Below are 69186 nucleotides of genomic sequence, written 5' to 3' on the forward strand. Positions count from 1 at the left end.
CACGCGAAAAACGTTCGGGAAGAAAAATGGATCGGGTGATCCGGCCATTTCCTTTACAAGTAGCTACTCGGTTGATTCTGCTCCCAAACTCTGAGTACTGTACACTCCACTTTGCGGCCCACTCTCAGCCACAGATCGTAGAGCGTCTGTCCGGCGAGCGAGAGCACAAGCCAAAAAGCGGAGGGAACACGAAAAAGATTAAGGGGGCTCGGACGAAACCGAGTCGGCACTCTCCACATAAAACTTGCAATACTAAAAGCAAACATTTGATATATCTGCATGGACTAACTTTGTCTTTTTCATGATCATTTCCATGAACACTCACCAAAAAACCTCCCCCCAACTTTGCCAAGTTGCCCAGAGGCTTGGGGGCTACTGTCCAAGTAATTGGACACGGATACCCCGAAGATGGCGAGACAATAAATCAAGACATCGGGGCTAGCAAAGCCCCTTAGTCAAAGCTTCCCGGTCGGCTGCTGGCTGCTGACTTCTCCACTAGGCCGACTACTGGCTGCTGAGTGCTCCACCAGGCAGACTGCTGGCTGCTGAGTGCTCCACCAGGCTAACTGCTGGCTGCTGGCTGCTGACTGCTCCACAAGGTCGACTGCTGGCTGTTGACTGCTCCACCAGGCCGACTACTGGCTGCCGACTGCTCTACCAGGCCGACTGCTGGCTGCCGACTGCTCCACCAGGCCGACTGCTGGCTGCCGACTCCTCCACCAGGCCGCTTCCTCGTGATGCTTTTGGTCCAACTCTGATGCTTCGTGGGCTTCTTTTGTTCCGTAAAAAATCACCGTACATTTTCAGCTCGTTTGGACTCTGTTTGATATTCCTTTTTGCAAAACTCAAAAACAAGGAAAAACAGAAACTGGCACCGGGCTCTAGGTTAATAGGTTAGTCCCAAAAAGAATATAAAATAGCATATAACACATCAAGATAGATAATATAATAGCATGGAACAATAAAAACTTATAGATATGTTGGAGATGTATCACTATGATTTATAATAATTCTCCCCCTTTTGCAACAAGTACCCAAAAGCTCGAATGAGTATAGAGCTAAGCGTCACTCTAGGCTCAATCTCCTGCAGCTCCTGATGAAGAAGTCCTCTGACTTGTAGCTTCGGTGTGCATTGAAGTTGTTGGAGTAGTGATAAGTGCATCTGCAAAAACTTCAGATGATGTATGCTAGACTGGTGGTGTAGAGATGGCTGGTAGAACTGTTCGCGCAACTGATGGAGCAGAAACATTGGCTCTGGTGTCAGTAACTGGCACTATTGCAGATCTGGGCATAGTCTAAAACTAAGTGGTCGTTGGAAGACATGTGCCCTCAACCTCATCATCATTTTAGTGCTGCTTTGCCTCATCGACCTCCTTCTTTCGACTGTTGACTATGGTTGTTAGCTCAGTGACCTTGACATCCGAGTCATGGAACTTTGTTTCCACTATCCTCTCAAGGCTCTCCTGGTTCTTCACGAGGTTGGCCAGACTACGCTCGATCCTCTGAGAAGCATGGAGAATATATAGTATCTGAGCTGCCTTTGTCTTCTGAACTGGTGTTGTAGATGAGCTAGGACCAGCATTCTTAGCAGCCTCTGCCTCTGTGTGAGCTTTAGCTTAAGTAGGATGAGTCTCTTGCATTGTCACTATGCAATCCTCTAGCTCCGGCTATAGTGGAAAGTGCAGACGATCAAGCAAGTATACCTTGCTACCAACTTTGGAGTTGATAAGCAACTGGATGTGCATGAAGTGCAAACGCACATGATCGTTTCTGATCCACGATAGTCCTCTTGATTGTCTCTACAATCAAATCCATCCCCTTGAACCTGGTGAATCCATCCACAAGATGTAGTCTCTGATCATCTTGTCATCTCCAGACTTGGGCATCAAAGTGTGCCTCAAGATGGTGTTAATGGTGGTAAGTCCTAGCAAGAAATGATAGATGGATCCCAACTTATGAGTCTTCACATAGTCCGAGGGGATTGGTCCATACATTTCTGCCATAGAGTTGTGGTCCATCTTGCCCTCGACATAAACATCAACATCCTTCTCTTCAGCCTCTAGAACACCCATGAGCTCTGCCCATTGAGCAATGCTAGACTGGAATCTAGTTCCCTCAGTCATCCACACAATCTTTCCATCTGGGTAAAAGTGTGCTATGGAGTAGAATTGCATGATTAACTCGTCAGTCCATGCAGTCATCTTGGTTCCAATGAACTCATCAATACCAATGTTCTTGAAGTTTTCATGAACATTGGGAAATCTATCTTCGTTCTCATCAATGTAATCCCAATCAACCCATCTCATATCACCGACAACTTGTTTCTTGTCAAGGAGCACGGTCTCATAGAAATCTTGCTGCTCCTTGGTGTGAATGCGATAGTCCACTGTAGTTCTTCTCCTGATAGAGTAGGGGTCTGACTCTCTCCATCTTCTCAGCCCCTTATCCTTCCTCTCCTTCATGTTTTCTACCTCTGGATGTGAGTCGTCATGCTCTGGCAGTTTGGGTCTGAGCTTCTGGAGTAGTATGGCTTCATCATCATCATTAACTATCCTCTCAGGCATTGGGGCCTTGTTCTTTTCTATAGTTGAGATATTCCTGGTGGTCTTGACCTTGGGCTTGGCAGCAGTACCAGGCTTGGCCTTGAAAGTGGTGGTAGCTTTTTTTGGTATAGCATCAACCATGAGCTTCCTCTACTTGAGAGGTGGTGCTTCAGCAGTTGGCTCCTCCTTAGCAGCAGCTTGATCCTCTGGATCCTCATACATGGAAGTTGGTCTGCAAATAACATGAATGGTCCTCTTCATTTCCCTCTTCTTAGGCATGGAGTTTTCCTGACATGGCTCAAAGCTGCCAAGATTCTCACTGGTGGGAGGAATGCCTTGATAACCCACAAGTATAGGGGATCGCAATAGTTTTCGAGGGTAGAGTATTCAACCCAAATTTTTGATTCGACACAAGGTATCGGGGATATACCCTACGGTATGATCCGGCCGGAGTTATAACCTGACTAGGACTTAGTAAACCGGTCGACAGTTAAGACAGATGGCTAAGACAAGTGGTAAACCGGCAGGGGCTAAGGCAGGTGGTAAACCAGTTGGTGGTAAGTCAGACGGTAAACCGGCAGGTTGTTAAACCGGCTGACAGTTAAGACAGATAGGTAAAACAGGCAGTTAACCCAGACGGTAAACCGGCAGGTTGTTAAACCGGCTGACAGTTAAGACAGGAGTTAAGTCAGATGATAACTCAGCAAAAAATCATAAACCGGCAGACCATCTTAAACCAGCACTAGTTATAACCCGGCAGACAGTGATAACTGGTTTGCCAGGAGTTATGAAGCCCGAGACGTTATAAAGCCCAAGATGTTAAGAAGCCCATGAAGAGAAGTCATAATAGTTAAGTCTTAAGTCCGAGTTGGACTCTACATGTAACCCGCCCCTTCAACTTATATAAGGAGGGGCAGGGCACCCCAAAGAGGGACAAGTAAGCAGAAACAATCTTAAGGGTTAGGGCTAACTGGAAGAGCCGGTTTACGGTGACTTCCTCATGATCATAATGAGACATAGCCTGAAACAGCATGTAGGGTTGTTACCGGATGATGTTTCCCGGGGCCCGAAGCTATCTAAACCCTTGTCTTGCATTGCGTCTCTCGATTCCGCTCAACCCCTCTCAAGCTACCACATAGATGTGTTGGCCTCACGACTAAGTCCTCACACTAGGACATCTGCCGTGACAACTCCACGACACAAGGGGAGCCAAAGAATATTCTCAAGTATTAGCAGTTGAGTTTTCAATCAACCACACCTAGATAACTTAGTATCTGCAGCAATGTATTTTGTAGCAAACTAGTATGGAAGTAACGGTAACGGTAGCAAAAGTAATAGTTTTGGGTTTTGTAGTGATTGTAACAGTAGCAACAGAAAAGTAAATAAGCGAAGATCAATATGTGAAAAGCTCGTAGGCATTGGATCGGTGATGGAGAATTATGCCGGATGTGGTTCATCATGTAACAGTCATAACATAGGGTGACACAGCACTAGCTCCAATTCATCAATGTAATGTAGGCATGTATTTCGAATATAGTCATGCGTGCTTATGGAAAAGAATGTGCATGACATTTTTTGTCCTACCCTCTTGTGGTAGCGGGGTCCTAACGGAAACTAAGGGATATTAAGGCCTCCTTTTAATAGAGTACCGGACCAAAGCATTAACACATAGTGAATACATGAACTCCTCAAACTACGGTCATCACCGGGAGTGGTCCCGATTATTGTCACTTCGGGGTTGCCGGATCATAAGACATAGTAGATGACTATAGACTTGCAAGACAGGATCAAGAACTTACATATATTCATGAAAACATAATAGGTTCAGATCTGAAATGATGGCACTCGGGCCCTAGTGACAAGCATTAAGCATAGCAAAGTCATAGCAACATCAATCTAAGAACATAGTGGATACTAGGGATCAAACCGTAACAAAACTAACTTGCTTGCATGATAAATCTCATCCAACCCATCACCGTCCAGCAAGCCTATGATGGAATTACTCACTCACGGTGCTGAGCATCATGAAATTGGTGATGGAGGATGGTTGATGATGACGACGGCGACGGATTCCGCTCTCCGGAGCTCCGAACGGACTCCAGATCAGCCCTCCCGAGAGGTTTTAGGGCTTGGCGGCGGCTCCGTATCGTAAAACACGATGAATCCTTCTCTCTGATTTTTTTTCTCCTCGAACACGAATATATGGAGTTGGCGTTAAGGTCGGTGGAGCACCAGGGGGCCCACGAGGCAGGGGGCGCGCCCCCACCCTCGTGGACAGGTGGTGGGCCCGCTGGCCTGGATTCTTTCGCCAATATTTTTAATATTTTCCAAAAATAAGTTCCATGGAGTTTCAGGTCATTCCGAGAACTTTTGTTTCTACACATAAATAACACCATGGCAATTCTGCTGAAAACAGCGTCAGTCCAGGTTAGTTCCGTTCAAATCATGCAAGTTAGAGTTCAAAACAAGGGCAAAAGTGTTTGGAAAAGTAGATACGACAGACAACTCCCCCAAGCTTAAACCTTTGCTTGTCCTCAAGCAATTCAGTTGATAAACGGAAAGTGATAAAGAAAAACTTTTACAAACTCTGTTTGCTCTTATTGTTGTAAATATGTAAAGCCAGCATTCAAGTTTCAGCAAAGATTATGACTAACCACATTCACAATAACTCTTAGGTCTCATGTTTACTCATATCAATGGCATAATCAACTAGCGAGCAATAATAATAAATCTTGGATGGAACACTTTCTCAAAACAATCATAATATGATATAACAACATGGTATCTCGCTAGCCCTTTCTGAGACCGCAAAACATAAATGCAGAGCACCCTTAAAGATCAAGGACTGACTAGACATTGTAATTCATGGTAAAAGAGATCCAACCATTATAATAGCATGTTGGCATGCAAGGTAAACCATTATAACTCATAGCTAATCAAGCATGGCACAAGCAACTATGATCTCTAATTGTCATTGCAAACATGTTTATTCATAATAGGCTGAATCGGGAACGATGAACTAATCATATTTACAAAAACAAGAGAGGTCGAGTTCATACCAGCTTCTCTCATCTCAATCAGTCCATCATATATCGTCATAATTGCCTTTCACTTGCACGACCGAACGATGTGAATAATAATAAGAGTGCACGTGCATTGGACTAAGCTGGAATCTGCAAGCATTCAATAAACAGGAGAAGACAAGGCAATATGGGCTCTTGGGTAATTCAACAATAATGCATATAAGAGCCACTTCAACATTTTAATTATGGTATTTTCCTATCGACCCCCAAAGAAAAGAAAAGAAATAAAACTATTTACACGGGAAAGCTCCCAACAAGCAAAAGAAGAACGGGAAATCTTTTTGGGTTTTCTTTTTAATTATTACTACAGCAAGAAAAGTAAACTAACTAAAAGCTACTACTATTTTTTTCTTAAGGTTTATCAAACACACAAGAAGAAAGCGAGAAAAAGAAAATAAACTAGCATGGATATTACAATGAAAGAGTATGAGCACCGACAACTAGCAATGAGTGTGTGAACATGAATGTAATGTCGGTGACAAATACCTTCTCCCCCAAGCTTAGGCTTTTGGCCTAAGTTGGTTTATTGCCACGGATGGCTTGGCGGATATCCATAGTTGTAGTTGGGGTCGTACTGCGAAGAGGAGGACTCCGATTGCCACTGATTGGCAATCATCTCCGGATCCCACTGGTAATTAGACTGTCGTAGAGGATCAAATTGTGGTTCCGGCTCTGGCTCTGTGGCTGACGTAGGTTTCCGGTAGGCGTGAATGGCCGCCAGCGGAACAAGATACTGGCCTGCAGATAGATCAAACAAGGAAGGAGCTGGCAAGGTAATAGTCTCAGGGTGATGTTTATCAAAGAACAATTTATATTTAAACACCCCTTCCCTATTCTTAACAATAAAATCATGCGCTAGCATACTCTTATAATCTAAATAAACAGTGGGCAGCAATTTTTCTTCTTTTTCATAGTGCCTAATAGGTATGTTATAAAATGCAGGAAGGCATGAAGCATAGACACCTCCAAAGATGGGGCCGTTTGTATGGTTCAGACTTAACCATTTGGCAATAATACCGCCCATACTATCAGAGTCATCGCAGAATAAACTGATGACCCACAAGTATAGGGGATCTATCGTAGTCCTTTCGATAAGTAAGAGTGTCGAACCCAATGAGGAGAAGAAGGAAATGATAAGCGGTTTCCAACAAGGTATTCTCTGCAAGTACTAAAATAAGTGGTAACAGATAGTTTTATGATAAGATAATTTGTAATGAGGAACAAGTAACAAAAGTAAATAAGGTGCAGCAAGGTGGCCCAATCCTTTTTGTAGCAAAGGACAATCCTGGACAAACTCTTATATGATGTAAAGCGCTCCCGAGGACACATGGGAATATCGTCAAGCTAGTTTTCATCACGTTCATATGATTTGCGTTCGGTACTTTGATAATTTGGTATGTGGGTGGACCAGTGCTTGGGTGCTGCCCTTACTTGGACAAGCATCCCACTTATGATTATCCTCTATTGCAAGCGTCCGCAAATACAACAAAAGTATTAAGGTAAACCTAACCATAGCACGAAACATATGGATCCAAATCAGCCCCTTATGAAGCAACACATAAACTAGGGTTTAAGCTTCTGTTACTCTAGCAACCTATCATCTACTTATTACTTCCCAATGCCTTCCTATAGGCCCAAATAATGGTGAAGTGTCATGTAGTCGACGTTCACATAACACCACTAGAGGAGAGACAACATACACCTCATCAAAATATCGAATGAATACCAAATTCACATGACTAATAATAGCAACACTTCTCCCATATCCTCAGGAGCAAAAGTAACTACTCACAAAGCATAGACATGTTCATAATCAGAGGGGTATTAATATGCATATAGGATCTGAACATATGATCTTCCACCAATTAAACCAACTAGCATCAACTACAAGGAGTAATTAACACTACTAGCAACCTACTACCACCAATCCTGGACTTGGAGACAAGAATTGGATACAAGAGATGAACTAGGGTTTTGAGATGAGATGGTGCTGATGAAGATGTTGATGGAGATTTTCCTCTCCTGATGAGAGGAGTGTTGGTGATGACGATGGCGATGATTTCCCCCTCCGGGAGGGAAGTTTTCCTGGCAAAACAGCTCCGCCACAGCCCTAGATTGGTTCCGCGAAGGTTCCGCCTCGTGGCGGTAGAGTTTCGTCCGAGAAGATGGCTTATGATTTTTTTCCCATCGAAAGACTCCATATAGCAGAAGATGGCCACCGGAGGGCCACCAAGGGGCCCACGAGGTAGGGGGCACGCCCCCACCCTCGTGGGAAGGGTGTGAACCCCCTGGTGAAGTTCTTGCTCTCAGTATTTTTTATATATTTGGAAAACATCTTCTGTGAAGTTTCAGGACTTTTGGAGTTGTGCAGAATAAGTCTCTAATATTTGCTCCTTTTCCAGCCCAGAATCCCAGCTGCCGGCATTCTCCCTCTTTATTTAAACATTGTAAAATAAGGGAGAATAAGCATAAGTATTGTGACATAATGTGTAATAACAGCCCATAATGCAATAAATATCGATATAAAAGCATGATGCAAAATGGACGTATCAACTCCGCCAAGCTTAGACCTCGCTTGTCCTTAAGCGAAAAGCCGAAGTCGAAAAATATGTCCACATGTTTAGAGATAGAGGTGTCGATAAAAATAAAATACGTACATGAGGGCATCATGATCATCCTCAGAACAACAACTTACATAATGCTTTGTCATATAATATCTAATGCTAGAGTAATAATTCAATCACAATATCAAGTATGAATCGTAACATTATTGAAAACTAACAAACTACAATCTCAGTCATTGAAGCAACTGCAATTTATCATAACATAGGAAAGAGTCAATGTATAAGAGCTTTTCAGCAAGTCCACACACTCAACTATCATATAATCTTTCACAATTGCTGACACTCACACAATACTTATGGGTATGGAGTTTTAATCAGACACAGAGAAAGATAGGGGCTGATAGTTTTGCCTCCTAACGTTTTACCTCAAGGGTAATGTCAACAGTAATAGTTCTTGAAAACTCACATCCAATTAGCCATATATACAAGGATCTCTCCAACATATTGTTCTTGCTAAAGGATAAAATGTAAAAAGGAAGGGTGAAGATCACCATGGCTCTTATGCAATGTAGGAGATAAAAGTAAAAGATAGGCCCTTCGCAGAGGGAAGCAGAGGTTGCCATGCGCTTTTATGGTTTGGATGCACAAAATCTTAATGCAAAAGAACATCACTTTATATTGCCACTTGTGATATGGACCTTTATTATGCAGTCTGTCGCTTTTATTACTTCCATATCACACGCTCGTATAAAGCTTATTTCCTCCATACCAATCAATCATACATATTTAGAGAGCAATTTTTACTGCTTGCACTGATGACAACTTACTTGATGGATCTTACTCAATCCATAGGTAGATATGGTGGACTCTTATGGCAAGACTGGTTTAAGGATATTTGTAAGCACAAGTAGTATCTCTACTTGGTGCAATGAATTTGGTTAGCATGAGGGGGAAAGGCAAGCTCGTCATGTTGGAAGATCCAAGACAATATAATTCATCTCAGATGTAAGAAAACATAACCCATTACGTTGTCTTCCTTGTCCAATGTCAACTCTTTAGCATGTCATATTTTAATGAGTGCTCACAATCATAAAAGATGTCCAAGATAGTATATTTATACGTGAAGACCTCTCTTTCTTTATTACTTCCTATTAATTGCAACGACGACCAAAACTGCGTTTGTCAACTCTCAACAACTTCTATTCATCATACTCTTTCTATGTGAGCTCATTACTCTCCATAAGACTCATATGGTCTCTTTGTTTCTTTTTATTTCTTTCTCTTTTCTTTTATTCATCTAAGATCATGGCAAAATAATCAAGCCCTTGACTCAACACTAATCTTTATTATATAGCTCATGGACTCGATTACATAGAAGGATAATAAAGCAAAACTCACAACTAGATCATACTAAGAACTTTTATTCTACTAGATCAAGATATTACCAAAAGGATCAAACTAAGAAAAACGGTAAAGATAAAGGTGATGATGATACGATACCGGGGCACTCCCCCAAGCATGGCAGTTGCCAGGGGAGTGCCCATACCCATGTGATTATCTCTCCTTTATTGGTGAAGAAGGTGGAGTCGTTGATAATGGATAGTCACACATCGAGCATAGGAGGCCTTCTAACTTGCGGATAATGCCCTTTAGTGCGATGGTATGCTCCTTCAATGAAATATTTTCATGTGTGAGATACTTATTTTGTATGCGAGCTAACTCGATCATCTTGAAAGCTTCGATCTCAGTTGGGGTAAGAAGATTGTGATCAAGTTGAAGGATGTCTTGTGTTGCCGGAGCTTGGTCCTCCGTGGCCTTCTTGATCCCTTCATCCTTGTTGGTCTCCATGGGTTCTTCTCTCTTAAGCTCTATCTTCATTGGCCAAGCAACATTGCCCTCATGGTTGGAGGAGGAGGGAGACGACATAGTGCCTGGCCTTGACAACCCTGACAGAAAACAGCTCGAAACAAAGATAGGAGATTTTTGCGTGATACGGGAGTCAAAACCCCCGGGAGATTATATAATGAATTTTTACCGACCAAAATACGTGTCGTGTAGAAAAACAGAGTGCGGAGAGCACACGAGGTGCCCACGAGGTAGGGGGCGCGCCCAGTAGGGTAGGGCGCGCCCTCCACCCTTGTGGAGCCCTCGTGTCCTTCCCGGACTGCTGCTTATTTTTCTATTTTTCTAAATAATCCAAAACGGAGAAATATTGCCTTAAAAACTGTTTTGGAGTCGGTTTACTTACCGTACCACATACCTATTCCTTTTCGGAGTTTGAAACGTTCCGGAAAGTGTCCCTTATGTATTTCTCCGAGGTTACGGTTTCAATAACATTGGTTTCAACATTTATGGGATTACGTGAGATATAGTGTTTGATTCTTTGACCGTTCACCACCTTCGGATTTGTGCCTTCGAAGTTGTTGATTTTTATGGCACCAGAACGGTAGACCTCCTCGATAACGTAAGGACCTTCACATTTAGAGAGAAGTTTTCCTACAAAAAATCTTAAACGATAGTTGTATAGCAATACATAATCACCTACATTAAACTCACGCTTTTGTATCCTTTTGTCATGCCATCTTTTTACTTTTTCTTTAAACAACTTGGCATTTTCGTAGGCTTGGGTTCTCCATTCATCACGTGAGCTAATATCAAATAACCTCTTCTCACCGGCAAGTTTAAAATCATAATTAAGTTCTTTAATAGCCCAATAAGCCTTGTGTTCTAGTTCGAGAGGTAAGTGACATGCTTTTCCATAGACCATTTTATACGGAGACATACCCATAGGATTTTTATATGCAGTTCTATAGGCCCATAATGCATCATCAAGTTTCTTGGACCAATTCTTTCTAGACCTATTAACAGTCTTTTGCAAAATTAATTTGAGTTCTTTATTACTCAATTCTACTTGACCACTAGACTGAGGGTGATAAGGAAATGCAATTCTATGATTAACATCATATTTAGCAAGCATTTTATGGAAGGCACCATGAATAAAATGTGAACCACCATCAGTCATTAAATATCTAGGGACTCCAAATCTTGGAAAAATAACTTCTTTAAGCATCTTAATAGAAGTGTTATGATCAGCACTACTAGTTGGAATAGCTTCTACCCACTTAGTAACGTAATCAACAACAACTAAAATATGTGTATAACCATTAGAGGAAGGAAAATGTCCCATATAGTCAAATCCCCAAACATCAAATGGTTCAATAACAAGTGAATAATTCATAGGCATTTCTTGACTTCTACTAATATTACCAATTCTTTGACATCCATCACAAGTTAAGACAAACTTACGGGCATCCTTGAAGAGAGTAGGCCAATAAAAACCAGATTGCAGTACCTTATGTGCAGTTCTAGCTCCAGCATGGTGTCCTCCATAAGCTTCGGAGTGATACTTGCGTAGGATCTGTTCCTGTTCATGCTCAGGTACACAACGTCTAATAACACCATCTACTCATTTATAAAGATGTGGGTCATCCCAAAAGTAATGCCTCAAATCATAGAAGAACTTTTTCTTTTGCTGGTATGTGAAACTAGGTGGTATAAACTTAGCAACAATGTAATTAGCATAATCAGCATACCATGGAGCAGTATGAGAAGCATTTATCACATTTAATTGCTCATCAGGAAAGCTATCATCAATAGGTAGTGGGTCATCAAGCACATTTTCTAACCTAGACAAGTTGTCTGCAACGGGGTTCTCAGCTCCTTTTCTATAAACAATATGCAAATCAAATTCTTGTAGAAAGAGAACCCATCTAATAAGTCTAGGTTTAGCATCTTTCTTTTCCATAAGATATTTAATAGCAGCATGATTAGTGTGAATAGTTACTTTAGAATTGACAATATAAGGTCTAAACTTATAACAAGAAAATACAACTACTAAGAATTCTTTTTCAGCAGTAGCATAATTTCTTTGAGCATTGTCCAGAGTTTTACTAGCATATTGAATAACATTTAGTTTCTTATCAACTCGTTGTCCTAGAATAGCACCTACAGCATAATCACTAGCATCACATATAATTTCAAAGGGTAAATTCCAATTAGGTGGCTGAACAATAGGTGGAGATATCAATGCTTTCTTAAGTATTTCAAATGCTTCTACACAGTCATCATCAAAAACAAATGGTATATCTTTTTGTAATAAATTAGTTAGAGGCCGAGAGATTTTTGAGAAGTCCTTAATGAACCTCCTATAAAAACCGGCATGACCAAGGAAACTTCTTATACCTTTGATGTCCTTGGGACATGGCATCTTTTCAATAGCACCAACCTTGGCTTTATCAACTTCAATACATCTTTGAGAAACTTTATGCCTAAGACAATACCTTTATTAACCATAAAGTGGCACTTTTCCCAATTCAAGACAAGATTAGTTTCTTCACATCTCTGCAAAACTCGATCAAGGTTGCTCAAGCAATCATCAAACAAAGATCCATAGACGGAAAAGTCGTCCATGAAAACCTCACAAATCTTTTCACAAAAGTTAGATAATATAGCCATCATGCATCTTTGAAAGGCAGCAGGTGCATTACATAAACCAAAAGGCATACGTCTATAAGCAAAAGTACCGAAAGGGCATGTAAAAGTAGTCTTTGAATGATCTTTGGCTGACACAGGTATTTGAGAGAAACCAGAATAACCATCTAGAAAGCAAAAATGTGTATGTTTGGACAATCTTTCTAGCATTTGATCGATAAAAGGTAAGGGGTAATGATCTTTTTAGTAGCCTTATTTAATTTGCAGAAATCACTTACCATCCTATAACCTGTAATAATTCTTTGAGGAATCAATTCATCTTTATCATTAGGAACAACAGTAATACCTCCCTTCTTAGGGACACAATGGACAGGGCTTACCCACTTACTATCAGCAACGGGATAAATTATACCTGCCTCAAGAAGCTTTAGTATCTCCTTTCTTACCACTTCTTTCATTTTAGGATTCAGCCGGCGTTGATGATCACAAACTGGTTTAGCATCTTCTTCCAAATTAATTTTATGTTGACATAGAGTGGGACTAATGCCCTTAAGATCATCAAGAGTATACCCAATAGTAGCACGGTGCTTCTTCAGAGTTTTCAATAATCTCTCTTCTTCATGTTCTGAAAGGTTAGCACTAATAATAACAGGATATATCTTTTTCTCATCAAGATAATCATATTTAAGAGTATCAGGTAACGGTTTAAGCTCAAACATAGGATCACCCTTTGGGGGAGGAGGATCCCCTAGGATTTCAACAGGTAAATTGTTTTTCAGAATAGGTTCCTATTTAAAGAACACTTCATCTAATTCCCTTCTTTCATTCATAAACATATCATTTTCATGGTCTAGCAAGTATTGTTCTAAAGGATCACTAGGAGGTACGGCAATAGAAGCAAGACCAATAATTTTATCCTTACTAGGTAATTCTTCTTCACGGCGTTGTCTACTAAATTTAGAAAAATTAAATTCATGAGTCATATCATCTAAACCGATAGTAACAACATCTCTCTTCCAATCTATGGTAGCATTAACAGTATTTAACAAGGGTCTACAAAATATAATGGGACAAAAGCTATCTTGTGGGGAACCAAGAATAAGAAAATCAGCAGGATATTTAGTTTTCCCACACAAGACTTCAACATCTCTAACAATTCCCATTGGTGAAATAGTATCTCTATTGGCAAGTTTAATTATGACATTAATATCTTCCATCTCAGGAGGTGCAATATCATGCATAACTTCTTTGTATAAGGAATAAGGTATTGCACTAGCACTAGCACCCATAACACATAAGTCATGATAACAATGATCTCCTATTTTAACAGAAATAATAGGCATGCGTACCACAGGTCTAGGTTTATCTTTATCATAGGGTTTAGCAATTCTAGCAGTTTCATTACAGAAATAAATAACATGCCCATCTATATTATCAGACAAGAGATCTTTAACAATATCAATATTAGATTCAACTTTAACTTGCTCAGGAGGGGTATATGTTTTAATATTGCTTTTACGAACCATAGTTGAAGCTTTGGCATGATCCTTTAGCCTAACAGGGAAAGGTGGTTTCTCAGCATAAGTAGGAACAATAGGATCATTATAAGTGATAGTCTTTTCTTCAACTTTAATAGGTGTAGCTACTTTTACTTATATGGGAGGATGATATTTAAACCACTTCTCCTTGGGGAGATCAACATAAGCAGTAAAAGATTCACAGAAAGAAGCTACTATCTCAGAGTCAAGTCCATATTTAGTGCTAAATTTACGAAAAATATCGGTAACCATAAAAGATTTAACACAGTCAAAACTAGGTGTCATACCTGACTCCTTTCCATTGTCGAGGTCCCAATCTTCATAGTTGCATTTAATTCTTTCCAATAAATCCCATTTGAATTCAATAGCCTTCATCATAAAAGAGCCCGCACAAGAAGTATCAAGCATGGTGCGATTGTTACCAGAAAGCCGAGCATAAAATTTTTGAATAATCATTTCTCTTGAGAGCTCATGATTGGGGCATGAATATAACATTGATTTAAGCCTCCTCCAATCTTGAGCGATGCTTTCTCCTTCGCGAGCCAAAAATTATATATATATATATATATATATACATATATATATATATATATATATATATATATAATTGTGATCACGATGAACAAGATGCATAGGATAAAACTTATGATGAAATTCCCATTTTAATCGTTTGTAATTCCAAGACCTCATATCATCACATAGCGTATACCATGTCGATGCATCTCCCCTCAAAGATAAGGGGAAGACCTTCTTCTTAACAACATCTCTGGGTACACCAGCAAGCTTAAATAAGGATTAGCTAGCAGTTTGTTCCATCTCCTAAAAAAGGATTAGCTAGCAGTTTTTCTATCATACCTGAAGGAACTTCAAAGCAAGCATTTTGATTTTCATATTCATTTTCAATAGGTTCAGTAGGTTGAGGAGCAACTCTTTGCTCTAGTGGTCGGGGTGAAGATACCCCGAACAAGCCCCTCAAAGGATTATTTCCATGGTAACAAGTGACAGTAAATTTCAGCACACTATATAAATTTTTCCTTATGAAATTCCACCTACCAAAGGCGCTTCACTCCCCGGCAATGGCGCCAAAAAAGAGTCTTGATGACCCACAAGTATAGGGGATCTATCGTAGTCCTTTCGATAAGTAAGAGTGTCGAACCAAACGAGGAGCAGAAGGAAATGATAAGCGGTTTCCAGCAAGGTATTCTCTGAAAGTACTGAAATAAGTGGTAACAGATAGTTTTGTGATAAGATAATTTGTAACGAGCAACAAGTAACAAAAGTAAATAAGGTGCAGCAAGGTGGCCCAATCCTTTTTTTAGCAAAGGACAAGCCTGGACAAACACTTATATGATGTAAAGCGCTCCCAAGGACACATGGGAATATCCTCAAGCTAGTTTTCATCACGTTCATATGATTCGCGTTCGGTACTTTGATAATTTGGTATGTGGGTGGACCGGTGCTTGGGTGCTGCCCTTACTTGGACAAGCATCCCACTTATGATTAACCTCTATTGCAAGCGTCCGCAAATACAACAAAAGTATTAAGGTAAACCTAACCATAGCATGAAACATGTGGATCCAAATCAGCTCCTTACGAAGCAACACATAAACTAGGGTTTAAGCTTCTATCACTCTAGCAACCCATCATCTACTTATTACTTCCCAATGCCTTCCTCTAAGCCCAAATAATGGTGAAGTGTCATGTAGTCGACGTTCACATAACACCACTAGAGGAGAGACAACATACGTCTCATCAAAATATCGAACGAATACCAAATTCACATGACTACTAATAGCAACACTTCTCCCATGTCCTCAGGAACAAAAGTAACTACTCACAAAGCATAGACATGTTCATAATCAGAGGGGTATTAATATGCATATAGGATCTGAACATATTATCTTCCACCAATTAAACCAACTAGCATCAACTACAAGGAGTAATTAACACTACTAGCAACCTACTAGCACCAATCCTGGACTTGGAGACAAGAATTGGATACAAGAGATGAACTAGGGTTTTGAGATGAGATGGTGCTGATGAAGATGTTGATGGAGATTTTCCTCTCTTGATGAGAGGAGCGTTGGTGATGACGATGGCGATGATTTCCCCCTCCGGGAGGGAAGTTTTCCTGGCAAAACAGCTCCGCCAGAGCCCTAGATTGGTTCCGCCAAGGTTCCGCCTCATGGCGGTGGAGTTTCGTCCGAGAAGATGGCTTATGCTTTTTTCCCATCGAAAGACTCCATATAGCAGAAGATGGCCACCAGAGGGCCACCAGGGGGCCCACGAGGTAGGGGCGCGCCCTGGGGGGTAGGGCGCACCCCCCACCCTCGTGGGAAGGGTGTGGCCCCCCTGGTGAAGTTCTTGGTCTCAGTATATTTTATATATTTGGAAAACATCTTCCGTGAAGTTTCATGACTTTTGGATTTGTGCAGAATAGGTATCTAATATTTGCTCCTTTTCCAGCCCAGAATCCCAACTGCCGGCATTCTCCCTCTTTATGTAAACCTTGTAAAATAAGAGAGAATAGGCATAAGTATTGTGACATAATGTGTAATAACAGCCCATAATGCAATAAATATCGATATAAAAGCATGATACAAAATGGACGTATCATAAACCATGAAACAAAATAATAATATCAGGTACACTAAGGTTTCCACAGTTTCTGCAACCAATTAAGAAATGACTAGCAAATATTGCAAAGTAGCATAAAACAGGAAAATGTATGATAGTGATTCTTGCATCGGAAACCTTCCTAGTTTTCCCGACAGTAATAGGATCAATAAACCCGTCCACATCTTTACGATGTGGTTCCTCTAAACTACCCTCGAAAGGTATTTTGCAAACCCTGCAAAATTCATCTGGTGGCATCTTCTTAACCACATCATATAAATGAAACTCTACTGAAGGAGGTCATTCCTTAGGATAATAGTAGAAGTTTTGCACAAAAGTATTGGTGAGTAAGCGATACCATTCGCGTTGGTCGCGGAGGAAGTCGGATAGGCCTGCATTCTCAGCCAATTCATAAAAATCATCATAAATCCCAGCTGCTCTCAAGAAATCATCAGAAGGCCATTCACACGGCCGAACCTCCGTGGTGCGAGGCAGATTATATTTGGGCCTCTCTACTTCTTCACTTTGCTTTTCCTTCGAGCTTAGGCTCGATGAGCCCCTCAAAAATCTCTTCATCATTTTCTGAAAAATTCTGAAATTTTAGTAACTTCAAATAAAAGTGAATCAAGATCAACAAAATTGGTAGCAACTACTCCTACAAGTGCCTAGGGCCTATATCATGCATTAGAACTACTTGGAACCATATAAATTTGACATGCAAGCTCAACAACATGGTCACCTAGGCAGCACAAATTTGCAATGAATAAAGCACTAGAACAAAACTAATTGGACCAATGGAGGAGTCACATACCAAGGAACAATCCCCCAAAGCAGTTTTGTGAGAGGTGCTTTGAGCAAGGAGATCGAAAATTGCAGCAAAATGAGCTAGAACTCGTGCTCGAGCTGGATGGTGATTTTTTTGGGAGAAAGAAGAAGTGTGTGGGTGCAGGAATAAGTGGAGGGGAGCCACCATGGGCCCACGAGGCAGGGGGTGCGCCCTGTAGTGGTGGGCGCGCCCTGGACCCTCGTGGCCAGGTGCTTGCTCCCCCTGCTGTGTTTTCAGTGCCAGATATTCCCAAATATTCCAGAAAAAATCATATTAAATTGGGAGGGCATTTGGAGAACTTTTATTTTTGGGGTATTTTTATATTGAACGGATAATTCAGAAAACAGACAGAAAACTACTATTTTTAGTTTATTTCGACTAAATAACAGAAAGTAGAGAGAGAGTACAGAAGGATGTGCTTCTAATTTCATCCATCTCATGCTCATCAAAAGGAATCCACTAACAAGGTTGATCAAGTCTTGTTAACAAACTCATTCCGAATAACATGGAACCGGAGAAGTTTCGAATAACACTATGTTACCTCAACGGGGATATGCACATCCCCAATAATAAGAATATCATGTTTCTTCTTGACAGTAGGAAGAGGAAATTCAAAACCTCCAAAAATAATCGATGAAATTTTTCCAATAGAATTGATACTGTGGGCTTGAGGTTGTTTCCTCGAAAAGTGTACCGTATGCTCATTACCATTAACATGAAAAGTGACATTGCATTTGTTGCAATCAATAACAGCCCTTGCAGTATTAAAAAAGTGTCTTCCAAGAATAATAGACATACTATCGTCCTCGGGAATATCAAGAATAACAAAGTCCGTTAAAATAGTAATGTTTGCAACCACAACAGGCACATTCTCACAAATACCGACAGGTATAGTAGTTGATTTATCATCCATTTGCAAAGATATTTTAGTCGGTGTCAACTTATTCAAATCGATTCTACGATATAAAGAGAGAGGCATAACACTAACACCGGCTGCAAGATCACATAAAGCAGTTTTAACATAATTTGTTTTAATGCAGCATGGTATAGTGGGTACTCCTGGATCTCCTAGTTTCTTAGGTATTCCACCCTTAAAAGTTTAATTAGCAAGCATGGTGTAAATCTCAGCTTCCGATGTCTTTCTTTTATTAGTAACAATTTCTTTCATATACTTAGCGTAAAGATTCATTTTGAGCATATCAGTTAATCGCATACGCAAAAAGATAGGTCTAATCATTTCAGCAAAGCGCTCAAAATCCTCATCATCCTATTTCTTGGATGGTTTTGGAGGAAAAGGCATGGGTTTCTGAACCCATGGTTCTCTTTCTTTACCGTGCTTTCTAGCAACAAAGTCCCTCTTATCATAACGTTGATTCTTTGATTGTGGGTTATCAAGATCAACAGCTGGTTCAATTTCTTCATCATTATCATTGCTAGGTTGAGCATCATTATGAACATCATTATTAATATTATTACTAGGTTCATGTTCATTACCAGATTGTGTTTCAGCATCAGAAATAGAAATATCATTCGGATTCTCAGGTGTTTCAGCAATAGGTTTACTAGAAGCATGCAAAGTCCTATCATTTTTCTTTTTTCTTCTTTGTAGAAGGACTAGGTGCGTCAACATTATTCCTCTGAGATCTTGCTCAATTCTCTTAGGATGGCCTTCAGGATACAAAGGTTCCTGAGTCATTTTTCCAGTTCTAGTAGCCACTCTAACAGCATAGTCATTATTCTTATTATTCAATTCATTGAGCAAATCTTTCTGAGCTTTAACTACTTGTTCTACTTGAGTGGTAACCATAGAAGCATGTTTACTAATGAGTTTCAGTTCACCTTTAACTCTAGACACATACTCACCGAAGTGTTCAAGCGTATCGGAATTGTATTTCCATTGTCTACCAGTATAAGCATTGAAGTTTTCTTGTTTAACAATAAAATTGTCAAACTCATCTAAGCATTGTCTAACACACTTATAACAAGGAATATCACCTTCATCAAATCTATAGAGAGAATTTACCTTTACTACCTGTGTTGGGTTATCAAGACCATGTGTTTCTTCAATAGGTAATGGATTAGGATCATATATTTCTTCAATAGGCGGTAAATTAAGACCATGTATTTCTACAATAGGAGGTAAATTTTTAACATCTTTAGCTTAATACCTTTTTCTTTCATAGATTTCTTTGCCTCTTGCATATCTTCATGACTGAGAAATAGAACACCCCTTTTCTTCGGAGTTGGCTTAGGAGTTGGTTCAGGAAGTGTCCAATTAGTTTCATTAGTCAACATATTATTCAATAGAATTTCAGCTTCATCTGGTGTTCTTTCCCTGAAAACAGAACCAGCACAACTATCCAGGTTGTCTCTGGAAGCATCGGTTAGTCCATTATAAAAGATATCAAGTATTTCATTTTTCTTGAGAGGATGATCACGCAAACCATTAAGTAATTGGAGAAGCCTCCCCCAAGCTTGTGGGAGACTCTCTTCTTCAATTTGCACAAAATTATATATATCCCTTAAAGCAGCTTGTTTCTTATGGGCAGGGAAATATTTAGCAGAGAAGTAATAAATATTATCCTGGGGACTACGCACACAACCAAGATCAAGAGAATTAAACCATATCTTAGTATCACCCTTTAATGAGAACGGAAATATTTTAAGGATATAAAAGTAGCGAGTTCTTTCATCATTAGTGAACAGGGTGGCTATATCATTTAATTTAGTAAGATGTGCCACTATAGTTTCAGATTCATAGCCATAAAAAGGATCGGACTCAACAAAGGTAATTATATCAGGATCGATAGAGAATTCATAATCCTTATCAGTAACAAAGATAGGTGAAGTAGGATAAGCAGGATCATATTTCATTCTAGCATTCAGAGTTTTTTGTTTAAGCTTAGCTAATAATTTCTTAAGATTACTTCTATCATTGCAAGCAAGAAAGTCTCTTTTTGTTTCTTCATCCATAACATAGCCCTCATGCACAACAGGCAATTCATATTTATTATGGGGAGAGTCTTCATCATCACTATCATCAATATTATCAGTTTCAATAATTTCATTCTCTCTAGACCTAGCAAGTTGTTCATCAGGAAATTCACCAAGTCACAGTAGTATCAAGCATAGAAGTAGTTTCATCATAAGTATCATGCATAGTAGAAGTGGCATCATCAATAACATGCCACATATCAGAATTAATAGCAAAAGCAGGTCTAGGTGTCGCAAGCTTACTTAAAACAGAAGGTGAATCAAGTGCAGAGCTAGATGGCAGTTCCTTACCTCCCCTTGTAGTTGAGGGATAAATTTTTGTTTTCTCATCTTACAAGTTCTTCATAGTGACCAGCAGATATAAATCCCAAGTGACTCAAAGAATATAGCTATGCTCCCTGGCAATGACGCCAGAAAATAGTCTTGATAACTCACAGGTATAGGGGATCACAACAGTTTTCGAGGGTAGACTATTCAACGCAAATTTATTGATTCGACACAAGGGGAGCCAAAGAATATTCTCAAGTATTAGTAGTTGAGTTGTCAATTCAACCACACCTGGATAACTTAGTATCTGTAGCAAAGTATTTAGTAGCAAAGTAGTATGGAAGTAACGGTAACGGTAGCAAAAGTAATATTTTTGGGTTTTGTAGTGATTGTAATAGTAGCAATGGAAAAGTAAATAAGCGAAGAACAATATGTGAAAAGCTCGTAGGTATTGGATCGGTGACGGAGAATTATGCCGGATGCGGTTCATCATGTAACAGTCATAACATAGGGTGACACGGAACTAGCTTCAATTCATCAATGTAATGTAGGCATGTATTCTGAATATAGCCATACGTGCTTATGGCAAAGAACTTGCATGACATCTTTTGTCCTACCCTCCCGTGGCAGCGGGGTCCTAATGGAAACTAAGGGATGTTAAGCCCTCCTTTTAATAGAGTACCGGACCAAAGCATTAACACATAGTGAATACATGAACTCCTCAAACTACGGTCATCACCGGGAGTGGTCCTGATTATTGTCACTTCGGGGTTGCTGGATCATAAACACATAGTAGGTGACTATAGACTTGCAAGATAGGATCAAGAACTTACATATATTCATGAAAACATAATAGGTTCAGATCTGAAATCACGGCACTCGGGCCCTAGTGACAAGCATTAAGCATAGCAAAGTCATAGCAACATCAATCTCAGAACATAGTGGATACTAGGGATCAAACCCTAACAAAAATAACTCTATACATGATAAATCTCATCCAACCCATCACCGTCCAGCAAGCCTATGATGGAATTACTCACTCACGGTGGTGAGCACCATGAAATTGGTGATGGAGGATGGTTGATGATGACGACGGTGACGGATTCCCCTCTCCGGAGCACCGAACGGACTCCAGATTAGCCCTCCTGAGAGGTTTTAGGGCTTGGCGGCAGCTCCATATCGTAAAACTCAATGAATCCTTCTCTCTGATTTTTTACTCCCAAACATGAATATATGGAGTTGGAGTTGAGGTTGGTGGAGCACCAGGGGGCCCACAAGGCAGGGGGCGCGCCCAGGGGGGTAGGCGCGCCCCCCACCCTCGTGGACAGGTGGTGGGCCCCTGGCCTTGATTCTTTCGCCAATATTTTTAATATTTTCCAAAAATAAGTTCCATGGAGTTTCAGGTCATTCCGAGAACTTTTGTTTCTGCACATAAATAACACCATGGCAATTCTGCTAAAAACAGCATCAGTCCGGGTTGGTTCCATTCAAATCATGCAAGTTAGAGTCCAAAACAAGGGAAAAAGTGTTTGGAAAAGTAGATATGACAGAGACGTATCATGCCTCTCTTGGCAATACTAGATCGGGAGACCTTTTTGGCAACAACTCTTTCCTTCCCGGAGTCATTGTACTCCGTTCTAACAACCTTCTTCTAGTAAGTGAATTCCTGTGGATGGAACTCATCATATTCCTCATCTGAGTTTCTCTTCTTTCCGGCCCTTGTAGCAGCCTTGGGCAACCCCTGAGATCTGGGGGTCCCTGGGTCCTCGAAACTCTTCCCAAGACTAGTGCCTACATCATGATCAACACTCACTTCCTCAGACCTGTTCTATCTGTCATCAGATGCTGACATCCTGACCATTGATCCTGTGAATTAGAGGGACACTACTAGGAAAACCATAACACAGAACTTTAGCAGTAGCGCTTGTTAAAAAAGCATGCTAGTCCTAACTAGCAGTAGCGCGTTGGCGAAAACCGTGCTACAGATATATTTGTAGCAGTAGCGCGTCTGAAGATAAAGGCGCTACTACTAAAATTCCCACTGGTAAGCCGATAGGTTACACATAGAGTAGTGATCTAATAGAAACAGCGCTACCGCTACTTGTTTTGTAGCAGCGCGTTTACGTAGAAAGGCGCTACTACTAACTAAAACAAAATTAAATGGAAAGCAAATAGAAAAGTAAATGAAAATGAAAGAAAAGAAGATGGAGAAAGAAAAATATAAAATGTAAAGAAAAATAAATGAAAAAGGGAAAAAATAAAGAAAGGAATAGTAGTAGCGCATGTTCGGAAACGCGCTATAGCTAACTTAGCAGTAGCGCACTTCCTGGAATGCGCTACTGCTACTTTCGACTTAACCACGCAGTTCGTTCTTCCCCACGGCCACTTCCGCCAAATCCCAACTCCTTCCTGTCGTCGCCATCATCGCCATGCATTGCCGCCCTCCGCCGCGCGCTCTCCCTTCGCTCTCTGCACACCCTTGACACCGCCCCTGACCCCTAATTCGACGCCGCCCCGACCTCGACGCCGCCCTCCGCCGCGCGCCCGAGCCCCGACCCCGACCTAGACGCCGCCTGCCCCTCCCTCGCCGCAAGCACCCGAGGTGAGCACGCCTCCTCCTCTACCTCTACCTAGTGTTCTTCAAATTTCAGAGTGCATCAAATTAGTTAGGGTTCATCAAATTAGATGGTAATTAGGGTAGTAGTTCCTAGGTACTAATTAGTTAGTAAGAACTAGGGCAATAGTGTTTAATAGAATTTGTAAGAAATTTAATAGAACTAGTTGAACTTGTTTTTTAGCAAGAACTAGTTGAATTAATAGAACAAGTGTATTTTTAGTAAGAAAATTAATATAACTAGTTGAACTAGTTTATTTTTAGTAAGAACTAGTTTATTTTTATTTATAGTAAGTTTATTTTTAGTAAGAACTAGTTGAATTAATAAAACTAGTTGAACATGTCACATTTTTTGTTATTTTTTAGTTAAATCAATTAGTCCCGCATCGACGTCGACGATGCCTATCCCGCATCCTCGTCCTCGACTCGGCAGAGGACACCTGCTTGACCAGACGGGCCATGTCCGGGACTGGTCTCCGCCAGGCTGGTACTAGGAGGCGCTACCTACCGAGGGCGCAGCTTGGTGAGGAGCCAGCTCGTCGTTGACCCAAACCTTCTTTGGTGGCGGTCGCATGGGCCAGCGATGGTCCAGAGGCTTCAGGACCCCGCGGAGGTGGTACGTCACCGTGTCAGCGAGGAGGACGCACACGTCCGTCGCAACCTGGTTGCGTTGGAGCACACGTTCTCCAATACCTAGCAGGCTCTCTAGGGATCACACTGGAGCTATGATCCTATGATGGTTCCTTCTCTTTGGTGTCCACCGCCCGTGCCGATACCCATCATTCGCTAGTGTTTTAGTTGTATTAGTGATGTTATATGTATGATACTATTCGGGTTGTATTAGTGATAATATTCGACGATGTACGGACGCAAGAGATGATTTACTTTTGCTTATTGAATGCATGCTAATTAGAATACTTATTTATTTTATGATTTGGTTTTGCTTATTGAATGCATGATAATAAGATATGTTAAAATGTTTTTTCTCATATTTTCAACCATTGAAATGCAATGACCATCAAGTTTGAATGCTCATATGACGTAGATAATAAAAACATGTATATCTTGTGTTGCTCAAATAGGATATGTGCTTTCCCAAGTGGCCGGTCATGTTTGCAGCTTACACCTCCGAGTGGCCTATGTTTTGCCGGAGTGTTGATTCATTTCCGTTCAGGCAAATTTTAGGCGCTCGATATGTCATATTTTAGCAAAGGTCATGCCGGATTTTCCATGAATTTTGGCATGACTTGTGCTAGAATATGTAGGAAATATCGAGTGCCCCGGATTTGTGTGTTGAGTATCCTGGTAGTTTCCTTCGATCAATTTTCAATTAATGTTTCAACTATGAACATAGGAAATGTCTGACGACGAAAAGGATTTCGGTATTTGCGAATACTGCGAAGACGAGCGTGATAATCCCCAAGTGCAGGGAATCATCATAGCAATTACCAACGGTAGAAGTGATAAGTATGGAGTGTCGAACCCACACGGAGCTAAAGGTAAGATCAATATTCTCTCAAGTCCTATCTGCCACTGATACGACTCTACGTACACCGAACGTTTGCTTCCAACTAGAAACGAGAAATAAAACTACATTATGGGTATGAAGAGGATAACGTTGCATGATATTGGAGAGCTAAAACATAAAAGTAGGTGTTGTTATCGTAAAGTTAGAATATATTTCTAAATATTATAAATAGCGAGTGTGCAACAATGATGGATCGGTGTGCGGAATTGTCCTAGGCAATCGTTAACAAGACAGGTAATCACTATTGCAATTTCATATGAGGGAGAGGCATAAGCTAACATACTTTCTCTTCTTGGATCATGTTCACTTATGATTGGAACTCTAGCAAGCATCCACAACTACTAAAGATCATTAAGGTAAAAGCCAACAATAGCATTAAAGTATCAAGTCCTCTTTATTTCCATACGCCATGTCCCACTTATCCGTGTTTGTGTTTCAGTCACTCACGCAACACAGACAATAAGTAAACCATGGACATATTGCAGCACCCTACAGCGCGAATCCGTCGCGCATGTGCGACACAGACGACACCATAGGACAACACCAAAATAAAACATACAACTCATACCAATCTAGATCATAAATCAACCTAAAGACAAAGGATATGTACTCAAAACATCATAGGATGGCAACACATCATTGGATCATAATATGTGGCATAAAGCACCATGTTCAAGTAGGGATTACAGCGGGGGTGCGGGAGAGTGGACTGCGTAAAAGAGATGAGGATGGTGATGATGATGGTGATGTTGATGAAGACGATCATCACGCGATGATTCCCCTCCCGACGGCACTACGGCGTCACCGGGAGAGAGGAGGAGAGGTTCTCCCCCTTGTGCTTCCTCCTCCATGGCCTCCCCCCTATATGGGGAGAGGTTCTCCCTCTGGTCCTTAGCCTTCATGGCGATGATGGCCCCTCCGGGATCCTCCTCCATGGCCTCTAGTGATGATGGCCCCCTCCAGCAGGTTGCCAGAGAGGGCCTAGATTGATTTCTCGTGGCTACAGAGGCTTTATTGAGGATATAACCACTAAGGGTAAACCGCCCAGGAGGGGCCGGTTCACCTTCAGTTATACTGAAGCCCAAGGAAACCCAGAAGATGGCACTTTATGGATGAAGCTTAGAGTCCCCGAGCCCGCAGGCTATTTAGGGCCCATGATAGTAAACCGCCATGATTGTATAAACTTGCATTGTAAGATAAGAAAGAAGAGACCGAGGCGGACACTTGTATAAGCCAGCCTCGGGACTCTATAGACCGGCCGGGATCCTCCTGAATATATAAAGGGGTGACCCGGCGGCGATTCAGAGAGAGAAAACGACTCGAAGCCAGACAAAGCTGATTCGCTCCCTGGCCTTCGAAACCCCAGCAATACCAATCACAACTAGACGTAGGCTTTTACCTTCATCGAAGGGGCCGAACTAGTATAAAACTCTCGTGTCCCTTTGTCCGGTTTAACCCCTTCAAGCTAACCCGTAGTGATGGCTCCATGACTAAGTCCTTCCATGAGGACATCTGCCGTGACAATTCCACGATAGTTGGCGCCCACCGTGGGGCTATCACACGATGGTTTCGAGTTCTTGAAGGGAAACTTCGATGGACTGAGAGGATACGCTGTGGGCCGGATGACGAAGAGTCGCCACGACAAGCTCTACATCGACAACACAGGATGGGGTCCCGAGGCTAATTCAATCGAATACGGGTACCGGGTCCCCTTTGATGGGATTCATGTCTTCATCGGCAAGATCGGCGAACCGGCCCCCGAGCCGGACACCTGCACCGACATCATCGAGATGTCTCGGCATGCAAGTTCTTCACCGGTTTAGCCTGAGGCCAGGCATGTTTTCGTGGGTGTCGTCCACGGTTCGGGTTATGAGGAGGAACCGATCTCCGATGGAGAAACCGTAGTCCGCAGTGACGACGAGTCTTCCGGAGAAACCGAAACGCCTTACCAATTGTACGACGGCCGGATTGAGGGAGGATCCGAGGGCAACAGTATTCCGGATTCCCTCGGTCTGCCAAACCGGGCCACTGTCTTCATAGCCAGCACACGACCAGCGCCTCATTCATCTACCGCCGCAGCCGTACTCTCCCGTTCAACGACGGCCATGCCAGTAGGTGCAGGAAGCTCGGCGCCGCCTCCGGCCCAAGTCTTGTCTGATTTGTTTGATGATCTAGCGGCACTAATGTCTGCGGAGGTAGATGCAGCAGCCAGGGATCAGCACAATGCGGATATTCTAAAAGTGAAAGATCAGATAGCCTAGGCTAAAGCGGACCTTGCGGCAGAGAATGCCAGGATGGCCATAGAGCGGGCCGAGTTGGAAGCACAGGCTTACCGGATTAGGCTAGATCAGAATGCTTCAGAAGAGGTTATGAGAAGAAGGTACCGATCACGTCTCCCGTTGGTTTATGAACCGCAAACTCTTTTCAACACGCCAGGTGCAGGAGCTGGTAACCAACTCGCGCCGAACCGAGCGGGGGCGCCGGAAGAAGGAGCGCCGGCTTAGCCACGCGCAACAAACCTGCCTCGCCAGAACAACGTTGTATCATCAAGGCCGCCCAGGCATTATTCCAACCTGTTGGATAATATTGTGGCCGCCGCTTCACACCTGGCGGCTCTCCCAACCAACGGCGAATCACCAGTTGCAGTGGAAGCGCGTCGGGCCAGGGATCTCCTTCAGACAGCACTGAATCAACAGCAAGCGTATTCACATAGCCGTGAGAGGATTCATTCCACTCCCTGTCCAAGCCGGAGTTATAGAAAACACGTGGAAGACGAACCGGCCATATCCAGTAGCGCACGCCACCGAAATTCGCCGCGGGAGAACAACCCGGCGAGGGGAGGTGCTAATGCGCAAGATGTTGTGGACCACGGCCACGCACGACGGGGGGCCGAGCTGACAGCTCGACACAAAGCACGACATCATACTCCGGTTCACCCCACTGCCTCCATGGAGCCAGGGGTAATGTTCAGTTCCCTAGGAGTACCATGTTTAACTCCCGCACTGCGTAATGTGCGATTGCCCAAGGATTTCAAGGGACCTGGTAAGGTACCAAATTACACCGCCGAGTTGCAGCCAGAGGCGTGGGTGGAGAGCTATGAGATGGCAATGGAGATGTTAGATCTGGATGAGGCGGTTTGTGCTAAATATTTCACCATGATGCTGGAAGGAACGGCTTGCACTTGGTTGAAGAGCTTGCCAACCAACTCTATCGACTCATGCATGGGCCGAATTAAAGCGCCGGTTTATCCAGAACTTCAAGGATACGTGCAAGCAGCCGATGTCAATTGTGGATCTGGCCGCTTGTGTCCAAGAGGAAGGGGAGTCCACGACCCATTGGGTTAAACGAGTCTCGACGATTTTGCATTCGTCAGATCGTATTAATGCAGATACCGCGGTATTAACGTTGGAGGGCAATTGTCGTTTCAAGCCGTTGAAACAGAAGTTGGGAAGGCTCAAACGTCATTGCAACGACATGTCAACACTCATGGCCGCTTTAGTTAAATATGCCGATTCAGATAATACCAAGGATCCGGATTAAGAGGAGGACAAATCGGAGAAGGGAAAGAAGAACGGCGGTGCAAAAGGGCAGCACCACAACCAAGGGGGCCATGGGAATAATAGCAAGCGTAAAGCAGATAATTCAGATTTGGTGGCTAACACAAATATGCAGCGTCGCAAAGGTAAACCGCCCTAGCGGGGCATGAATCTGGAGCGTTTGTTAAACCAGCCCTGCCTGAAGCATGGAACCAAGGAGGCCCCTGCCACACATCTTTGGAAAGATTGTCACATAATGAGGGAGTTAAAAAATTCTGATTTATACCGGTATGATCAGGATCCACCGGGCGGTTCAGGCCCAGGTTTCCATGGGGGCGGCGGTTCAAGCTCTGGATTTCAAAACAACCAGGGCCATCAGAATAACCATGGTAATAACCAGCAGAATAACCAAGGGAATCAGCAACAGTCAGGTTACCAGAGTCACCCCAAACAGTTGAACAGTGGACAGTATCATGTGTTCACTACTAGCTTGTGCAAGCGAGATCAAAAACTTCACAAGAGGGCAGTCAATACTGTTGAACCGGCCGTACCACATTATCTACGATGGTCGGAGCAACCCATTGTATGGAGCAGAGAGGATCAACCACCCCGGGTTGACAATCCGGGTCAACTAGCTTTGGTGGTAGCCCCTTAGGTAGGGGGCTATAAGTTTACTAAGGTTCTGATGGATGGAGGGAGCAGCATCAACATCCTGTATTATGAGACTTTCCATCGCATGGGGTTGACAGATAAGAATCTTAAACCATCAAACACTGTTTTTCATGGTGTAGTACCAGGTAAATCGGCATACCCTGTGGGGACGATTGCTTTGGAAGTTGTGTTTGGAGATGAGCTTGATTCCAGGTCTGAGAGGTTAACCTTTGAGGTGGTGAAAATCCAGAGTCCGTATCACGCGCTATTTGGACGGCCGGCTTACGCGAAGTTCATGGCGAGACCCTGTTATGTTTATCTATAGCTCAAAATGTCGGGTTATAAGGGGACGATCACAGTACATGGGAGTCGAAAGATTGCCTTGGATTGCGAGGAAGGTGAAGCGGCCTATGCTGAATCGGTTTGTGCAACAGAGGAGCTGAAATTCTATAAAGACAATGTTGATCCGGCGGACATGACCCCTCTGAAGAAGCCTACGACGGAGCATGACTCGGACCTCACGTTCAAACCGGCTAATGAGACTAAACTCGTTGACTTTGTCCCTGGTGATTCATCCAAGCAGTTTAGTATCAATACAAATCTGGATCCGAAATAGGAAAGCGCGCTCATCGAGTTCATTTGTGAAAACCGGGACATCTTTGCATGGAAACCTTCTGCCATGCCAGGTGTACCGAGGGAACTCGCTGAGCATACGCTAAATATTGATCCTAAGTTTAAACCGCTTTAACGAAGAAAGACGCAAGGCCATCGGTGAAGAGGTAGCCTGGCTGCTGGCAGCTGGGTTTATCGTCAAAGTGTTTCATCCCGAATGGTTGGCTAATCCGGTGCTTGTTCTTAAGAAAAATGGCACTTGGCGTATGTGTGTGGACTACACTAATTTGAACAAAGCTTGCCCGGCAGATCCTTTCGCTCTCCCACGTATTGATCAGATCATTGATGCAACGGCGGGTTGTGAGCGCCTGAGTTTTCTGGATGCTTATTCAGGTTATCATCAGATTAAGATGGCAGTTAAGGACCAGGAGAAAACAACCTTCATCACTCCCTTTGGAGCCTTCTGCTATGTTTCTATGCCCTTTGGGCTCAAGAGTGGCCAAGCAACCTACCAGCGTTGTGTGCAGAATTGTCTTAACAACCAGATCGGGCGTAATGTTCATGCCTATGTGGATGATATCATGGTGAAATCCAGGAAGCAGGAAACCCTGATAAATGATCTCAAGGAGACGTTCGACAATCTCCGGGTTTCAAGATGATGCTCAACCCGGACAAATGCGTTTTTAGTGCTCCGGCAGGCAAACTTTTGGGTTTTCTTGTGTCTAACCGGGGTATTGAGGAAAATCCAGAGAAGATCAAAGCAATCACATCCTTGGCTAAACTGGCATGTATCAATGATGTTCATCGTCTGGCGGGCCGGATTGCAGCCCTTAGCCGATTTATCAGCCGTTTGGGAGAGAAGGCGATTCCCCTGTATTAGATGTTGAAGAAAACAGATAAATTCGTCTGGAGTGACGCCGCTGATGCGGCATTCGAGGAGTTGAAGCGGCAGTTAGCTGAACCGCCAGTCCTCGCTACTCCAATTGATAATGAACCTCTACTGTTGTATGTGGCTGCCAATGCGCGAGCGGTTAGTGTGGCGATTGTGGTTGAGCGTAAGGAGGCTGGGAAAGAATATCCGGTTCAACGACCAGTTTATTATATCAGTGAAGTATTGATCGAATCAAAGCAAAGATACCCGCATTGGCAGAAGCTAGTATATGGAGTTTTCATGGCAAGTAGGAAACTCAAGCAATATTTTCAAGGTCGTCCTATCACAGTGGTCAGTTCTGCTCCCTTGGGCGATATAATCCAGAATAGAGAGGCAACTGGCCGGGTTGCGAAGTGGGCGATCGAGCTCGGTCCCCATAGTTTGAAGTATACACCCCGAACAGCCATTAAATCTCAGGCGCTTGTGGACTTCATCAATGATTGGACCGAGTTACAGGCACCAGAAGACAAACTGGATAATAGATACTGGACCATTCATTTTGATGGATCCACGCAGCTGGAAGGCTCGGGGGCTGGAGTTGTCCTCACTTCCATAAGATTTGTTATGTTCTCCGCTTAATGTTTCCTTGTACTAACAATGCAGTGGAGTATGAGGCCTTGCTCCACGGTCTTCGTGTAGCTAAGGAAATGAACTTAAGCCGGGTTCGATGCTTTCGAGATTCTGATCTGGTGGCTTAGCAAGTTTCTGGTACTTGGGATTCTAAAGACCCGCTCATGGCGGCTTATAGGCGCGAGGTGGATATTGTAGCAGGTCACTTTAAGGGTTATCAGGTGGAGCACATCGACCGGTGCAAGAATGAAGCAGCAGATGCTCTAAGCCGACTGGGATCGCAGCGTAAACCGGTACCACATAATACCTTTCTAGATATCTTGCATAACCCGCCTGTAAAGTTGCCTACAGAGGAGGATTTAGCTGTTCCTGATCCGGAGGCCCAGTTGGTAGCCGTTTTACAAACAACTCCGGACTAGACGTTTCCATATTTGGCGTATCTGAACCGGGGTGAATTACCAGAAGACGAACTTTTCGCGAGGCAGATAGTCCGGCGGTCCAAGTCTATGGTTGTTCACAATGGCGAGTTGCACCGTTCTAGCGTTTCAGGCGTATTCCAACGATGTGTTTCTCCTGAAGAAGGACTAGAGATTCTACGGGAAATCCATGAAGGGGATTGCGGTCACCATGCACTACAAGAAATATGTCAACTTATGACCTTCTGTTAGTGACCCTCGAAGAATTGGTCATAAATTTATGACCATTTTAGACCAATTGGTCAAAATCTGTTCAGGGGGCTCCAAACCCTAAACCATTGCGACCATTTTGGTCAGAAAGGTCATAATTTCCTTACATGAAATGGTCACAAAGCAAACAATGCTAGTCCGATGCCTTATTTCTAGTTGTTAATGACCAATATAGATGGTCATAGCCTTGTAGATTGTGGTGGGTTGTGGTCACTAGGCGCCATCTCATCAGTTTTGCCTATGTGTCATGTCCATGTGGCAGTTTTTGCCCTCGGTTGTGAAGCAACCTATATTTCTATCATTCCCGAAATTCCCAAAAAAATCTCATAAATTCTTTGGGCATATCTTCATCAAATATGTAAAAATCCTTCCTTGCCTAGTTCAAAACTAATTCAACAATATTCATTTTCCTATTCTGTTCACAACAACACTTTATGAAGGAAGTGCTATTTATATATTCTTGATTGCCCTTGGAATTTTTTGGCACTCTTTCCTATCCAAATCATTATCGCATGACAAAATTCAGCTCCATTTTCCTAGCAAATCTTCCTCGTCAAATTTCCAAAGTTTTTGTCCACCTAGAAGCATTGTGAAGGAAGTTCCTTTTTTATATCTCTAAATGACATGAAATTTATACAGTTCCTTCATATGCCCAAATTATCACCCTCCTCCAAATTGCAGCTCAGTCAAATCATCTATGTGAGCCCAGGTTCAATTTATATTTTATGGCCAAATTGGCACGTTGCAAAGCAAGTGTTATATAGACCCCTCCTATTATCCTCAAACTTTTCGGGCACTCTTCCATACCCAAATCATTGCCACATGATAATATTCAGCTCAATTTTTGTAGTAAATCTTTCTCAGGAAATTTCCAAAGTTTCTACCTCGAGAGAAGCTTTGTGAAGTACTAGCTAGGCTTACCCAAATGATAACTTTACCAGCGCATGACCATACCTATGTAACTTACCTACACCAATTTTTAGCTCATTTCATTCATCCAATCTCTCTCACTAGTTTTCCCAAGTTTTTGTCCATAGAAGAGCATTGTGAAGGAAGTACTACTTTGGCATGTCAAAATGATATCAATTTTCTACAATGCTTTCCTATGCCCAAATAACCATCCTCCACCAAATTTCAGCTCAATCCATTCATTATTTTGAGCCCAGCTTCAACATTCATATTTTTGTCCAGTGTGGTACTTTGCAAAGAAAGTACCACCTAGGATCCTCCTTTTGAGCTGAAAATTTGTGAATACATTCTCCTTAGTAGATGATCATCCTCGGCCAAAACTCACGCCCATTGGCCATGTGCATTTCCCGTACCGCTAATCAAACACTTGGCTTCTTATTCATGTTTGAGCATCGATCGGTCTCCTCGTGAGAATCTTATGTTGTGATTTTCTTCCTAGCACCTACCTGGGGAGTGCCTAACCCACTAGACATGCCTCGGCCGCCCAGAACACATGGCAACGCCACGGCCACGCGGTGACCACGCGGCGGGCATGCGAGTTTACGCGCTCTAGAGTTGGGGGCCTCGGCCACCGCCCAAACCTCGACATATCGCCACCAAACCATGTATTTATGATTAAATAGGTACTTATGTAACTAGAAATGATTTTTGGAAAAAATAAATAGCAAACTATGAGGCAGCTGCAGTTCAAATTTGAACCGCTACCTACTAAATCGGCTGGAATTTGTGTTTTTCACCAGAGGTGGATCAAAACTTTTGACACCCAACCATTTTGTCAATTGTGCATTAAATATGGCCTAGTATTTTATAAAATTGATTAGGTCCAATTTTGCAACAAATATATGGTAGGTCCTTCATAAAAAAACTCATTTTGGGCACTCGGAAAAATGGAAAATGAATTTTCGTGCAAAGAAAATGAAAACTTCCTTAGGCAACATTGTTTGGAATTCCAAGACGCACCCTTGTGCACAATATGAGATCATTTGAACAAACTATGCCACGAACGTGGCCATAAGATTGATCATTTGGCTTGAAAGTCATTGATCTCCATACGTGAAAGCTCGTTTCTAAGAACACTTTTTTAAAATAATTGTCGTATTACAAGTTTGTTATTTTTCCTGGTAACTTGGTCATATATAATGACACAATGCGAAGGTTTTCCAATTTTTTGTTTTTTTGAATTTTTTATGCCCGTTTCAAAATGCGGTCAAAACGGCGGGAATGACCATTCCTAGCTAGTGGTTGAATCATGGAATTTTTTGGTGTTTCTCTCATTATATAGATACTTATGTACCTAGAAATGATTTTTGGAAAAAATAAAGAGTAAACTACAAGGCAGCTACAGTTCAAATTTGACCCACTTCCAACTGAATCGACGGAAGTTTGTCTTTTTCACGAGAGGTGGATCAAAACTTTCTACACCCAACCATTTGGTCAATTGTGCATTAAATATGGCCAAGTATTTTATAAAAATGATTTGGTCCAATTTTGCAACAATTATTTGGGAGGTCCTTCACAAAAAACCATCCTTTTAGGCACTCGGAAAATGGAAAATGGTTTTTTCGTCCAAAGAAAATGAAAACTTCCTTAGGCAACATTGTTTGCCATTCCAATATGCCCCCTTGTGCACAATATGAGATCATTTGAACAAACTATGCCATGAATGTGGGCATAGGATTGATCATTTGGCTTGAAAGCCACGAATCTTCACGCATGATAGCTCATTTCTGATAACACTTTTTTAAAAAAATTGCCGTATTACAAGTTTATTATTTTTCCCGGTAAATTGGTCATATATAATGACACAATGCGAAGGTTTTCCAATTTTTTGATTTTTTTTCGAATTTTTTATGCCCGTTTCAAAATGCGGTCAAAACGGCGGGACTGACCGTTCCTAGCTAGTGGTTGAATCTTGGAATTTTTTTGGTGTTTCTCTGATTAAATAGATACTTATGTACCTAGAAATGATTTTTGGAAAAAATAAAGAGCAAACTACAAGGCAGCTACAGTTCAAATTTGACCCACTTCTAGCTGAATCGGCGGAAGTTTGTATTTTTCACCAGAGGTGGATCAAAACTTTTGACACCCAACCATTTGGTCAATTGTGCATTAAATATGGCCTAGTATTTTATAAAAATGATTTGGTCCAATTTTGCAACTATTATTTGGGAGGTCCTTCACAAAAAACCATCCTTTTGGGCACTCGGAAAATGGAAAATGGTTTTTTCGTCCAAAGAAAATGAAAACTTCCTTAGGCAACATTGTTTGCCATTCCAATATGCACCCTTGTGCACAATAGATCATTTGAACAAACTAGGCCATGAATGTGGGCATAGGATTGATCATTTGGCTTGAAAGCCATGAATCTTCACGCATGATAGCTTATTTCTGATAGCACTTTTTTAAAAGAATTGCCGTATTACAAGTTTATTATTTTTCCTGGTAAATTGGTCATATATAATGACACAATGCGAAGGTTTTCCAATTTTTTGATTTTTTTTGAATTTTTTATGCCCGTTTCAAAATGCGGTCAAAACGGCGGGAATGACCGTTCCTAGCTAGTGGTTGAATCTTGGAATTTTTTTGGTGTTTCTCTGATTAAAAAGATACTTATGTACCTAGAAATGATTTTTGGAAAAAATAAAAAGCAAACTACAAGGTAGCTACAGTTCAAATTTGACCCACTTCCAACTGAATTGACGGAAGTTTGTCTTTTTCACCAGAGGTGGATCAAAACTTTTGACACCCAACCATTTGGTCAATTGTGCATTTAATATTGCCTAGTATTTTATAAAAATGATTTGGTCCAATTTTGCAATAATTACTTGGGAGGTCCTTCACAAAAATCCCTCCTTTTGGGCACTCGAAAATGGAAAATGGTTTTTTCGTCCAAAGAAAAAGAAAACTTCCTTAGGCAACATTGTTTGCCATTCCAATATGCACCCTTGTGCACAATATGAGATCATTTGAACAAACTATGCCATGAATGTGGGCATAGGATTGATCATTTGGCTTGAAAGCCATGAATCTTCACGCATGATAGCTCATTTCTGATAGCACTTTTTCAAAAGAATTGCCGTATTACAAGTTTATTATTTTTCCTGGTAAATTGGTCATATGTAATGACACAATGTGAAGGTTTTCCAATTTTTGATTTTTTTTAAACTTTTTATGCCCGTTTCAAAATGCGGTAAAAATGGCGGGACTGACCGTTCCTAGCTAGTGGTTGAATCTTGGAATTTTTTTGGTGTTTCTCTGATTAAATAGATACTTATGTACCTAGAAATGATTTTTGGAAAAAATAAAGAGCAAACTACAAGGCAGCTACAGTTCAAATTTGACCCACTTCCAACTGAATCGGCGAAAGTTTGTCTTTTTCACCAGAGGTGGATCAAAACTTTTAACACCCAACCATTTGGTCAATTGTGCATTAAATATGGCCTATTATTTTATAAAAATGATTTGGTCCAATTTTGCAACTATTATTTGGGAGGTCCTTCACAAAAAACCATCCTTTTGGGCACTCGGAAAATGGAAAATGGTTTTTTCGTCCAAAGAAAATGAAAACTTCCTTAGGCAACATTGTTTGCCATTCCAATATGCACCCTTGTGCACAATAGATCATTTGAACAAACTATGCCATGAATGTGGGCATAGGATTGATCATTTGGCTTGAAAGCCATGAATCTTCACGCATGATAGCTTATTTCTGATAGCACTTTTTCAAAAGAATTGCCGTATTACAAGTTTATTATTTTTCCTGGTAAATTGGTCATATATAATGACACAATGCGAAGGTTTTCCAATTTTTTGATTTTTTTTGAATTTTTTATGCCCGTTTCAAAATGCGGTCAAAACGACGGGAATGACCGTTCCTAGCTAGTGGTTGAATCTTGGAATTTTTTTGGTGTTTCTCTGATTAAATAGATACTTATGTACCTAGAAATGATTTTTGGAAAAAATAAAAAGCAAACTACAAGGCAGCTACAGTTCAAATTTGACCCACTTCCAACTGAATCGGCGGAAGTTTGTCTTTTTCACCAGAGGTGGATCAAAACTTTTGACACCCAACCATTTGGTAAATTGTGCATTTAATATTGCCTAGTATTTTACAAAAATGATTTGGTCCAATTTTGCAATAATTACTTGGGAGGTCCTTCACAAAAAACCCTCCTTTTGGGCACTCGAAAAATGGAAAATGGTTTTTTCGTCCAAAGAAAAAGAAAACTTCCTTAGGCAACATTGTTTGCCATTCCAATATGCACCCTTGTGCACAATATGAGATCATTTGAACAAACTATGCCATGAATGTGGGCATAGGATTGATCATTTGGCTTGAAAGCCATGAATCTTCACGCATGATAGCTCATTTCTGATAACACTTTTTTAAAAGAATTGCCATATTACAAGTTTATTTTTTTTCCTGGTAAATTGGTCATATATAATGACACAATGCGGTCAAAATGGCGGGGATGACCGTTCCTAGCTAGTGGTTGAATCTTGGAATTTTTTTGGTGTTTCTCTCGTTAAATAGATACTTATGTACCTAGAAATGATTTTTGGAAAAAATAAAGAGCAAACTACAAGGCAGCTACAATTCAAATTTGACCCACTTCCAGCTGAATCAGCGGAAGTTTGTCTTTTTCACCAGAGGTGGATCAAAACTTTTGACACCCAACTATTTGGTCAATTGTGCATTAAACATGACCTAGTATTTTATAAAATTGATTTGCTCCAATTTTGCAACAATTATTTGGAAGGTCCTTTAAAAAACCTCATTTTCTGGGCACTAAAAAATGGAAAATGATTTTTTCGTCCAAAGAAAATGAAAACTTCCTTAGGCAAAATTGTTTGCTATTCCAAAATGCACCCTTTTTGGCAATATGTGATCATTTTTTGAATTTTTCATGTGAAAAAGTAGACAAAAAGAATACTCAGGGATTCTTTTTTGAAACATAAATTGTCTTTTTGATGAGAGGTGAATCAAAAGCATTTTCCATTTTAAGATTTAGTCAACTGTACATAAAATGTTGTCTTATAGTTTTGGAAAATGGTGTGGTGCCATTTTGAAAGAAATATTTGGTAGATTCTTCACAAAAAAAGAATTTTGTCACTCCGAAAATAGAAAATGATTTTCCCCCCTAAAAACTCATTTCTCATAACACTTTTTAAAGATATTTGTCTTATTCCAATTCCATGTTTTTTAGTTTTCCTAAAAAACTAGGTCACATTTGCTGACACAATGAGAATGTTTTTATTTTTTTTTGAATTCTCATATCATAAAACTGTTTATATGATTCAACATCTTATTTTTAATTGATTAAGACCAATTTAGATGGTCATAACGTGTACTGGGCTCTGATTTGTCCACGAGCATGTCACGCGGATCGTGCCTTCGGCGCCGTCAGATGCTCCTCTCTAGATCCAGATCCGACGGCAGCCCTTTCTCCCTCACCCCCCTTTTTGTCTGAAAAAAAGGAAACTCCCTCCCGCACGTGAACCCTAGCGTCGTCCCCCCACCCCTCTCCAGATCCAGATCCGCCACCTCTCTCCCTGTCCCCTTGCCGCCTTGCCTCCCCTCTCCCTGTCCCCTCGCCGCCTCGCCTCCCCTTGTCGCCACACCGCCCATCGCCTCCTGCACCCCCACCCGACCTTCTCCCCTCCCCTCCCCTCCCCTCCCGTGTCCCCATCCCGTCGAAACCCTAAGAGGCGCACGGGGCAGCGTGTCAGGCTCTACGTTCGGGGCACCATCCTCGGCTTCAAGAGGTGAGCATCCCCGTTCTTGGCCATGCTCTCGCCGGATCTGGCGATTCATTTCATGGGGAGATTGGGCGGCACACTGATGACGATGTGGGGGTTGATCTGGAGGTCGAAGTCGAACCAGTACGAGAGCACGTCGCTGGTGCAGGTCGAGGGGGTGAACACCAAGGAGGACGTGGCGTGGTACGGTGTCGCCGCGGCGAAAGAAGCCTCCTCCGCTCTGCTCTGCTCTCCGGTACGGACTCCCCCCAACCCCTTCCTCCCGCCTTGCCGGCCGGCCGAGGTTCCAATCGGATCCCCTCTCGCGCTTCGTCTCCGGGCCGGCCAGCTCTCCCTCCTCTGTCTGCATCCTGTCCAGCTAGCCGATTGACCGCTGGCGCCCTGTTGGCTCGCGCACGGGGCACGCTAGCCAGCTGATCCTGTCCGGCGTGTCTAGTAGTAATAGACGACGACAGGTTCTCTGCATATCAACTCTGTTACTTCTGCATAGTCTTCTTGTAGCATAAAACAGCTCCTCTAATATCGCATCTGGATAGTGTGGTGCTTATTAGGCGATCTAAAACGTCTTATATTCGTTCCCAGAGGGACGACACCCACTACCGCTGCCTCTGCGGCAAGATCACCCGCCCGCACGACAACTCCGGCGTCGTCCGCGCCCAGTTCAAGTCCAACCTCCCCGCCGAGTCCATGGTCAGTGCCTGCCCACCCTTAGTTTTCTTGATGGTTCTTTTTTGCTGAGGCTGTTTGTTGCTTTGTGTTGTGTGCAAGGGCGCAAGGTCAGAGTGTTCATGTACCCGAGCATCATCTAAAATTAGCATCTGCTGCACTATCGCCGATGATGTTTGTTTAAGGCTGTTGCTTTGCTCGGTGTGATTTTACTCTAGCATGTGTGTTGTATTTTGTCCTGCGCCTTGAGAATGACTAGGATTTATGTTATAGAATTCCAAGTGTAGTCGCAATATATAACATGCCTAAAGTATATGGACTTGTGCAGTGTGTCCATCGAGAGTAGATGGACTATTTCTTTCATGATTCATCTATATATGACAGAAGCTTGTGAATTGAAATGTTTCTTTTGTGGTCTGTCTGATGAGGATCGATGCATGTGTGGATCATGTCCTTGTGTGTTTTGGATCTAAGAACTAGCTTATTATCATACCTTTTTTTATCAAGTACTACTAATTTAGGTGTAGATGGACTATTTCTTGCATGATTCATCAATATGAAGATATTCTGTTGTTACATGCATGCTTGTATATGGATGTCTATTGGTGTATACGGACTATTTCTTTCAAGATCAATCAATATGCAGTTATATACATGTTTGTATCTGGATGCTTATATTACATCATGAGGTTTTCTACAAACTAGTAAGGTAGTGGTTTCAGCTGCTGCATTATTGCTTATATTTGATACTACACAATGTGACTGGAGTTTATTGTGATTTGCAGAAGATAGAATCTGGATGCAATTGCTTTGATATTCCTGTTTCGCCCCCAGGCATGCTCATGAAGTACAATGAGGTGTCCTCATCTGACTATTTCGCCAATGGGTAAGCCTCACTGCCAATCTTTCAAGTAGTAGTAGTACGGTGTCGCTATCATCTCTGTTTGTATATAAGTACACCACTGTTGAGGTTTAGCAATCTCTGTTATGGTGTTGATCTAAATCATGCTTTTTTGTATGTGACAGCGAACTGGCTACCCTTGAGTAGTTGAGCAATTAGTATCCATACATGCCCAGTGCATGCCTAAATCCTAAGTTTTATTTTTAAACCTCTCCATATATGTGCAGTGCCTATTGTAATTGTCAAGTGTGAATTCTGTATATGAGGTGTGTTCTCCTTGTAGTAATTTCTAGTAGCCTGCTTGTTATGTGTAGAGTGCACAACACATTACGTGTATTGAGGATGAAATGGTCTGAGTATGACATTTTCAATTTAACTTAGTTTTTTGGTGTTGAGCTATCGATAAATTGGTGTTGGTACCATGATGCTTGAACTATTATTTTCTTTTGGTAAATGAACTGCTGCTTTGGTGCATAGATGTATCTTCACGAGTCACAAAACTCCTGACATGTAGGCGACTGGAGCGCACCAGAAGCATTGACGATGACTCAGTCCTCGGCGCCGCCCTCTGCTAGAGCGGTGCGTCCCCTCTCTATTCTCCCAGCCACCCCTAAGTTTTGGATTTGGATCGTTTCTCTGAACTCTAGCCATGCTCACTTGTAAATCTGGTTTGATGTTTAAACCGTGACTTATGATAATCTGGTTTCATCGCCTTCTAGGGACAACATATATATGCTCAATACACTCTACTTGTTTTCCTGTATAGTTTTCTTAGTTGTTTTCCTTTATGCGTTCACTCTTTTTCAGGAGCTCCAAGCCTAATTTTTTTCCTTTATGTTCACTCTTTTACAGGAGCTCCAGTCCTAATTTTTCTGAGTGTGAAGCCGTGAAGCCAAGTGCGAAGCAGTGAATGCTAGAGAGATGATGCTGGAGAGATGCCCTTCCTGTAGCTCTACACATAAGCGGAAGTTCCTGGGTATACAAGATTTGATGGTTAAATTGGTTGATGTGATGTGAATGAGTGTATGGAAACTGGTTGTGTGATGTGAATGAGTGTATGTAGTTTCACGTGTTCTGTTCTGTATAGCATATTGTAATAAACTTATTTTAGCTGTTATTTGAAGATTTTCATATGCTTTCTCTCTTCTTTCTGTTTGATATATACATATATATTGCTTATTAATAAGCTGTGAAAAATCTGACATTTGGGACCCATCTGTAAACTGGAGCTGGGAAAAAAAGCTGGGAATAAAAAATAAATTGACGGCAAAATGTTGTGCGCTAGAAAATAAAAAGGCCAAATTGTAAGCGAGGCCCATGTAGCTAACCAAAATTAGCATAAAATACATATATTAAAAGGGCTTGCCTAAAAAAATACATGGGCCGAATTACTGGGTCAGACCCATGTAGCTAATAAAAGCACAGGAAAAAATACATTAAAAAGGCCGAATTGTTGAGCTAGGCCCATGTAGAAAATCGAATTGGACCGGGCTGAATCTTGTGCCACATCAGATTGCCACACTGGAAGCCTACGTGGCCTGGGGAGGTTGCTAGTGACCAAAACGCCAAAGTAGACGTATTTTGGTCATAAACGTCTTCGACCATTCCATAAGAAAGGTCGCTAATGTCAGTTTATGACGGCCAGCTTTTGACCTTATGTTTTTGGTCACAAAAAGGTCACAAATGAAAATTTGTGACCATTCAGTGACCAATAGTGGTGGTTACAAGTTGACATATTTCTTGTAGTGATGCCAGCTCAAAGTCCTTGGTTGCTAAGGCTTTCTGACACGGGTTCTACTAGTTGACAGCTCATTCTGATGCGGAAGACTTGGTAAAGCGGTGTGACGCTTGTCAAAAAATTTCACGTCGTGCTCATGTTCCTGCTCAGGAGTTACGCATGATCCCCATCACTTGGTCGTTTGTTACTTGGGGGCTTGATATGGTTGGACCCTTTAAGCGTTGTAAGGACAAGAAGACCCACCTGTTGGTGGCGGTTGACAAGTTCACCAAATGGGTTGAAGCGGAGCCCGTCAGTAAATGTGATGCAGCCACGGCGGTTCAATTTCTCAAAAAGATTATTTTCCGTTTCGGTTTTCCACATAGCATCATCACAGTTAATGGTACGAACCTTTCTAAAGGTGAGATGGAGGAATTCTGCCAACGAGAGCACATCCGGCTTGATGTAGCGTCCGTGGCTCACCCCCAGTCCAATGGTCAAGCTGAGAGGGCGAATCAAGAAATCCTGAAGGGTATCAAGCCTCGGCTCATGGTCCCTTTGAAGCGGACACCGGGTTGTTGGGTGGAGGAATTACCATCTGTGTTATGGAGCATAAATACCACCCCAAACAGATCTACGGGATATACACCCTTTTTCCTGGTTTATGGGGCTGAGGCTGTCCTCCCAAGTGATATTCGTCACGACTCGCCCCGGGTCGCGAATTATGTTGAAGCGGATAACGAGCAAGCACGCCAAGAGGCGCTGGACCTGTTAGATGAGAAGCGAGACATGGCTCTGGCTCGGTCGGCGGTTTATCATCAAGACCTGCGGCATTATGACAGCCGCCGGGTTAAGACAAGAACCTTTCAAGAAGGCGATTTGGTACTTCGGCTCATTCAAGACCAGACTGATATGCATAAGTTATCCCCACCTTGGGAAGGGCCTTTTGTGGTTAACAAAAATCTGCACAACGGATCATACTACCTCATTGACGTTCGAGAAGACTCATGTAGCTCTGAGGAGGAGACCCAGCGGCCATGGAACATAGCTCTCCTACGGCCTTATTACACTTGAAGCCACAGGCTTTTCATATGTACATATTTCAACAATGTATATATTATGATTAATATAAAAAACCGGCATCCTCGCTATCAAGCAGGGCCTCCGCCATTTTTTCTTCAAATATCTGTTAACATGGGGGCTTCCTATTCAAACATAGGTGTATTCACCAAAGAGAACATAGCATTACTACCCTCCTGATGCAGCTATCACGCCACAACAAAGCTTGGGAGCTTCACACCCAAGGGGGCAAAGAGAGTCTCTTGTTGCTATGCACAACTCAAACATAGGCACCCATTGAGCACAGCTCACAAAGTTACTTGGGGGCTCTTTGCGTCAAATACCAAAGAGTTTGAAAGGACCCTTGTAGCTGGGTATTGACCCACGGCTTGGAAGCCTGGTGTATTCACCTAAAACCCCAGGTTAACCTGCCTTCATCAAGTAAGCCACTCCTATCCAGGTAATCCTGGCACAACCCGTCGAACGTTTGACAGTTACTCTCATTGAGACCCCGAACTTGTCAAAGTTAAAACGATGATTGGTTAGTTGGAGGGCCATCTTAAAAGGCTTTGCCAAAATGGTTTAACTCAGTGGCCTGGCAGCCCATGAAAAGCCTCGATTTGGGCGTGGCAGCCCTCGAAAAGCCACGACTACAGTTTTTTGTTTGCTTTTTTCTACCAAGTTTTTGTTTTTCGTGAGGTCTACGTTAAACCAGAGTTTTTTAACCCGGCATGGCTTACGGATCTTCTGTTAAAATATACAATTAAGGTAATACGGCATCCCTCAAAACCGGTCTGGCTTTGACAATTTGTCTCCAGCAATCGGCCGGTGTTCATCACAACCCGGTTTTATATCATATATGCCAACATGGCATGGTGGAAGTTGGGTTTTCACCTTTTCTTCACATCACAATTGGTAAACCATCAGCAATGTTTTATATCACAGGTATGATTTATTATTGTTGCAACCATAGTTGTTTACCAAGTTGTGTTGGGTATTTTGACCCGTCCGGTGGTAAACCGCCTGGACAGATTTTCCTTATGCAGGCATAGGGATTGCATAATATTGTAAAAATACATAAGCCAGTACTGAAATTCTCATGACAAATCAACGCAAAGTATATCCCGCTGCATGAGGGCAACGGATCAAAGTATTTCCACTAGCTTATTACAAGGCGCTTGAATGCCCAAAATATGGTGTTTCCAGCAGAACAAGGTTTCTGGAGCATCACTCTAATTGCCGGATTAAGTCTCATTACCATGTTGATGCGAAGTTGATGGGTCATCTGGCGTCGGTTCAGCCTCCTCTTCCCCACCTAGCAGTTGGAAGTTTGTGGTGGTCCAGTCAATCCGGGTTAAGGCCTGAAAGATAGCTTCTTCATTGATAAGTTCTGACGGATCAATGTCAGGGGCATCAGTGTGCTTAGGGATTCCTGGAATAAGATTTTGCGCCTCCGGAATGACAAGGTTATGCCGTTTGTTGTTGGCATCATAATAAGACCGTTGAACCGTCAAGTTAGCATCTTCTGCCAGCTGACTCGCCAGAGGACGCATCTCCCTTGTCACTCTTTTAAGGGCTGCATCATCAAAATCTGCCCCGTTTCTTGTGTGCTTGGAAAGCCTTTGGCAAGGTCAACCGGATCCAAGTTAGCTATCCATGCTTTGGCTCAGGTAAGTGCCAACAAAGCGCCGGCCCTGGCAGCAGATCGCTTTACCTCTTCTAGCTGTGCTGGTACCATGGATAGCCTTGTCAGAGTATCCTTGATTAGTGTTGGGGCCGGTTTGTCATAGGAGGCTGCACAGATAACCCGTTGAGCACAGGTGTAAAGTTGTTCCAGAAGAGTATACGTTGCTTTCAGCTTCATCCGTACATCTGAGCCCATATGAGTAATGCGGCTCCCTGCAACGGTTTAAGAATTTCATATTTCAACCGGCACCTTACAAGATGGGCATTTCAAATAATTTGCTAAGGAGTACTTACCAAATACTGCGGAGGTCATGGCGTTTACTTGGCACTTTAACCCAGAAAGTTCTTCTGCTATCGGTTTAAGTGCAGATTCGGCGTCTTCAGCCCGTTTCAGCAATGTCCCCTTTTCAGTGTCCCGGTTGGCATGTTCCGTCTTGAATTCTTCTTTTAGTCATTCTATGGAAGTTAAGGCGGCTCTAAGTTCATCTTTGGCTTTGGAAGATTCTTCTTCCTGAGATTTGATAATTTCTTGAAGATCAGCAATCTGCGTCCCTTGATGGTTTATGTCAGCTTGCCAAAATCAAGAGGAGCATTTCAATATTTTATCAAAAGTCCCAAGCATACAACTAGTTCTACACTTGGCACTTGGGGGCTAATGTGGATTAATTCTTTCTTACTACTTATTCAAAGTCCCAGGATTCATACAAGTTTCAATCCTGGCACTTGGGGGCTAATGCGGATTAATTCTTTCTTACTACTTATTCAAAGTCCCAAGGATTCATACAAGTTTCAATCCTGGCACTTGGGGGCTAATGTGTGTTTGTTCAACAAACTTAAAAGTCAACAATGTGCAGTTTGGAAATTCAAAGTCCCGGTTTTTTTACAAATTAAACCAACCCTTGGGGGCTACAGGATACAAGGCAGTGAAAATACAAAGATAAGGAGAAAAATGTTTACCTCATAACGTTCCTTCATCAGATTTACCAAGTCAGTCTCGGTATCTCGACTTGTATAAAGCCGGTTCAAGAAACCGGAATGAAGATCTTGGGCAGAAAGATTAGCATATTTTGACATATCAGTTTCCATCTTCCTCTTGCCCATTGAAATAAACTCATCCTTGGCGGTATGTTTTGCCAAGACAACTAGATCACCCGGAGCGGTATAAGCAGTGCCAGTAACAATAACGTCATCGTCTTTGGCTGGGCTTGGCGGATTAGCACTTGACTTCAGAGGATCAGCAGCCAGACTTGCAGGCATAGCATGTGGACTTAAGGTATCCTCATACATGGCCGGATCAGCTTCCGGCGGATTAACATTGATAGTTGGCTCTGGCAGAGTAAAATCATCCATGAGATTATCAAGATTTTTATCAACATCCTCAGGAGTTTTCTCCGGCTCAACTTCACCGGTAGGGGCGCTGGTCTTCGCCTTCTTACTCAAACGAGCTTGAGCACTAATATTAAAACAAAGATTAGCACGGTCAACTGAGTTATGAAAGAGAAGGGAAGACTACACATTTACCTAGGGACGGTTTTCAGGGGAGGTAGCTGAGTGGTTGATGAACCACCAGATGAATTAGAAGATGCCTGATAATTTGAATCAGATGAATTGAGAGGGCATCGGAAGAAACCTTTCAAAAGATAACGCTTTTCAGAAGAACAAGCAACCTCTGGACGACATTTCCGGTTTGGGGTATGAGGTAAACCGGAAGAACTGACCTGTTGACCACTGTGCCGTGTTGTGCGACGCCCTTCGGTTTGCTGTGTCTTCAAAGAAAGTTTTTGATCCAAATGAACAACAGGGTGAGAGCATTTCACTTTTCGAACTGCACAGCGAAATCGTTGAACTGGCACAAGTTCCGAGTGAGAAGAAAGACAAATTACCTCATCATGATCTGCATGGCTGGCCTCTGCATCATCCTGGAAATAATCATTGTCAGTAAAATATATGGATAGAAGTCAAGGGAGATCAAACTTTACCTCTTCAGCCGAATCACCGACATCTTCTGGTGGTTCTGAAGACTCAACAGTTTTCTTTTTGGCAGCTTTCTTGATGACCTTGGTCTTACTACGAGGAGCCTTAGCTACTTTGTCTTGAGTTTTCTTTTTCCAAAAAGAGCTACTGGCCTATGGGATCACACAAAAGTATTATTATAGCAGTGTCAAAACGGAGAAGGATAAGGAAAAGTACAAGGTTAAAATATTTACCCCGGGCGGTTTGTTGGAGGCGTAAAAAGGACGCAGACCAATTTGAGTACATACGGCGAGCGGTTCATCGAGTATTTTCTTTACACTTTCACTGACTTCATCGTCCGTTAGTGCTATCGAATTAAACCGTTGAGGATCATTGGTTTTGCCGGTGTATTCAAACATCAATCCGGGCCGGCGTCTTAAAGGAAGAATGCACCATGAAATCCAGCAATTGATGAGATCAACACCAGTTAAACCATTGGCAAGAAGAGCCCGAAGTTTGGCGAGTTGAGGTGCATAGGCTTGTCGATCTTTGGCAGGCAATCTCTGAGGTAAAGGGTGATTATTACTGAGCCGGTGCGGACGGTAGCCCGGCAAGGGATTCTCTTCAGCAGGGGCAGTATTCTGACAATAGAACCAGGTTTGGTTCCAGTCTTTTGGATGACTGTGAAGTTTGGCGTGAGGAAAATCAACCTCTTTCCTCTTTTGGATTGACACACCGCCAAGTTCAGTATTAGGTCCATCAGAAAGTTCCGTCCGGCAGTTTAAGTGAAAGAGATCTAGAAAGAGGTCGACAATTGGTTCTTCTTGCAGATAAACCTCATAGAATACATGGAAATTGCATATGTTGGACACAAAATTTAGACTAATATCTTGAGGATGAAGTTGGAGCCTCGCAAGAACATCCCGGAAATTTTTTGATCCGGGAGGACTGAAACCTCGAGCTAAATGTTGCAAGAATACAATCACTTCTCCATCTTGAGGTTCAGGGGGGCACTCAGGGCCAGGAACTCGCCAACGAAGGACATTTTTTTGAAGCAAAAGCGCCAGTGGTGATATATCCATTGATTTGCGTTTCTGTGATCCAAGACGGAACCCAGTTGCAAGAAGCAAATTGCTTCGTCATCTTACAAAGTTTGTAAAAGGATAGTGGACGGTTTACGATTGGCGGTTCGTATGTGTTTGTCAAAATGTTAAACCGGCAATTCAAGGTATACGTATGAAGTGAACCGGGCATGGCTGTTTAAAGTCTAGATGGCGGTTTAAGAGAGGGCTAATGACATAAGACGAATTATCAACACTAAAGGATAAACCGCCTTTTGGAGGCAGAACCCCAAGCTGGAAATTTGTTAAGTTTGGAACAAACAGGTTTCACAAGTTGCAATTATTATTTTGGATCAAACGATCGCTCTGGAAGGAAAAATTTCTAGACCTAAAACAGTGCAGAGAAGTTCATACATTCGAAGAGGGCTTCCAAACAATGGAAATAAGATATATTTTTATGCCAGATAAGCACAAACAGTTGCTGCAGCAGTTCTACGTTGTTTTTACAATCTAAACAGTGCATTGGAGGTGAAAACTAACAAGGGTTTAGCATTGGGCGGTGATGACCGCCGGCGAACTCAAACAAAGTTCCAATGCAGATCTGAGAAGGGGAAGGAGAAGAACTCACGGCTGTGGACGAGCTGCAGAGGTTCGCCGTCGATTTCTGGTCAGAATCAGGTCGATGCAGCGGCCTGAGTCGGAGCGGACTGGAAGATCAACAACGGCGGCGGCGGCGATACTTGAGGTCTTCAGGTCGCGAGGAGGAAGACAATGCGGTTTGGAAAAGGAGAAAATGGAAGGCACCTCGGTCTTATTTATAAGGAAGTGAGATAAAACAGTAGGCGCAAAAATCGAGGAATCAAAAGCGGCAAAAGAGGATGCAGCTGTCGCCTCGATCTTCGGGAATTAATTAAAGAGAAGGGAATCTTTATAAAACTTTTTTATACAGGAATGACGTCACAATGATTTACTATAGTAACAGAAGATGACGTCATGGCGATTCATCAAAGTTCACCGGGAGAAGACAATATGGCGGTTTATGAGAATTACCAGAAGTTCAAGGATTCAAGACTGACATGAACAGGTTCAAATCAATCTGGGGCCTAATGTTGAGGATATAACCACTGAGGGTAAACCGCCCAGGAGGGGCCGGTAAACCTTCAGTTATACTGAAGCCCAAGGAAACCCAGAAGATGGCACTTTACGGATGAAGCTTAGAGGCCCCGAGCCCGCAGGCAGTTTAGGGCCCATGATAGTAAACCGCCATGATTGTATAAACTTGCATTGTAAGATAAGAAAGAAGAGACCGAGGCGGACACTTGTATAAGCCAGCCTCGGGACTATGTAGACCGACCGGGATCCTCCTGAATATATAAAGGGGTGACCCAGCGGCGGTTCAGAGAGAGAAAACGACTCGAAGCCAGACAAAGCGGATTCGCTCCCTGGCCTTCGAAACCCCAGCAATACCAATCACAACTAGACGTAGGCTTTTACCTTCATCGAAGGGGGCTGAGGGAGTCCTGGATTAGGGGGTGTTCGGGTAGCCGGACTATACCTTCAGCCGGACTCCAGGACTATGAAGATACAAGATTGAAGACTACGTCCCGTGTCCGGATGGGACTTTCCTTGGCGTGGAAGGCAAGCTTGGTGATGCGGATATTCAAGATCTCCTACCATTGTAACCGACTCTATGTAACCCTAACCCTATCCAGTGTCTATATAAACCGGAGGGTTGTAGTCCGTAGGCAATCAACTCCATATACAACAATCATACCATAGGCTAGCTTCTAGGGTTTAGCCTCCTTGATCTCGTGGTAGATCTACTCTTGTACTACCCATATCATCAATATTAATCAAGCAGGACGTAGGGTTTTACCTCCATCGAGAGGGCCCGAACCTGGATAAAACATCATGTTCCCTACCTCCTGTTACCATCCGGCCTAGACGCACAGTTCAGGACCCCCTACACGAGATCCGCCGGTTTTGACACCGACAGGGCCGAACTAGTATAAAACTCTCGTGTCCCTTTGTCCGGTTTAACCCCTTCAAGCTAACCCGTAGTGATGGCTCCACGACTAAGTCCTCCATGAGGACATCTGCCATGAGAATTCCACGATAGGCTTGCAGTGGCGGAACTCCCGATCTAGGTTATTTTCTAGGGGTTTCTGTATTTATAGGAATTTTTGGCATTGGTTTCACGTCAGGGGGGTCTCCGAGTTGTCCACGAGGCAGGGGCCCATGCCCAGGGGGTGGGCGCGCCCCCACCCTCGTGGACAGCCCGGGCCTCTTCTGGCCCAACTCTTTTACTCCAGGGGCTTCTTTTGGTCCATAGAAAATCATCAAAAATTGGCACGTCAATTGGACTCCATTTGGTATTCTTTTTTCTGTAAAACTCAAAACCAAAGAAAAAACAGAAACTGGCACTAGGCTCTAGGTTAATAGGTTAGTCCTACAAATCATATAAAATAGCATATAAATGCATATAAAACATCTAAGATGGATAATATAATAGCATGAATACTTCATAAATTATAGATACCTTGGAGACGTATCAGCATCCCCAAGCTTAATTCCTGCTCGTCCTCAAGTAGGTAAATGATAAAATAAATAATTTATAAAGTGTGAATGCTAGCAGGTGCACAAGTTTGATCAATGATAATTTCAATCACCTTTTCTAGCATCATTATATGTCATAATAGTAGCTCATCTCATAAAACTTTTCATGATCAAGTAACAAGCTATTCACATGTTAAAGTATAGATCATAAACTTTCTTGAAAACTAACAAACAGCACTCTTACTCATCAAACAATTGCAATTCATATTATTTTCGGGAAGGGTCTATGTAAGAGCTTTGATTTAGAAAACTCCACATACTTAACTATCATTTAATCTTTCACAATTGCTAACACTCATGTGATATTTATGGGTTCAAAGTTTTTATCGGACACAGAGAAAGATAGGGGCTTATAGTTTCGCCTCCCAACCTTTTACCTCAAGGGTAATGTCAACAATAATAATTTATGAAAACCTACATCCAAGTGGATATATATATCCGGATCGCTCCAACACAAAGTGCTTGCCAAAGGAAAAAGTGTAAAAAGGAAAGGTGATGATCACCATGACTCTTGTATAAGGGTAGAAGATAAAAGTAAAAGATAGGCCCTTCACAGAGGGAAGCATAGGTTGTCATGCGCTTTTATGGTTGCATGCACACAATTTTAATGCAAAAGAACGTCACTTTATATTGCCGCTTGTGATAAAGACCTTTATTATGCAGTTCGTCGCTTTTATTTCTTCCGTATCACAAGTTCGTATAAAGCTTATTTTCTTCGCACTAATAGATCATACATATTTAGAGAGCATTTTTATTGCATGCACCGATGACAACTTACTTGAAGTATCTTATTCAATCCTTAGGTAGGTATGGTGGACTCTCATGGCAAAACTGGTTTAAGGGATGTTTGGAAGCACAAGTAGTATTTCTACTTGGTGGAAAGGATTTGGCTAGCATGAGAGGGAAAGGCAAGCCCAACATGTTCGATGATGCAAGACAATATAACATTTCGGATATAGGAAAACATAACCCATTAAGGTGTCTTCCTTGTCCAACATCAACTTTTTAGCATGTCATATTTTAATGAGTGCTCACAATTACAAAAGATGTCCAAGATAGTATATTTATATGTGAAATCTCTCTTCCTTCAATATTCTTTTCATGATCTACAAGCATAGAAAATTTTCTACTCTCCACATAGGCAAAATTCTTCTCATTCGGAATAGTGGGATCACTAATTCCTAAAGTTGACACTCCTCCAATCCCACTTTAGATTATAGTATTATTCATACTCCAAAAGATATAAGTGAAGTTCATGGAGAATTCTACAATTAGTATAGACTAACCAATATCCAAGCTCAGAATATATAAGTAAAGCACACGAAGCATTCTATAAAACCATACTCAAAAGATTTAAGTGAAGCACAAAGAGCATTCTATAAGGTCATACTCAAAAGATATAAGTGAAGCACATGAAGCATTCTATAAATCAAATAAGGGATATCTCATACTAGCATGGTTTTTAAGGAAAAACAAAAACACAAAGGATACAAATCATGTGAACAAAACAAAAACCGAGGTATATCAATATTTGTTGAAGAAGAAAGATGGGATGCCAACCGGGGCATCCCCAAGCTTAGATGCTTGAGTATCCTTTGAATTATTTACTTGGGGTGCCTTTGGCACCCCCAAGATTGAACTCTTTCCTCTCTTTATTCTTCTCATATTGATAGCTCCTCGATCTTCGAACACTTCATCCACACAAAACTTTAACAAAAACTTGTAAGATCCGTTAGTGTAATAAAGCAAATCACTACCTTTAGGTATTGTAATGACCTCATTCTTTATTTATATTGGTGTTAAACCTACTGTATTCCAACTTCTCTATGGTTCATACACCCCGATACTAGCCATAGATTCATCAAAATAAGCAAATAACACACGCAAAACAGAATCTGTCAAAAACAGGACAGTCTTTAGTAATCTGGAGGTTTAGCAAACTTCTGTAACTCCAAAAATTATGAAATGAATTTGAAAAATTTGAAAAATTTGTACAGAAGTAATGTGCAAAAAGTGTCAGACCCATTTGATTTTCCAGTAAAAATGTAAAATCACGCGCTACAGCCAAAGTTTCTATTTTTGTTTTGCACATAGTAAACAAGCAATCTAATCATCCTAAAACCAAAGCTTGGCACATTATTTTTATAATACAATGGATATACACAAGGGGATAATTATTTACAGAGAAACTTCCATGAAAAATTCTACATTGTTTCCATGAGCATGAACACAAGTGCTCAAGGTCGACCCTCACTTCTTCAATGCATAACTTTCCAATCACTTCTCTTTTTGAAAAACTTTTCAGGCATGAGAGGCAACTATTTTTTTTTATTTTCATTCTTTTAAAAAAAGTTGTATGTTTCACCACAACTAAAAAGAACCAAAAAGGAAAAAACAAAGTCTACTTAGTGAAGAAAGCAAACAAGCACACACGATAGTATCAACCCCACACTATTGCTCCCCGGCAACGGCGCCAGAAAAGAGCTTGATAATCCCCAAGTGCAGGGAATCATCGTAGCAATTCCCAAAGGTGGAAGTGATAAGAATGGAGTGTCGAACCCACAAGGTGCTAAAGGCAAGATCAATATTCTCTCAAGTCCTATCTATCATTGATACGACTCTACGTACACCGAACGTTTGCTTCCAACTAGAAACGAGAAATAAAACTACATTGTGGGTATGAAGAGGTTAACTTTGCATGATATCGGAGAGCTAAAACATAAAAGTAGGTGCTCTTATCATAAACTTAGAATATATTACTAAATATTATAAATAGCAAGTGTGGAATAATGATGGATCGGTGTGCGGAATTGTCCTAGGCAATCATTAACAAGACAGGTAATCACTATTGCAATTTCATATGAGGGAGAGGCATAAGCTAACCTACTTTCTCTTCTAGGATCATATGCACTTATGATTGGAACTCTAGCAAGCATCTTCAACTACTAAAGATCATTAAGGTAAACCCCAACCATAGCATTAAAGTATCAAGTCCTCTTTATTCCCATACGCCATGTCCCACTTATCCATGTTTGTGTTTCAGTCACTCACGCAACACAGACAATAAGTAAACCATGGACATATTGCAACACCCGACAACGGGAATCCTTCACGCTTGCGCGACATGGAGGGCACCGTAGGACAGGACCAAACAAACATACAACTCATACCAATCTAGATCATAAATCAACCCAAAGACAAAGGATATGTACTCAAAACATCATAGGATGGCAACACATCATTGGATCATAATATGTGGCATAAAGCACCATGTTCAAGTAGGGATTACAGCGGGGGGTGGGAGAGTGGACCGCGTAATAGAGATGAGGATGGTGATGATGATGGTGATGTTGATGAAGACAATCATCGCGGCGATGATTCCCCTCCCGATGGCACTCCGGCATCACCGGGAGAGAGGAGGAGGGGTTCTCCCCCTTGTGCTTCCTCCTCCATGGCCTCCCCCCTAGATGGGGAGAGGTTCTCCCTCTGGTCCTTGGCCTTCATGGTGATGATGGCCCCTCAGGGATCCTCCTCCATGGCCTCTTGTGATGATGGCCCCCTCCAGCAGGGTGCCACAGAGGGCCTAGATTGATTTCTCGTGGCTACAGAGGCTTGGGGCGACGGAACTCTGGATCTATCTTATTTTCTGGGGGTTTCTGTACTTTTGGCATTGGTTTCACGTCAGGGGGTCTCCGAGTCGTCCACGAGGTAGGGGCCCACGCCTAGCGCCCCCCACCCTCGTGGACAGCCCGGGACTCTTCGGGCGCAACTCTTTTACTCCAGGGGCTTCTTTTGGTCCATAAAAAATAAAAAAATTGGCACGTCAATTGGACTCCATTTGGTATTCCTTTTCTGTAAAACTCAAAAACAAGGGAAAAACAGAAACTGGCATTGGGCTCTAGGTTAATAGGTTAGTCCCAAAATCATATAAAATAGCATATAAATGCATATAAAACATCTAAGATGGATAATATAATAGCATGAATACTTCATAAATTATAAATATGTTGGAGACGTATCAAAGCGTGGCCTGTGCGATAGAATCTTCCTAGATGATGATAGGCGCTTCAGCATCAAGCTGGACGAGAGCTTCGAAGTGCATACAGTAAGTCACAATGACAAGTCTTTTTTTGTAATTAAGAATGACATCTGCTTCATTTGCTTCAACTTATAATTTAAATTTTTTTACTATCCTACTAGCGTATCCCCTGCCATGCAAGAGTTTTTGTCTTGGATAAGATTGGTTTCAGTCCTCTGAAAACTATGGAGGTAAAGAGAGTTTACTTGAAGACCGAGCATGGTTATACTTTCCATGCAAAATTATACAACGCAGACACCAACACCTATTTTGAATGCAAAACTTGGCAAGCACTATGCAATACTTATGCATTTGAGCCTGATATGGTTATCACCTTTGAAATTCGTCCGGAAGGTGATATTGAAGGTAATATCGACATCTGGGTCGATGTGCAGACGCCTCCAGTTATACCATTATGTGAGTTTCTCAACCATATTTATGTCTTCGATATTGTTTATTCAAAAATAGTTGACAACTAATTTCTATTGACAGCTTATTCCATTCAAGCAAACATGTATGGCACTTGGTAGACATGACCGTCCACTGTACCGGGGCTGAACTAAATTGCGAGGAGATAAGTCATTATGTTTCATGGCTTGAGGATCTTGATGCTGTCAAGACAAATTATTTTCCTGGACTTAGAAATCTTAGTACTCAAAACGTGCGACCAATAGTGATTGTATTGAACTATGGTCGCATCTATTTAGGAAAGATGGTAAGATTTTTACTATTAGTCCTCAGTGCATCTTTTGCATACATTATTTTTTTAAGCTAAACTTCATTGCTAAGTATGTTACTGTACAATGTTCTTCAACAGGGACTCCCGATGACAGTTGTACCTCAGTGGATCGAGACTAAACGTCGCATGTCAATGATTATCTTACGTCCATGACATCCTACATTGCACATGAGTGCATTCAGGATTTCTAGAACCGAGGCATGCTTAATAGTGTAAGACTGGAGCAGAACTGTGAATGATCATAGAGAAGTACTAGGAGGCACCAATCAGAAGCGCAGCCCACGATTAGGAGATGGGTTCATCTGCATGCTCCAACATGATGAAGCAGGAGTGCTACACATGTTCAATGCTATTTTACCTGAGAGAGAGAGCAGTAGGAGTGATTAGCTAGCTAGAATAAGTTTGAAGATGATGATGTGCTACACTATGACTATAATGATTAAATAGCTAGTGTTGGTGGTAATGACTATGATGATTATTATTAGCTAGTGTTGGTGGTGATTAGATAGCTACACTTAAATTGGTAATGACTATGATGATTAATAGCTAGTGTTGTTGGTGATGATATGATACAAGAGTTTTTATATTAATAGGATGATGATGATGATCATGATTATCATGATGATTTGTTATTATGATCATGATTAGTTATTATATCATTGGTGGATGGAACACGGATTAGATTCATGTGGATGGATCAAAAGTTGAATTAGTAGGATTGTCGTCCTAATTCAACTTCTGATTCATCCAAATGAATCTAATCCATATTTCTTCCTCACAATGATATATTAATTCATCATGGACATAATGATATAACAACCTCTTAAATTGATACTGTATCAAAATTTGTATAACGACATATAAATACACTAAAAAATAGAATACCAGTAGCGCTGGTGAACGAACACGCTGCTACTACTTATATTAGCAGTAGCGCTGGAAACAACACATGCTACGGCTATGTCTATTAGCAATAGCGTGTATCACACGTGCTACTGCTAAGGAATAGCTGTAGCGCCTTACTAGTAGCGCGGTGCCCCGCGCTACTAGTAGGCATTAAACCCGCACTACTACTAGGGTTTTCCCTAGTAGTGGGAGTAGAGTAGAGTGAATGAGCATCACAAAATCAAGCTATTTTTGGAAAAAAAATGAGTTGAAAATACAGTTCTAGGTTTTCATAGTAGGCATTTCGGAATTACCGAGTGGAAGTTCTTGGTAGCACCGAGGCAGCAATAGAGACTTCTTCACACGTCTTTGGTTTCACTGATGTGTAGCTCGGTCTCTTCGAAGTGCACATGGTATGACATAAATCACTGAATTGGTCTCACCAATCAGAACATCTTGGTTTCATTGAGTTACACTATGTGATATGGCCTAATCCACATCAATGACTCTGATTCAGACCAATCGGTCCATCCAAGATGAACACTACGGAACCCTAAACCTAATTTTTTTGCTCAAAAGTAACTCTACAAATTTATTTCTTGGATATGGAGTGCAAACTATGGCAACATCTAGGCACAACTTTTCATGCATTGAATCAGATTTGAGAGCGCGGAAAGGGATCAAATCTTACCCTAACTTGGTGAAGATTCGCTACAGCAACAATGATGGGGAAGATTGGCATTAACGGCGAAGGAATCCGGTAGTGAGGGTGCATGAGTCAATGGAGAAGATCCATGGACCAGGGCGACGACAACAATGGGGTGCTGGAGTTTGACGTTTGAAGAAATATTTAATGTACGGTCCACGCGCAAGCATATATACCCGTTAGCTATCGGTTTGACTGAGAGAAGCAAATCGATGGCATCGAAGTGTGCAACTGTCAGGGTCATTGCAACTCGGTGACTCTGAAACGTTTGCATCGGTCATTTCGGGATTGAAAACAGATTGATAATCCCCAAGTGTTAGGAATCATCGAAGCAATTTCCAAAGGTGGAAGCAATAAGTATGGAGTGTCAAACCCACAAGGAACTAAAGGTAAGATGGACATTCTCTCAAGTCCTATCTGCCACTGATACGACTCGACGTACATCGAACATTTGCTTCCATCTAGAAACGAGAAATAAAACTACATCGTGGGTATGAAGGGGATAGCTTTGCATGATACCGGAGAACTAAAATATAAAAATAGGTGTTATTAACATAAAGTTAGAATATATTACTATATATTATAAATAACGAGTGTGGAATAATGATGGGTCGGTGTGCGGAATTATCCTAGGCAATTGTTAACAAGATCGGTATTCATTATTGCAATCTTATATGAGGGAGAGGCATAAGCTGACATACTTTCTCTACTTGGATCATATGCACTTATGATTGGAACTCTAGCAAGCATCCGCAACTACTAAAGATCATTAAGGTAAAACCCAACAATAGGATTAAAGTATCGACTACCCTTTATCCTATACGCAACAACCCCCTTACTCGGGTTTAAGCTTTTGTCACTCTAGCAACCCACTATAAGCGAATTATGAACGTATTGCAACACCCTACAACGGGAATCCTTCACGTGTGCGTGGCATGGAAGGAACCATAGGAAAGCACCAAAAAAACATCCAACTGAAACCAATCTAGATCATCAATCAATCCAAAAGAAAAAAGAAATCTACTCAAAACATCATAGGATTGCAACGCATCATTGGATCGTAATATGTGCCATAAAGCACCATGTTCAAGTAGGGGATTACAGCGGGGTGCGGGAGAGTGGACCGCTTAAAAGATATGAGGAAGGTGATCAAGACGATCACCATGGCGATGATTCCCCCGGCGGCACTCCGGTGCCACCGAGAGAGGGGGGAGAGTTTCTCCCTTGTGCTTCCTCCTCCATGGCCTCCCCCAAGATGGGGAGAGGTTCTCCCTGTGGTCCTTGGTCTCCATGGTGATGATGGCCCCCTCCGGCTTCCTCCTTCATGGCCTCTAGTGATGATGGCCCCCTCCGACAGGGTGCCAGAGAGGGCCTAGATTTATTTTTTGTGGCTACAGAGGCTTGCGGCGGCAGGACTTCTGATCTAGGTTTCTTTTCAGAGGTTTCTATAGTTATAAGAATTTTTGGTGTTGGTCTCACGTCAAGGGGGTTCCCGAGGGGCCCACAAGCCCTTAGGACGTGCCCTGGGGGGTAGGGCGCCCCCTAGCTTGTGGACTCCTCAATCACCTCCTGATCTAGCTCTTGTGCTTCGGGGGTCTCTTTTGGTCCATAAAAAATCACCGTAAATTTTCAGCCCATTCCGAGAACTTTTTTCCGCACAAAAACATGAGACCACTGTAGTTTTGCTGAAAACAACGTCAGTCCGAGTTAGTTCTAATCAAATCATACCAAAATGATATAAAATTGTTGTAAAAATGGCATGAATACGTCATAAATTACAGATATGCTGGAGACATATCAACATCCCAAAGCTTAATTCCTGCTCGTCCTCAAGTAGGTAAGTGACAAAAGAATAATTTACGAAGTGTGAATGCTAGCATAGTGCATAAATTTGATCAATGATAGTTCCAAACACTTTTTCTAGCATCATTATATATCATTAACAGTAGCTCATCTCATAAAACTTCTCATGATCAAGTAACGAGCTATTCACATGTTAAAGTATAGACCATAAAGTTTCTTGAAAACTAACAAACTATGCTTTTAGTCACCAAAAAATTGCAATTCATCTTATTTTTAGGAAGGGTCTATGCAAGAGCTTTGATTTAGCAAATTACACATACTCAACTATCATATAGTCTTCCATGATTGCTAGCACTCAAAGCATATTTTTAGAACAAATAGCATCCGTTGAACATAGAGAAAGATAGAGCCTTAATGTTTTGCCTCCCAACTTATTTATCATATAGATAATTGTCAACAATAATAATTCATGATCAAATATATTCGAATGGCCATATATGCTTGGATCTTTCCCCACCACATGATGCTTGCCAACTAAAGAATAATTGCGGTTGAAATAAGAAGGGATACTACTAGCTCTTGCATAAAAGTGAATACATGAATGTAAAAGATAGGCCCTTCGCTGAGGGAAGTAGAGGTTGACATGCGCTTTTTAATTTTGGATGTGCAAACCCTTAATGCAAAGGAACGTCACGTTGTATTGCCCTTTGTGATAGCAACCTTTATTATGCAGTCCGTCGCTTTTATTTCTTTACCATCATAAGTTCATACAACGCTTATTTTCCCTTACAATAAAAGATCATACATATTTAGGAGCAATTTTTATTCCTTTTCGCACTGATGACAACTTACTTGAAGGATCTTATTCAATCCATAGGTAGATATGGTGGACACTCATGGCAAAAAACTGGGTTTAAGGGTTTTGGATGCACAAGTAGTATCTCTACTTAGTACAAAATTTTGGCTAGCAAAAGATCCTAAGCAAGAACCACATGTTGGAGGATCCATCACAATATAACTTCTATACGAATATACCCAAACATAATTCATTATGTTGTCTTCCTTGTCCAACTTCAAGTAATTTTCTCAAGTTTGAAAATAATTAATGCGGCTCACAATCATAGAAGATGTCCAAGATAGTATATTTATATGTGAAATCTCTCTTCCTTCAATATTATTTCATGAATTGGTCAAGTGACCAATGTTGTGTTTGCTAACTTTCAACAAATTTTACCACCTATACTTCTTATATGTGATGTCATTACTCCCCATGGAATAAGCATATGACACATATATAATTTCAGATTTATGATATTCAATTCATTCAACCATTTATTCATAGGATATAAGTGGAGCACGAGAGTAAATGACAAACTACTACAACAAGATATAAGTGATGAACAATGAGTAGTCAAGTAGTCAAATAGCCACGTGAAAATGAAAATACACTACAAGAAAAACACATATCATGTGACGAATTAAAACATAGCTCCGAGTAAGGTATATGATAGATTTGAAGATGAAAGAGGGGATGCCTTCTGGAGCATCCCCAAGCTTAGGAGCTTGAGTCTTCCTTCAAAATTACCTTGCGGTGCCTTCGGCATCCCCAAGCTTAGGGTTTTTCCACCCTTATTCTCCTCATAATGATATCTCACTCAAAACTTGAAAATTTCAATCACACAAAACTTAACGGAACTTTCTGAGACGGGTTAGTATAATAAGGACAAATCATTCACTTTGGTACGGTCAAGATATGATTCATAATTTTTCTCACACAATGCCTACTGTACTATATCATTTATACAATTTATGTTGAGCAATATAAGCCATAGAAACTAGAAAACAAGCAAACTATGCATTCAAAACAGAATCTATCAAAAACAGAACATTCTGTAATGATCTGAACATTAACCATACTTCTGTAAATCCAAAAATTCTGATAAATTAGGACAACACAGAAAATTTGTATACCAATCGCGTGTAAGAAAAATTAGAATTTTATTGTGTTCTAGTGAATTTAAACAATTATGTTGCTAGAAGCAAAAGTTTTAGCTTTTTGCAGAAAATAAAGTCAACTATCATCCACACTACCCCAAAGGCTTTAATTGGCACTTTATTGAAACAAAAACTATAAAGCATGCTTAGGTATAAATGTTGGGTCGTCTCCCAACAAGCATTTTTCTTTAAAGCTTTTTAGCTAAACAGTGATATTTTAATGATACTCTTCCAAGCCCAATTACGATGATAATTTTATTCATACTCTAAAAGATATAAGTGAAGTTCATAGAGCATTCTATAATAAATATATATTGACAAATATCTAAGATGAAAATATATAAGTGAAGCACATGAAGCATTCTATAAAGCCATACTCAAAAGATTTAAGTTAAGCACAAAGAGCATTCTATATAGCCATAATCCAAAGATTTTAGTGAAGCACATGAAGCATTCTATAAATCAATGAAGGATTATCTCATACTAGCATGGTTCATAAAGGAAAAGAAAAGAAAAATAAAGACAAAAGATGCATATCATGTGAACAAAACAAAACAAAAACCGAGGTATACCGATAATTGTTGAAGAAGAAAGATGGGATGCCAATCGAGGCATCCCCAAGCTTAGATGCTTGAGTATCCTTGAAATATTAACTTGGGGTGCCTTCGGCATCCCGAAGCTTAAACTCTATCCTCTCCTTATTCTACTCATATCGATAACTCCTCGATCTTCGAACACTTCATCCACACAAAAGTTAACAAAAAACCTTGTGAGATCCGTTAGTATAATAAAGCAAATTACTACTTTTATATACTATTGTAAACTCATTCCAATTTCATATTAGCATTATATATACTGTATTCCAACTTCCCTATGGTTCATACCCCCCGATACAACCCATAGATTCATCAAAATAAGCGAACAACACATACAAAACAGAATCTGTCAAAAACAGGACAGTCTATAGCAATCTGGAAATTTCATATACTTCTGTAACTCCAAAAATTCTGACAAATTAGGACAAAATAAATAATTTTCTTAGCAGTGTTGTCTAAAAGTTTCAAGATTTTATAAAGCTCCAGTAAAAAATGTAAATTCAATTACTCCAGCAAAAGTTTTTGTTTTTTGCTGCACACACCAAACAAGCAATTTAAACATTCTAAACGTAAACCTTGGCACATTATTTTTATAATACAATGGATATAAACAAGGGGATAATTATTTTTGAGAAACTTCCATGAAAAATTCTACATCGTTTCCATGAGCATGACCACAAGTGTTCAAGGTCGAGCCTCACTTCTCCAATGCACAACCTTCCAATCACTTCTCTTTTTGAAAAAGTTTTTAGGCATAAGAGGCAATTAATTTATATTTGCATTTTGCATTCTTTTATTTTTTTGGTTCACCCAGAACTAAAGAAAACAAAAACAAAAGGGAAAACAAAATCTACTTAGTGAAGAAAGAAAACAAGCACACACGAGAATATCAACCCCACGCTATTGCTCCCCGGCAACGGCGCCAGAAAAGAGCTTGATAATCCCCAACTACAAGGAATCATCGTAGCAATCTCCAAAGGTGGAAGTGATAGTATGGAGTGTCAGACCCACGAGGAGCTAAAGGTAATATCAATATTCTCTCAAGTCCTATCTGCCACTGACACGACTCTACGTACACCGAAAATTTGCTTCCATCTAGATACGAGAAATAAAACTACGTTGTGGGTAGGGATAGCTTTGCATGATACCGAAGAACCAAAATATAAAAATAGGTGCTGTTAACATAAAGTTAGAATATATTACTATATACTATAAATAGTGAGTGTGGAATAATGATGGGTCGGTGTGCAGAATTATCCTAGGCAATTGTTAACAAGATCAGTAATCATTATTACAATTTTATATGAGGGAGAGGCATAAGCTAACATACTTTCTCTACTTGGATCATATTCACTTATGATTGGAACTCTAGCAAGCATCCGCAACTACTAAAGATCATTAAGGTAAAACCCAACCATAGCATTAAAGTACCAAGTCACCTTTATCCCATACGCAACAACCCCCACCCGAGTTTAAGCTTCTGTCACTCTAGCAACCCACTATAAGTGAATTATGAACATATTGCAACACCCTACAAAGGGAATCCTTCACGTGTGCGCGACACGGAAGGCACCATAGGACAACACCAAAATAAAACGTACAACTCAAACCAATCTAGATCATTAATCAACCCAAAAAACAAAAGAAATCTACTCAAAACATCATAGGATGGAAACACATCATTGGATCATAATATGTGGCATAAAGCACCATGTTCAAGTAGGGGATTACAGCGGGGTACGGGAGAGTGGACCGCTTAAAAGAGATGAGGAAGGTGATGAAGATGGTGATGTTTATGAAGACAATCACCGCGGCGATGATTCCCCCGATGGCACTCCGGCGCCATCGAGAGAGAGGGAGAGAGAGTCCCCCCACTAGTGGAAAAAGTGCTAGCCACAACATTCATTGGTGGCGCGCCATTTTGAAGAACGGCAACACTATTTTTTCAAATAGTAGTGGCGTTGGTCTATTTCGTACGACATAGGTATGCAGTTATTGCTGGCGTACGAATAATACTGAATGCCACCTGTAAGTGGGTCCCAATGTTCTGCCATGTCCCAAGTTAGAGATGGCATGTCAAAAGTTCACAACGTCGGTACTAATCAGAATATCTATGGCGTAGCCTGGTAAGTGACGCCAACAGTAGTTTTTGCGGGCCCATCTAATTTTTAGCCAACATAACACCGACATGGGAATTTCCTGAACGTCATGAATATAAAAGCTTCTGATGGCGTTTCGTAGTATGTCAATGCCAGTAATTACGTTGCAACACTTATAGATATTTTCTTCATCCTCCTCCCTCTCTCTTTCCTATTGCTCCTCTCTCTCTCTCTTCTCTTCTTATTTAGAAAAATACCAAATTTTTTCTCTTGATTTCTTAAGTAGGTAGCTAATTAGCTAGATATAAGCTAGTTCAAACACTCTCACTCCCTAATTAAGCTAGCTACTTATCTTCTCCACCCACTCAAACACACACCTTGCATTAAAATTTGCACCACACTCCATTAATGGCGCCTCCAATGGTCGGCCGGCCCCGCCCCCCGGCCCCCTCTCCCACACGTTTGATGAGGTAAAAAAGACCGAACTTCTCAATAAATTTATGTGCATATATCCGAGGAATTCACATATGGATGGATATGTGTGATGGATGTGTACGTGTGTGTGTGTCATTAGTTGCTAGCTATAGAAATTGCACAATGCTCATGAATTATTGTTGTGTCGTGCGATATCGATATGCTTCATTTTGCATGAATGTCTACAGCTAGAGTTGCCAATGTTTTGGCGAAACGTTGATTCATTTACGTTTCATCAAATTTCTGGCACTCTCATAATGTCCATTTTTTTAGCAAAGGTCATGCCGAAATTTTTTATGCCATGTCATTGCTAATATATCTAATTATTTTTGTACTTTTACCTTTGCGGTGCTAGTTGATCGCCGCCTATCGAAAGATTCAATATGGATCAGAGTGTGAAGGCCTTTCTCAATTTCGCGATGGAAAATATGATACAAAAGGGTGAAGTGCGGATATTATGTCCATGTTCGACATGCGAAAATGGAGTTTTGCACAACCCGTTCGATGGCAGCATGCTGGCATCCTTGCTCTGTTGCGGTTTCGTCGAAGGTTATACACGATGGACAAAGCATGGTGAGGAGGATGTTAGCGATGATGAAGGAGGAAACAATTATGCGGAAAACTTTAGCGATGCAGAGCCGCCAGAAGGAGGAAACAATGAACATGCGCATGGAGGAGGAAATGATGAAATGCCACCCGAACATGAAGAGGATCATCAGACTGTCACACAGGATATGTCAGTGGCTACAATGCTACAAGATCCTCATGTCAAAGATCTGCTTAGGAAGAAGAGGAGAACTGAGAGAGCTGCTATTAAAGAGGCTCTAAAGTTGGCACAAGTGGAAACATACGTGAAAACTCCACTGTATGAATGTTGCAATCTCGAGCACACCTGCCTGCATGTCACGCTGAAACTTCTGGACATCAAGGCAAGATTCAAGAGTACAGATGCAAGTCTAGATGCTACATTGGAATATTTAGACAACGTTTTGCCGAAGGGGAATTTGTTGCCTCGTAGTGTAGATGAGGCGAAGAAGATCGTGTGTCTACTTGATTTGCCGCTTGTAAGATATCACGCATGCATACATGGTTGCATCTTATATAGGAATGAGCATGAGAACAAAACTGAGTGTTCAACTTGCAACGAACCCCGATACAAGCCTGTAAATAAGGAACCTCGAAAGGTTGTATGGTACCTTCTGTTGATTCCTCACTTGCAGCGATATTTCGCTGACCCGAAGGAAGCAAAGAACATGACTTGGCACAAGACAAGATAGTCTAAAAATTATGGGATTCTGAAACATATCGCAGATGGTTGTCAGTGGAAAGCATTGGACAATTTAGAACCAGAATTTGTAGCTGAAGCAGGAAAACCTAGGTTGGGTGTCAGTAGTGATGGACTAAATCCATTTGGCAACCAGAGTAGCACACATAGTACATGGCCCATATTTGTATGGTTGTACAACCTCCCGCCTTGGCTTTGCATGAAACAAAAGTAAATACACATGGTTATGCTAATTCAAGGGCCAACCCAACCTGGCAATGATATCAACACATATCTTGAGCTATTGAAGGAGGAGTTAGAAATATTATGGAGGCCCGAAGGGGTCAAATCCTGGGATGCTAGCAAAGGAAATTATTGTCACATGAGAGCAGCATTGCTCACGACCGTTCATGACCATCTAGGTTATGGATATATTTTCGTACAGGCATGCCATGGACACTGTGGTTGTGTTAAATGTATGCATGACACATCTTTTTGGCAGCTATCAAAAAAGGGCAGTAGCAAAATAGTGTTCATGGGCCATAGAAGGTGGCTTCACAAAGATGATAAGTGGAGAACTCATGGAGATCTGTTCGACAACACTGATGAGACCCGAGGGCCACCGCGTAAGAGGCCTAGAGCAGAAATCTTGCAAATGTTAATGAATTGGAAAGATTGCCCTAAGGCAGGAAAGAAGAGAAAGAAGATTGAGAAAACGCTGCTAAAAGTATGGAAAAGGAATTCTGTTTTCCGGGGCTTGGAGTATTGGGAACTACTCAGTATGCCTCATTCTCTTGATATGTTGCATATCACAAAAAATGTGTGCGAAGTTTGCTTGGCACACTGTTTGACATACCAGAAAAGAGTAAAGATGGTTCTAGGGCTAGACAAGACTTGAAAGATATCGGTATTAGGGAAGAGGTTCAACCCTCATCGTCCATTACAACCAAACTACAAGGTGAAGGGAAAAAAGCCAAAGCCAATGAGTGAGCTCAGGGAGAAACTGTGTCCAAAACCAAAGATGATTATTGCCCCCCAGCTTGTGAACTCCCGACGAGGATGAGCTTTCTGAAGTTTTCAAATGCCTCGATGGCATGAAAGTCCCTTTTGTCTGCTAGGGACTCATACGCAGGTATCTTGACTCGAAAAAGCAAAGGTTTAGCCAAATGAAGTCACATGACTATCATGTGATGATGAAACAATTACTTCTGATAGCTCTTAGAGCGATAGTGGACGATCACATTGAAGGAAATTTGCCCTAGAGGCAATAATAAAGTTATTATTTATTTGCTTATATAATGATAAATGTTTATTATTCATGCTAGAATTTTATTAACCGGAAACATGATACATGTGTGAATACATACACAAACAGAGTGTCACTAGTATGCCTCTACTTGACTAGCTTGTTGATCAAAGATGGTTATGTTTCCTAGCCATAGACATGAGTTGTCATTTGATTAACGGGATCACATCATTAGGAGAATGATGTGATTGACTTGACCCATTCCGTTAGCTTAGCACTTGATCGTTTAGTATGTTGCTATTGCTTTCTTCATGACTTATACATGTTCCTATGACTATGAGATTATGCAACTCCCGTTTACCGAAGGAACACTTTGTGTGCGACCAAACATCACAACATAACTGGGTGATTATAAAGGTGCTCTACAGGTGTCTCCGAAGGTACTTGTTGAGTTGGCGTATTTCAAGATTAGGATTTGTCACTCCGATTGTCGGAGAGGTATCTCTGGGCCCACTCGATAATACACATCAGTATAAGACTTGCAAGCATTGTAACTAATGAGTTAGTTGCGGGATGATGTATTATGGAATGAGTAAAGAGACTTGCCGATAACGAGATTGAACTAGGTATTGAGATACCAACGATCGAACCTCGGGCAAGTAACATACCGATGACAAAGGGAACAACGTATGTTGTTATGCGATTTGACCGATAAAGATCTTCGTAGAATATGTGGGAGCCAATATGAGTATCCAGGTTCCGCTATTGGTTATTGACCGGAGACGTGTCTCGGTCATGTCTACATAGTTCTCGAACCCGTAGGGTCCGCATGCTTCAAGTTCGATGACGATCGGTATTACGAGTTTTTGTGTTTTGATGTACTGAAGGTAGTTCGGAGTCCCGGATATGATCACGGACATGATGAGGAGTCTCAAAATTGTCGAGACATAAAGATCAATATATTGGACGACTATATTCATACACCAGAAGTGTTCCGGGTGATTTCGGAGAAAACCGGAGTGCTGGAGGGGTTACCGGAACCCCCGGGGAAGTATTGGGCCTTAGTGGGCCTGAGGGGAGAGAGAGGGCAGCAGCCCAAGAGGTGGCGCGCCCCCTCCCATCAGGAGTACGAATTGTACTAGGGGAGGGGGAACGGCCCCTCTTTCCCTCTACCTCTCCCTCTCTTTCCTTCCCCCTTCCCTCTTCCTAATTGGACTAGGAAAAGATGAATCCTCTTCCTAGTAGGAAGAAGATTCCTCCTCTCCTTGGGGCGCACCAAGGCTGGCCGGCCTCCCCCTTGCTCCTTTATATACGGGGGCGGGGGGGGGGGGGCACCGAAAGACACACAAGCTGATTGTTCCAAGTCGTGCGCGGTGCCCCCCTCCACCATAATCCACCTCGATCATATCATAGCGGTGATTAGGCGAAGCCCTGCGTGAGTAGCATCATCATCACCGTCATCACGCCGTCGTGCTGACGAAACTCTCCGGCGAAGCTCTGCTGGATCGGAGCTCGCGGGACGACATCGAGTTGAACGTGTGCTGAACTCGGAGGTGCCGTGCGTTCGGTACTTGGATCGGTCGAATTGTGAAGACGTATGACTACATCAACCGTGTTGTGCTAACACTTCCGCTTTCGGTCTACGAGGGTACATGGACACACTCTCCCCTCTCGTTGCTATCAATCACCATGATCCTGCGTGTGCGTAGGATTTTTTTGAAATTACTACGTTCCCCAATAGTGGTATCAGAGCCAGGTTTATGCATAGATGTTATATGCATGAGTAGAACACAAGTGAGTTGTGGGCGATACAAGTCATACTGCTTACCAGCATGTCATACTTTGGTACGGCGGCATTATTGGATGAAGCTGCCCGGACCGACATTACGCGTACGCTTAAGCGAGACTGGTTCTACCGACGAACTTTGCACACAGGTGGCTGGCGGTTGTCAGTTTCTCCAACTTTAGTTGAACCGAGTGTGGCTATGCTCGGTCCTTGAGAAGGTTAAAACAGCACTAACGTGACGAACTATCGTTGTGGTTTTGATGCGTATGTAAGAACGGTTCTTGCTCAGCCCGTAGCAGCCACATAAAACTTGCAACAACAAAGTAGAGAACGTCTAACTTGTTTTTGTAGGGCATGTTGTGATGTGATATGGTCAAGACATGATGCTATATTTTATTGTATGAGATGATCATGTTTTGTAACCGAGTTATCGGCAACTGGCAGGAGCCATATGGTTGTCGCTTTATTGTATGCAATGCAATTTCCCTTTAATGCTTTACTTTATCACTAAGCTGTAGCGATAGTCGTAGAAGCAATAGTTGGCAAGACAACAACGATGCTACGATGGAGATCAAGATGTCGCTCCGGTGACGATGGTGATCATGGCGGTGCTTCCACTACTAGGAAAAGGGCAAAAGATTAAATTGACACTAATGGCGCACCAGAGAAGTGGTGCGCCACTACTATTTACTAATGGTGCACCACGTGAAGATACGCCATTAGTGTGTAAGACACTAATGGCGCACCAGGCACAAGGTGCGCCACTAGTAACAAATTTTTTTTTTAATTTTTTCAAACATACTAATGGCGCATCCGGGCAAAGTGCGCCATTAGTAGTTAGAACTACTAATGGTGCACCAACCGTTGAGTGCGCCACTACTGTATTCTTTTTTTTACTTTTTTGCAAAACTACTAATGGCGCACCGTTGCATAGTGCGCCATTACTAGTTCAAACTAGTAATGGCGCACTGTGCCACGGTGCGCCATTAGTATAAAAATTATTTTTAATACTTTTTTTGCAAAACTACTAATGGCACATGTATGTGTGGTGCACCCTCCCCCGCTCCATCGCCGCCG

At 41.7% G+C, this 69186-nt stretch overlaps 1 protein-coding gene across 1 annotated transcript; it reads left to right on the plus strand.

Moving 5' to 3' along the window:
* The first annotated feature begins 24119 nt into the window (after nt 1–24119).
* LOC119357542 (60S ribosomal protein L35a-1-like) lies at nt 24120–39588 on the plus strand. Its single transcript, XM_037624455.1, has 5 exons — nt 24120–24152; nt 38550–38785; nt 38888–38970; nt 39333–39473; nt 39548–39588. Exons 1-5 carry the CDS (start codon nt 24120–24122, stop codon nt 39586–39588), a joined length of 534 nt encoding a protein of 177 aa, XP_037480352.1.
* The last annotated feature ends 29598 nt before the right edge of the window (nt 39589–69186 follow it).

The sequence above is a fragment of the Triticum dicoccoides genome, chromosome 2A (genome assembly GCF_002162155.2).
Source record: "Triticum dicoccoides isolate Atlit2015 ecotype Zavitan chromosome 2A, WEW_v2.0, whole genome shotgun sequence".
Taxonomy (NCBI): Eukaryota; Viridiplantae; Streptophyta; class Magnoliopsida; order Poales; family Poaceae; genus Triticum; species Triticum dicoccoides.

What these genes read in the sequence shown, in the direction of transcription:
- LOC119357542 (XM_037624455.1), top strand. Translation starts at nt 24,120, where the DNA reads ATGGTCCAGAGGCTTCAGGACCCCGCGGAGGTG. An exon ending in GGACGTGGCGTGGTACGGTG is followed by an intron (nt 38,971 to 39,332) that starts TCGCCGCGGCGA and finishes TGCTTATTAGGC; the next exon opens with GATCTAAAACGTCTTATATT. An exon ending in CCCCGCCGAGTCCATGGTCA is followed by an intron (nt 39,474 to 39,547) that starts GTGCCTGCCCAC and finishes GTTGTGTGCAAG; the next exon opens with GGCGCAAGGTCAGAGTGTTC.